This window comes from Leucoraja erinacea, unplaced genomic scaffold (assembly GCF_028641065.1).
Source record: "Leucoraja erinacea ecotype New England unplaced genomic scaffold, Leri_hhj_1 Leri_418S, whole genome shotgun sequence".
Lineage (NCBI taxonomy): Eukaryota > Metazoa > Chordata > Chondrichthyes > Rajiformes > Rajidae > Leucoraja > Leucoraja erinaceus.
In genome coordinates, this window is record NW_026576319.1 from 45,837 (window position 1) to 117,925 (window position 72,089).

The window sequence follows — 72,089 nt, forward strand, 5'->3', positions numbered from 1 at the left end:
AGATAAATTCTCAGGTTTTCTTTATTAAAATTTGACCGCTAAATTTCTCTATATTAAAATTGCCTCTTTTTATCAACAGCAAATAGCCATCAAGTGGCAGTGAGCAGCAGAACATGACAATAGACACAAGAGACACAACAAGAAATAACTTAATAATTCTCATCTTTAACATTTAAATTGTTCTTATATTTTAAGAGTCATTCACATTTTAAACTTTAATGAATCCTTTTTGCACTTTTGATGCCTGTGTGTTCTTCATCACAATGTCACCTAATTTATCACAATGTTACCTAATAGGCAGGAATGGCTGCTCTGTGAGAGAGCCACTAAGGGTGCATGGGGGGAGGTTGTGGGGAGATGCACTGAATGCATGGGGGGGGGGGGGGGGATGAATGGCAAGGAGCAGAGTGGTTGGGGGGGGGGGGGTGGTGGTGAAGGGAGGAGGGGTGACTAAGTGAACTGCCAGCGTACCAGGTGTGAGTGACTGCACTGCCAGCCCACGAGCCGTGAGTAAGTGAACTGCCAGCCCACCAGCCGCAAGTGACTGAAGTGCCAGCCCAATAATCCATTCAGTCCACTCTCTCCCCCTTCACTCTCACACAGTCCGACACCTGTTTTGGGCTCAATTTCTGGCAGTTTCTCAGCTGCCAGCCTGGCAGGTCCAAGTGAATGGACTGCCAGGCCTCAGTGACTGAGCTGCCAGCCCAAGAATCTATTCGGCCCACAATGTCTATACTAGCCCTCTGGAAACCAGTCCCTTTGGCCCACAACACCCATACTAGCGCAACAGAAAGCCCCACCCCCCTCCCACTGGCGAGCAATATTGGAATTGGTAGAGTGGTGGAATATAGAATTGGGTGACCAGCCCCCCTCCCGTGTGATGCTGAGACCCAGTGGGACCCACTTAGTCTAGTATTTCTTATAAAAACATCATAAATTATATGCAAAAACACAATATATGATTTAAAATCCAGAATAAAAAGAAAGATCAGTGTCCTACAACGAGACAACGATACCAGTGTCTCCACAACTGGGATTCGTAGCGTGTAGTGCTAAACCTTATTTTTGTTAAGGCCAAGATAATAGTAAGATTAAACAAGAACTTACCAGTTTGAAGTTTGATCTTGATTTTATGAGGAGTTATGATGAGCGTTTACGTGAAGAAGGGTCGTCAGTCCGCATGCACGTCAATCTTCAAAGCAGCGGTGTGAAATCACAGATAAGAGAAGTTGACCTGAAGATAGTAAGATTTGGAGAACTGGAAACTACCAGATGACCTTGATAATATGAGGGCGGGAGCGGTGGTCACGTAATCGCTTATCGTAACTCCTCATAAAATCAAGGTCAAACTTCAATCTGGTAAGTTCTCGTTTAATCTTACTATTTTACTTCGGAGTCACGTGAGTGACTTTTATGTAATGGTGTATATGTGACACGACACACAACCGTGGATCCTCGGGGTATGCCAGGAATTGTAGCTTGAGCCCTGGCACCCCTGGCCTGCTCTGATCAAGTCATATATGAAAAAGGTTATAACATTGACATTGGTGGTCATGTTGTTGAGGCGCAGCTTGTGCAATGTCTGGACTTGTTGCGCAGTTACCAGCGCCATCAGCATGACCACCTTAAGGGCGAGCTTGGATAAGGGTAGGGAGGAAGCTGGCACCCACTGGTGAAGCAGTGTAAGCACCACGCTGACATCCCATATGTCCGTGTACCGTGGCCTGGGTGGTATGGAATTAAAAATGCCTTTCATGAACCTAGTTATTTAGGGGTGCGTCCCTACTGACTGATGCCCGATCCCAGCATTAAATGGGAGGATAGTGCGCTTCTGGCACTATTGATGGCACTGTAGCTTAATTTCTGGTCATAGTACAGGACAGATAGGAACTCCAGGACATCCGTGATGCGTGCTGTATCATACAAGATGTTTGAGACAGAACAGAAAATCTCCCACTTCTTGATTTGAGAGACGTACTGTTTTTGTGTACTGCCCCTCCAGGCTGCTGTTATCACATCCACAGTTCGATTAGACAGTCCGAGTCCCAGGTATGGTCTCCTCAGAATCTGCAAACCAATAAATGGATTCGGTCATGAAGTGGATGGTTACTCCCCGTTACTGGGTGAACGAGTAGTTTCCTGCTCTTGGGAACAGCCATGAAAGGCTGTGTAATCATTCCCAGGACTTGTGGAAACCAAGACTGTGTAGGCCAGTCAGGCGCTACCAAAATGCCCGTGGTGTTTTCTTTTTTTTTTTTGAACTCAACATTTATTGACATAACAAAATACACATACAGACAAAACAAAGAAACACACAAAAGTCAGTCGCAAAATGACAAAATACAAATCACCCAACCTTTATTCGCATCGCATCAAATCCTCTTAACATTCTATCCTAAAAGCATCTTATTCACAGGCACCAGAGCAAGCTCATCCATTCATATCCTTAATCAATCTTGGCATTTGTAGTAGTACCGGTTTCCATCTATCTATATATTACTAAAACTCTGTTCTTGACCGGTTTTGGCTTTCTGTGCTGCGGTTTCCGAGAGTACGCTGCCACCTACGGCCGTCATTTTTGGCCACCTCGCTCAGAGCCCCCCTCCGCCGCATGTGTGCCGAGGATTTTTCCCGTCGATAAAAATTGACAGAGATATTAATGTTTTTACAACATTCCCCATTCTCTCTGCTGCCCCCGCTGGAGGGAGGGGAGGGACTATAAAACCAGGAAGTGGTGTGCCTCAATCAGTATCTGCAAAGGTGTGCCTCAATCAGTCTCTGCAAGTGGTGTGCCTCAATCAGTCTCTGCAAGTGGTGTGCCTCAACCAGAGCTTTGAATGACACTGACAAATGTCTACAGCACTGCGAGTACCCTTAATTTGGTTTGAAAATGAAAATATGGTTAAAGGTAAAAAAGCACTACCTGCAAATGCTTGTTTGGGTTTGGGTTGAAGTAAAAAGGCACTCTCTCCCCCCCCCTCTTCCTCTCCTCTCCCTCCTCTCCTCCCCCCTCCCCCTCCTCTCCCCCCCCCCCTCTCCTCTCTCCCCCCCCCCCCCCCCCTCCCTCTCCCTCCCCCTCCCTCCCTCTCTCCCCCTCCCCCCCTCCTCCCTCTCTCTCCTCTCCCCTCCCCCTCCCTCTCCTCTCCCCCTCCCTCTCCTCCTCCCCCCCCCTCTCCCCCTCCCCCCCCTCCCCTCCCTCCCCCCCCCCCCCCTCCCTCCCCCTCCCCCTCGCCCGCTCCCCCTCGCTCTCCTCCCTCCCTCTCTCTCCCTCTCCGTGTCTCCCTCCTCTCCTCGTCCCCCCCTTCCTTCCCCCTGTTTCTCTCTCTCCATCCGTCCCCCTATCTCTCTCCCCCTCCACCTCTCTCTTTCTCTCCCTCCTCTCTCCCCTCTCCCCCCCTCTCCCCCCCCCCTCCCCCCCTCCCCCCCCTCTCTCTCCCTCTCTCTCCCCCCTCCATTAGCGTGCGTGAGGGGGGGGGGGGGGGGGGGGGGGGGGGGAGAGAGGGTTAGTGTGTGATGCTGCATGCCGGCTCCCACAACCACACGTTGGGGGAACAGACCCAACGGGTCTGCACTTGGTCTAGTATAATATTAAATGCATCAGTCCTCAACTGCAGTATACATTTTTCAATCTTTCCCTCCACTGTTGAACATTCGGTGGCATTTCCTTTTTCCATAACACCGTTATCATCTTTTTAGCAATCAACAGCATCACCCCAAGCAAATATTTCTGATTTTGAATATCTGTCTCTGCTGGAATATCTCCTAATATGAAACAAGTCGGTTCCAAAGGTAGATCCACTCCCAGAATTAATTTAATCTCCACCTGGATGTCTCTCCACTATTGGTACAATTTGGGACAATCCAAAAAATATGTGTGTGATCACTGATCTTCCCACATTGTCTCCAGCATAAATTTGAGGTGTTACTGTATCTTGCCAGCTCTAGAGGGGTCCTAAATACTCTCATTTTAATTTTCCAATCGAACCCCCTCCAAGAGGGGCTGCTTGCAAACATATGGCCCAAGAGACATGTCCTTTCCCATATTTAATCTGTAATAATAATGTTCATTTCAAATTCCCATTCTGTTTTGTTTCTATAGTATTTCCTTTTGTATAGTCTTGAAGTCCTTGATATAAATGAGATATCGAATTCTTTTGTAGCACTCCCTCTATAGGCATCAAGAAATGTTTTTCTAAATTTGAAGGTAGTCTACATATCTGCTCCCAATCTACATGTGTCTGTAAGTAATGCCGTATCTGGAGAAACCTAAAGAAATCCGACCATGACAATCCAAATTCATTCTGTTGGTGCTCATAAGATTTCAAGGCTGCCCCACAAAAAAGCTGGTCCACAGTAATAAGCCCTTTATCTGCCCAGTTTCAAAATCCCTTATCAATTTTGCTGGGTATAAAATTGGGACTAGCAGCTATCTTCATTGCTCTAGATATCACTAACCACGTTTTCATTGTGAATTTACTCCAATCGTTATCTACTTTTAATTTCTTCCAATTTATTTGAGATAGAAATGGGAGCCCAGCCAGGGCAATACTAGGACATGCATTTTGTTCTATTTTCACCCATCCCGTTTCCTCGTCGTTCGTTAACCATGCTATCAGGGTTCTCAGCTGTGCTGCCCAATAATAATATTTAAAGTTGGGCATATTTAGGCCCCCTTTTTGTTTTGATAACATCAGTGTCTTTAGTCTGATTCTGGGTCTCTTATTTTACCACACAAATCTTGTTAACTCTTTATCTAACACCTTAAATGCCGCGTCAGGGACCCCTACTGGTAAAGATTGAAATAAAAAAAGCTGTCGGGGTAAAATGTTCATTCGAGCAACTTCCACTCTACCAATTAGAGATAGAGGGAGAATATCCCATCTGTGCATGTCTGCCTTAATCTTCTTGAGTAATTTACCATAGTTAGCTTCATACAATCCAGTGATAGGGGAAGTAATGACAATACCTAGATATCTAAAACCCTCCCGGGACCAATGAAACCTGATCTGATTATTTAATTGTGAGGGCCACAGTGCTGACAGCATCATTGCTTCTGATTTTGAGTCATTTATTTTATATCCCGATATTTCTCAATATTCCTGTAAAACTTGCATTAGGCGAGGTACTGTGGAAATAGGGTTACTCGCATAGATCATAACAACATCTGCAAATAGTGACATTTCCCCCCCCTCCCGATCATCTTTAATGCTCTCAATATAGTAATCTTGCCTAATAGTTTCTGCGAGCGGCTCTAAACATAAGTCAAAAAGCAGGGAACTCAAACTGTCTCCCTGTCTAACTCCCCTCTTTAATTAAAAAAACTCAGAGCAACATTCATTTACCCTCACTCTTGACTTTGGATTTAAATATAATATTTTCACCCAATTAATACATTTCGTATGGAACCCCATTTTATCTAGTGCGTATTCAAGATAGACCCAATCTACTCTGTCGAAAGCCTTTTGAACATCTAAACTTAATAGCATTGAAGTTTGATGCCTCCTTTTTGCACATGTCATGATATTCAGGACCCGTCTAATATTATTTGCTCCCCGTCTGCCCGGTATGAACCCTGTTTGATCAGGATGTATCAATTGATTTATAATTTTTTGTATTCTCTTGGTTAATATAGCACTGAGTATCTTTAAGTCATTGCATAAGAGATTTATCAGTCTGTAGCCCTCACATCCTGTGGGATCCTTCCCTTCCTTATAAATAACAGAGATTATAGCCTCAGCCCATGACCTCGGTGGGTTACCTTCAGTCAAGATATAAATATAGACTCTAGCCAGAATCGGAGAAAGCTCGTTCTCAAAACATTTATAAAAGTCTCCCGGAACCCCATCCATCCCTGGGGACTTGTTGTTCTTTAATTTTTTTTATTACTTCTATTATTTCCTGCTCTTCTATTTGCTTTGTCATATTTCTCGCTTCTTCTTGAGAAAGGCAGGGCATTTTTAATCCAGAAAAGAAAGTTCTGATATTTTCCTCTTTATCTATGATGTCTGGAGAGTCGTATAACTGTTCATAAAAGGATGCAAACGCTTCTGTGATTTCTCGTGGTTGTGAAACTAAATTTCTAGAAATAGGATGTAGAACTTTGGAAACTACTCGATTAGCTTTCTCCTTACGCAACTGAAATGCCAGAAGGCGACTAGCCCTATTTCCCTTCTCATAGTATTTTTGATTTAAGAATCGAAGGGCTCCTTCCGCTTTATATGTTAGAAGCTCTTCTAACTCATGTCTTTTTTGTTTTAGTTCCTTAACCAGGTTCTTGTTTCTATTGTTATTTTTGTGTTCTACTTCTAATAACTTTATTTTACTTTCCGTCAGATTGCTTCTTCAACCTATTCTTCCTTACTCTACTCGATATTTCAAACATTTTTCCCCTTATTACTGCTTTTGCACCGTCCCATAGAGTGGATAATATTACTTCACTATTGTCATTGTCGTCAAAATACTCTTTAATACATTTCCTAACTTCCTGTGTCACTACATTATCTGTCAATAAAGAAATGTTTGCTCTCCAGTTTTTAAAACTCTTTTCAGTTCCTAACTCGAAGGTAAGGATTATGGGCGCATGGTCACTGATTGTTATTGAACCAATTTTACAATCTACTACTTTATATGTATATTGTTTGAGAACACAAAGCATGTCTATACGTGAGTAACTCCCGTGCACGTTCGGAAAAAAGCTATAATCCCTCCCCTTTGGATTTTTATATCTCCATGAATCTATTAATCCTAACTGCCCTAGCATATTATTTAATATTTTGTTTTTTTTTGTTTGGTTGTACTCATCTGGTAATCTATCCAGCCTCCCATCAAGGACCACATTGAAATCACCACCTAGTATTATCATACCTTTGGCATTTCCTGCAATTATATTTGCAATGTCTCTAAAGAAAGAGTAATCGTCTTCCGTTGGTGCATAAATATTTATAATCGATACTACCATCCCACTATTGTACAAATTACCATTACATATCTCACCAATTTATCTTGGAGTACTTTTTCCACAGAGAAAACTACATTTATATTGAGAAGGATAGCCACTCCTCTCCTTTTCCCATAGGAGGCACTAAATACCTCAGCAACCCACTCTCTTCTAAGTTTTTTATGTTCAGTTTCCACCAGATGCGTTTTTCTGAATCAATGCAACTCCACATCCTAAATTTTTGAGTTGGCTCAGAAGTTTTCTCCTCTTTATGGGGTGATTTAAACCATGGATGTTGTAACTTACTATCTTTAAATTAGTCATTTTACTTCGGAGTCACGTGAGTGACTACGTGAAGACTCCGTCAGCACGCATGCGCGATATAGCGTCGCACGCAGTGCACAGTGACGGACGGGAGCACGAGCTCTCCCGCAACAAGTTTGAAAATGGGACCTCCAGGTAAGTAAACTTACTCTGAGGTCATGGTGTATTGGAAACCTTGTTCTGTTTTATTTTCAACAGGAACATGAACAGGGAAAAAACCAAGGAAGGTCATTCCCGTCCGACTGCAATGGACCAGGAGGGTCCCAGCAGTCGGGGGCGACCAGCGGCACCTGGACCGCACACGCTGCAGCCAACAGTCACCGACAGCATTCCGAGCCGCACAGCTCAAACAACCGCAGCGGGCTGGAGGTAAGGCAAAACGGAAGTCGAACCGGCCGGTTCACTCAGATGAGCCCGGCACGGTAGACTCACCGCCCGAGAGCGGCAAAAGGTGACCGTTTCGAGCCTTATGGAAAGGCTCAAGGAGCAAATGCTCCAGCGAGACTTGCTCCAGGAGATGGGGCAAGCTCGCCAAGGAAGCACAAACACTCCCGCTCCAGTGCACTAACAGCACTGGCCATTGCATCTCCCTCAACAGAGGGGAGCGTTGGTGACCAGGACTGGGCTGGTCAAGAACAGGGGTCACTGGCTGAAGAAACCGGGAGTATGCTTGAGGTACAGGAAGAGCTGCTGGGAGTGGTGAACCGCTACATGGCAACACTGCGAGCGGGACGGCCGTTACAGCCTAAACTGGCGGCCAGCTTTGACTACCTGTCCTTTAAACCTCTCCAAGGACAGGTAGTCAATGAGGCGTTGGACCTTATCACGCCTCCTCAAAATTGCATTTTGCTCAATGTGCCTGCCGTTAAGAGACAAATCTGGGGGTACATTGAACAGGGTATCAAAACCCAAGAACTTAAATTGCAAAAAAATATTGATGCCCCTGAGCTCCTACCAGTATATAAAAGGTGGGGAGATTGTGCTAACAGGGGGGAGACTACACCTGTTTTTGGAAGCATGAAGGACTATCACACTTGATAGTTATATACCAAAAAGTATTCAAGGATATAAAAATTGAATTCATTCAAGAAAACTTGCCACCAGTTCAGCATGCACCCCAAAGGGGTTTTACCCTCTCACTAAAAGGAAAACATGAGGGACAAGCAGAACTGGAGAAGTTACATACAAATGGAATCATAGAGAAATCTATACATGAACCTTTGGAATTCATATTAAATTTACTAAAACCAAAAAAGATGGTGAATGTCACATCATCATTGACTTAACCACATTGAATACTTTCATTGGGTATACACACTTTAAAATGGAAAACATTTGTAACTGCCAAACAATGGATTACCAAAGGATACTTTATAGCAGGCATTGACTTAAAAGATGCATACTATTCAGTACCCATTCATAAGGATCATCGTAGATACCTAAAATTTACCTGGATGGGGCAACTATGGCAGTACAAATTATTGACTAATGACCTAACATGAGCCAAAACTGTTTACCAAGATATTAAAACCGGCCCTGACACTATTAAGGAAGCATATTGTCATGGCATATCTTGATGATATTTTGATAATAGACAAAACCATGGAATTAGCTAATTCAGTAGTATTATCTACTAAACACTTATTTAACCTTGGGCTTTGTCATACATCCAGATAAATCTGCGTTGACACCATCCACAACTATGGACTTCCTGGTATTCACAATTAACTCAGTCCACATGTCTATAACGTTGCCAAAAGTAAAACCAGCAGAATTGGCACAAACCTGTAACAAATTAATGGTTAACAATCGACCAACCATTCGACAAGTGGCAAGAGTAATTGGGAAATTAGTAGCAGCATTACCAGCTTGGACCTTTGTATTATCAAAACTTACAAAGAGCAAAGGTGCTAGCGTTTAAACAACATGCAGGCAACCATGAAATTGCCTATTTTCAGTTACAATGATGGAAAGAGAATATTTGGCGTAGTTCCAGTCCCATCATTTATAAATAACCCATATCCAGAACAGGTGGTAGATGGACTAATCTAGAATCATCACTACTACAGACACTGGGCATAAACTATTTGGGAATGTTGGGTGTGTTCTATGGGTTAAAAGCATATTGTTCAAATGTGCATCATTTGCATGTTCGTTTACAAATTGACAATACCACAGTGGTGGCCTATGTTAACCATATGGGCGGGATAAATTGATATCATGTGATAATTTGATCAACACAATCTGGTAATGATGTGTCGACAAACATATTTGGCTATCAGCAACTTACCTACCAGGTAAGCTAAATAAAGTGGCAGACACCAGGTCACGTAAGTTCAATGATAACACCGAATGTTTGTTAAACCCCAAAGTATTTGCTGAAACTACAAAGCAATATGGAACACCAGATATCGATCTCTTTGCATCCTGACTGAATCACCAGGTACCGATATATGTCGCTTGGGAACCAGACCTTGAGGCAGCGGCGATGGATGCATTCTCGCTGAACTGGGGGAACTAATCATTCTATGTTTTTCCCCCCTTCTGCCTCATCAGTCAGGTATAACCATATAACCATATAACAATTACAGCACGGAAACAGGCCATCTCGGCCCTACAAGTCCATGCCGAACAATTTTTTTTCCCCTTAGTCCCACCTGCCTGCACTCGTACCATAACCCTCCATTCCCTTCTCATCCATATGCCTATCCAATTTATTTTTAAATGATACCAATGAACTAGCCTCCACCACTTCCACTGGGAGCTCATTCCACACCGCCACCACTCTCTACGTAAAGAAGTTCCCCCTCATATTACCCCTAAACTTCTGTCCCTTAATTCTGAAGTCATGTCCTCTTGTTTGAATCTTCCCTATTCTCAAAGGGAAAAGCTTGTCCACATCAACTCTGTCTATCCCTCTCATCATTTTAAAGACCTCTATCAGGTCCCCCCCTTAACCTTCTGCGCTCCAGAGAATAAAGACCTAACTTATTCAACCTATCTCTGTAACTTAGTTGTTGAAACCCAGGCAACATTCTAGTAAATCTCCTCTGTACTCTCTCTATTTTGTGGACATCCTTCCTATAATTTGGCGACCAAAATTGTACACCATACTCCAGATTTGGCCTCACCAATGCCTTGTACAATTTTAACATTACATCCCAGCTTCTATACTCAATGCTCTGATTTATAAAGGCTAGCATACCAAAAGCTTTCTTTACCACCCTATCTATATGAGATTCCACCTTCAAGGAACTATGCACGGTTATACCCAGATCCCTCTGTTCAACTGTATTCTTCAATTCCCTACCATTTACCATGTACGTCCTATTTTGATTTGTCCTGCCAAGGTGTAGCACCTCACATTTATCAGCATTAAACTCCATCTGCCATCTTTCAGCCCATTTTCCCAAATGGCCTAAATCACTCTGTAGACTTTGGAAATCCTCTTCATTATCCACAACACCCCCTATCTTGGTATCATCTGCATACTTACTAATCCAATTTACCACACCTTCATCCAGATCATTGATGTACATGACAAACAACAAAGGACCCAACACAGATCCCTGAGGCACCCCACTAGTCGGGGTGCTATGCAGGTACTACGCAAAATACAGATGAACTCTGCTTTGGGCATTTTTGGTAGTACCCGACTGGCCTACACAGCCATGATTCCCAGTGGTCCTTGACAGGGTCATTGAAACACCCATGACCATTCCCAGCGGACCAGATCTACTGATCCACGCTGTATCAGGCGAAAGTCACCCATGCCATGACAGAATAAGCCTACTGGGTTGCAGATTCCAAAAATACCTTTTGCTGGGATTGTCCATGGACCATGGACACGATGACAGCATCTCACCGACTTTCCACCAGGAAACAATATCTCTCCAATATAAGAAAATGGGAAACATACTGCTCGAGAACAGGGACAACCTACAAATCAACCACCATATCTATGTACCGGAGTTCCTAGCCAGCCTTCACCACGATGAAGGTCTGAGCTATAGCACTATCAAATGTGCTAGAAGTTCACTGTCAGCCTATCTAAGACAGGCACCAGGGAAACAGGCCATAGGGTCTCATCCACTGGTGGCCAAATTGATGAGAGGTACCTTCAATTCAAAACCCCCTAGACTTAGATATACCAAGATCTGGGATGTCAGCATTGTCCTGGCCTAAGGGATGGCCACCAGCCAGATTCCTCACTCTGGAAACAGCTACCCTGTAAACGGCCATGCTGATGGCTTAGTCTCAGCATAAGGGTCCAGTCCTTTTACCTACTCAGACTGGACAATATGGTCGTAACATTAGACCAAATAACATTCACCGTTCAGGAGCTGGTAAAACCAGGAACTTCAGGACACATTATGGAATTCCGGGCGTACTCACCTGACCCCCGTTTATGTGTCATGACTCACCTTCTACTATATAGCAACACAACCTATGATTCCCGAGGAAGAGAAAAGGCACTATGGGTCAGCCACACAAAAAGCCACATAGTCGGGTGTTGAGTCAAACCATCTCTAGATGGCTCAAACAGGTATTGGGAGCTGCTGGAGTGGATACTGATATTTAGACATCTCACTCCACCAGGGCAGCATCCACGTCGGCGGCTAACAGAATGGACGTGCCATTGGACCACATCCTGGTAACAGCCGGGTGGTCCATGGAAAGAACTTTTCAAACATTCTACACCAAGCCATTAATAAAACCTGTTTCACTTGCAGAGAGAATTTTAGACTCTGCAAAAAATATATAATTTAAGCCCGGGGGAGCATTAATTCTTTGTTATTGTTTTCAAATAATACCATTATTGTATTGTATAACTTTATTGTCATTTCCTGAGTATTCACATACCCAGAGGAAACAAAAAAACGTTGCTCAACCAGTGTCCATTCAGTGTGCATTAGAAATAAATAGAAATAAAAATACATGTATCATGAACAAATTTATCACTCTACTAAACATTCAACAGGCGTTCTGATCGGTAGCGGCACAACAGTGGCTCTGCTGCAGTGTGTCCAGGTTGGTGGTTGGTGTGCGATACTTTGGTGCGCGATTATTGTTTTACAAACAGATTCATGTTTGATTACGATAACATACTTCCTCCCTTGGATGACTTCGGCAGCGAGTGAAGTATGGACTGTTACACAGTTTGAAATCACAGAGCTTTAAAATCTTCCGAAGTAAAATAGTAAGATTATGCAAAAGATTATGTTTTGATTTAAGATTATGTTACCGAGAAAGGTTGAAGTTACAGAGAAAGGTTGAAGTTACAGAGAAAGGTTGAATGTTACAGAGAAAGGTTGAACAAGTTAGGGCTTTATTCTTTGGAGCGCAGAAGGTTAAGGGGGGACTTGATAGAGGTTTTTAAAATGATGAGAGGGATAGACAGAGTTGACGTGGAAAAGCTTTTCCCACTGAGAGTAGGGAAGATTCAAACAAGGGGACATGACATGAGAATTAAGGGACTGAAGTTTAGGGATAACATGAGGGGGAACTTCTTTACTCAGAGAGTGGTGGCTGTGTGGAATGAGCTTCCAGTGAAGGTGGTGGAGGCAGGTTTGTTTTTATCATTTAAAAATAAATTGGATAGTTATATGGATGGGAAGGGAATGGAGGGTTATGGTTTGAGCGCAGGTATATGGGACTAGGGGAGATTATGTGTTCGGCACGGACTAGAAGGGTCGAGATGGCCTGTTTCCGTGCTGTAATTGTTATATGGTTATATTAAACGAGAACTTACCAGTTTGAAGTTTGATCTTTATTTTATGAGGAATTACGATGAGGGATTACGTGCCCTCCACTCCCACCCTCAATTATAGAGATCATCTGGTATCTTAGTTCTCCTTATCTTTACTATGTTTATTTCAATTATTGTGTTGTTTTCTGTGATTCCACACCGCTGCTTTGAAGTATGTCGCGCATGCGTGCTGGCGGGGTCTTCACGTAATCCCTCATCGTAACTCCTCATAAAGTAAAGATCAAACTTAAAACTGGTGAGTTCTCGTTTAATCCCTCGTTGAGTAATCTGCTAGTTGCTTTCTATACCATTTTTGTTTCATGCTCTGGTTAGCCTGTGAATATCTGCTGTACTCAAAATACAATTTACTAAGGTGCGATGTCAGAATAAAAAACATTTGCCAAACTAAAAAATTAATAAACAATAAACAAATCAGTAAATCAATATACAATAAAACTTTGCACATAGGACAAAAAATATAACAAAATAAGGGACTTCCCACCTAAGAAACCCATCTGGACACCCTAAACTGACTGGTGTACCAGTTCCTTGTAAAAAGCAAAGATATGTGACTAGGTCTCTCCTGGGTAACCCACTTATGTGTGGTTGCAACTACAGTAAGGTTGCTCTAAATCTCACTTTGGGACTTTTGAATTACAATTATAAACAAAAATAAATGGTAGGTATCTCCCCCCCCCCCCCATCCCTCTCTTTGATAGTACATTTAAATCAATTGGAAAATATAATACATCACAAACCAGCCGTATCTGTGCTGTAAAACGTGGCATAATTACCCTTCATCAATACAACAAAACAAAACCAGAGAGTATATGTACAAACTATTTACATATTATTTGTCTCATCTTCTACTATTATCTGATCGTATAGATGTTAATTGTCCACTTCATTAATTCAATGGTCTTTTCCAGACATTTTACAATTTGCACGTATGACCCATGTTTCTGTGGTTATTTCAAAACTATCTATCGTCCATCTCCTATGATACCCAGTATGGTGCAAAGATCTTCCTCTGATATTTGCCAATCCTCTCTGGCCGGTTGCTTTATTCATTCCCCCTGACCAGTGGTCTCGCAGCTATTCTCTATTCAACACATCTCTGGACTCCGATCTGATGTAAATCCACATCTTCTCCAGTGTAGGTACTGACTCAGTCAATGTCCTGAAGGATTTAACTCCAGAATCTAGGAAGATCTTGAGCTGCGCCGGGAATGGACTTGGCTTTAATATTTTTCTCCCGTAGTTACTTAATCACATGTCGTACCTCCTTGCGCTTTCTCTGGACTTCTGGCGAGTAGTCTTGATCAAAATACACTCTGTCCCCATCATATATTATCTTTCACTGCTTCCAAGCCTGTTGCAACACGAGATCTTTCGTATAATAATCTAAAAATCTGACTATTATAGATCTTGGTGGGGCTAGCTCTGCACTCGGTCTAGCTGCGAGGGACCTATGTGCTCTCTCGATATTGATAATTAAATCTTCTGGGAGTTCTAGGGAATTCCCCAACAGTTCATTTACAAACTGGAGCATGTCCTTTTTTCCTTTCCCTCTGTGACTCCATATATCCGCACATTTTTACGCCTCGCTCGATTTTCCAGGTCCAGGCATTTCTCTGCTAACTAAGCTTCTCTCTGTAACAGGTAGTTAATCACTCTCTTGTGTCTCATTTCCTTATCTTCTGTTGAACTTACTCTGACCTCCATTTCCTTCCATTTTCCTTCCAGCTTTTCCATTTGGGCTGTTAAATCCTTCATTTTATCCTCCACTCGTTAATCTCTGTTTTGTATCTTCTGAGGCTTCTCTATGTTCTTTTCTCAATTCTCTCAACTCGGAGAGAATTGACGAGGTTTCCTTATCAGACTCGGCGTCTTCTTGCGGGCAGTCTGTCAGCTTCTGACCTTCATTCTTTCCTTTTCCTCCACGCTCGGATGCTTTATGTCGACCTATCATGTTCAGACAGCAATTAACACTCCTTTCTCCTCGTAAATCACAGTATTTTTCTTTCTTATGGCTGGTTTGAGGAGGGCCTCCCGGGGAGCAGGTCATTTACACAGCCTTCACTGTCATGGCGTCACCAGAAGTCCTGTGGCATTGACTTGCTTGATTTTTGCCAAGCATCGGCCAATGAGGCAAAATGGGGGAAATGTATACAAAAATATCCCTCCCCAATGTAGAGAAAACGCATCTACTGCCACTGCGCCCGAGTCTGGCTCCCATGACACATATTAGGGTAACTGGTGATTTAAGCATGGAAACTATTGTTGATTCACGTTTCTCTCTCACATCGGTTGTTTCGACAATAATCGACCAGGCACCAGGGTTGCTTTAAACGTACGTTTTATTGAGCAGGAGTCTCCACACAGGTTACAACCTGGCAAAGAGTCAAGCTGCCTGCCCTTAATTGCAAGGCTCTTTATATGTTAATGCCACCGTTTAGCACCTCCCACATTCCCCCGATCAAAGAACCGACACGTACGAAGAATATAGGAAACCAAGTATGGACATATAAGGGGATGAAAGAGGAACCACACATATTCTCAGACCAGTACATTCCTCAGTCTTCCTGGCTAGGGGGGGGGAGGTTGTGTATTCCTCAATCTTGTCAGACTGGGCCTGTGATCCTTTATTCATGACTACACAGTAATTGCAAGACAGTGTGTATTCCTTAATTGCAGCCGGTTCCAGCAAGTCTGGTCAGCAGCCATCTTATGTCCTTTGTTTCAGTCTACCTGGCCAACCATTTTGTCTTTCAGAACAATCTTATAACATTGATTCAGAATTTCTATTCATCATTCCCCCCTTTTGCCATTCTTATGGCAACACTCATAGTCCATTTAAAAGTCCCATTTGCTGAATCTCGTAACCTTTTAGTTCCCTGGCCAAGGCTTCTTGGACCGTCTGACCTTTGTCCCCTAATTCTCCTTCCTCACTCACTTCATCGTTTTCGCTGTCATTGGGGAATGATAACAGTCTCTCCTGCTCACGCTGTAAGATCATCATTCGTACAGAATTTTTAGTTTCCTCGGGGGTGGTCCCCAAACCCGATAAAGCCACCATTAATCGGGCTATGATACACTTTACAATAGCAATCCCCACAAATAAGCAAGTAACTACTATAGCAGCATAGATGGCAATGCTGATGATCCAGTTGTATACTCCCCCTAATCCCCAATTCCCCCATCCCTGGTTTTCATTTATTCCATCCAAAAAGGTGGTAATCTCTTTCTGGTGTTGTGTGATGTTGCTAGTCCGGTCTTGAACCCCCATCATACATTTCCCTTTTATGACGGTACAGGTAGACCGGACTAGCAACATTGGTCAGAAAATGTTTCATGAAATAAGATCTGGTTGACAAAAAAGTTGCTCATCAGCAAGGCACAAAGTATTTGGACTAATTGTAAATAATCCTTTACTGACTATTAGCTATCCAAGTCCCAATTGCCTCTTACAAATGAAGAGGGTATATTTTAAAGAAAATCAAGGATAATGTAGCATGTCTGTTGACCCAACATACAAGGATTAATGTTTTAGTTATTTTATAAATGCCTTTTTGTTACATTTAAAAATCAATGAAGTTTGCAACTCATTTAATGCTTATCTGTAGGTCAACAAACTAAAAATAAATTTTACATAAATTCGTCTGTACAGACAGTACATTTAACAATAATCTTGGCCTATGCCACTCAAATGCACAAAATAGCTCCAAGAATTGACAATTATTATTTATTTAGGTACCTGCTTTTAATCTGCATATTCTTTAGGACCTATGTAACAGCTTTAACAGTATAAAATCATATTGATAATGATTATGGTCCTGCATCGCAGTCAAAAAATGCATGCACTTTATACTTTGCTTTACATAACTGTATCAGACACGTTAGAAATAAATGTTAAAATTGGTCAAACATATACACAGGTGATACTAATTTAAACAAAAACATCTAAAAACCAGCAAAAAAAATATCTACAAAATTCAGTAAGTGACAACTTTTACCAAGACTTCATGAATACACTTTACATAGTCCCATCTTGCGGTAGTAAAAGATACGAGATGTAAATCTTTAGCATCTAATTAACATAAAATTAACCACCTGAAAGAAACTAAAGTAAAAAATGACATTGATCAAAAAATGATAATGCCATGGGCAGAAATAGTGGGGAAGTTGGTATCCTGTACAGCAGGAAGCATCTGAAACAGACTTAAAACTTGACCTCAAGTGTATGCTCAGAGAAACCGTTTAAAAAAAGACAAAATGTACTTCTGCAAGGTCAAACTCAAAAGTACCTTTATTTCTGGTACTACTCACCAGAATTCTCCAATTTATTTTGTTTCGTTGTAAAAGGTCACCCATTCTGAAACATGGAGTCGATGTTTTTGGTGGAGCATATATTCTTACATTTTATTGACACTCCCCAGGTCACTGAAATTTTATTAACTGATCGTTTGATCAGTTCGATCTTTTCACTCTCCCATATGCCAAACGATGCTTTCCAAGAAATACATATACAAATGTCAAGTCTTACATACAAAAACACGTATTTTGTTTCAGTTAAAAGTGTATAAAATTTCACCATTACCTTTAAGGCAATGTAGAATAATGACAGTTAGTACTCTGCTGTAAGCAGCAGTGAACTGATTAAAAACCTTTCTGAAATGGAGCATACATAGCAATGTGCTCTCAATCAATGAGTGAATGCAAATAAGGCGATCACAAGAAACCTGTTAGCTTTTAACGCACTCATGCTACATTCTGCCAAGCATAATACCTTGCACAATTAACAAGGCATGCAGAATTAACAAAAGCTAGAAATGGAAATGTGTTGCTTATCTTCTTAAGCAAGCTAAGAGTACAAATTTTCCTCCTCTTAGAGATGCAATTCTAAAATAGAGGATTTTAGGGGGGAAAAACCTGTAAAAGTCTTACAATAAACAATGCTACAGTTACAGGCATACAAACAAATGGGACACAAAATGCTCAAAGTACACTATTCTAATTACTTAGAAAATATTCAAGACAAACATAAATAAAGCTGTTATAACTGGCAAATTGTACAGTACTGGTCCTCCAAAGGGTACATCTTCCCTTACTTTAATCCAGAAGCAGGTGGGTTCGACTGAATAGTTATTTTCAATCAATCCCTTCAACAGCTTTAAAACAGACCACAGTCCTTTAAGTTATTCTTTATAATGACATCAGTGACTGCATCAAACACAAATTGCACATTTTTGGTGTCTGTGGCACATGTGAAGTGGGTGTAGATTTCCTTAGTGTCCTTTCGTTTGTTCAAATCCTCAAATTGACATTGTATATAAGCTGCAGCCTCTTCATAGGTGTTTGATCCTGCATATTCAGGAAAGCAAATTGTAAGGGGGCTTCTTTTTATTTTCTCTTCAAAGAGATCTTTCTTATTCAAGAAGAGTATGATAGATGTGTCTGTGAACCATTTGTTGTTACAGATGCTATCAAATAGCTTCATGCTCTCGTGCATTCGGTTCATCTCCTCATCTTCTGCAAGAACAAGATCATAATCGCTGAGTGCCACACAAAATATGATGGCAGTTACACCTTCGAAACAATGGATCCACTTTTTGCGCTCAGACCTCTGACCTCCCACATCAAACATTTTTAAAGTGCAGGTCCTTAAATGTGAAATGGGTCTCCACAATGCCCGTTGTTTTAACTCTGGTCCTCAGTACATCTTGCTGAGTTGGAATGTAACTTGCTTGTGCCACCCTGTCCAAATCATTCAGATAATATGCAGCAGAATCATTGAGTTGATATTCTCTAGACCTACTAAAGCAGGCCTGAACACCACTATCCTTCCAGAGTCTTTTGATTACTCCAGCAAGCTCCACTGTCATAAAACCTTCTTCAGCGCCACCCGCCAAAACGAACAACTGGCGAGCATCATCAGCTCTTGCAGAATCACCAAAGTCGATCTTCAGCCTTCCCATTGCTCGAATAATGGCAATAATGGACTGAATTGTGTTGCTGTAGACAACAGCTTTATATTGTTTGCATTCTTCTTCCGAATAACCAGCCTCATGTATAATCTTCATTTGTTTAACAATGGTGCTTTTGCCAGATTCACCAGCACCCAAGAGCAGCAGCTTGACTTCCCTCGCCGCTTTTTCTCCGTCCTCCCTCAGATTCCGGTCGATCATCTTGGACCTCTCCACCGCATCTTTGTCCTCGGTGCTGAGCGTACACCCCATTCCGCCGGCTTCACTCGCCCCCCTCTCTCCCTCGGAGACACCGCAGCTTCGTCACACCGCCCTGCCACCGAGCCAGACAACGCTTCCGTTCCCCCCCCACCAGCAATCACACTCCAAATCCAACTTCACCACCGAGTGCCGAATCCGTCGTAATCTGAAAGGTGGGCGCCGCCGACTCTAGCCGGTTGATTTATTTTCTCTTCACCGCTGCGAACCCATTCACACCTCCACCGCCGTCGGCCGCTCCCGGCGGGGGAAGCGGTTGTTTCGACAATAATCGACCAGGCACCAGGGTTGCTTTAAACGTACGTTTTATTGAGCAGGAGTCTCCACACAGGTTACAACCTGGCAAAGAGTCAAGCTGCCTGCCCTTAATTGCAAGGCTCTTTATATGTTAATGCCACCGTTTAGCACCTCCCACATTCCCCCGATCAAAGAACCGACACGTACGAAGAATACAGGAAACCAAGTATGGACATATAAGGGGATGAAAGAGGAACCACACATACTCTCAGACCAGTACATTCCTCAGTCTTCCTGGCTAGGGGGGGGAGGTTGTGTATTCCTCAATCTTGTCAGACTGGGCCTGTGATCCTTTATTCATGACTACACAGTAATTGCAAGACAGTGTGTATTCCTTAATTGCAGCCGGTTCCAGCAAGTCTGGTCAGCAGCCATCTTATGTCCTTTGTTTCAGTCTACCTGGCCAACCATTTTGTCTTTCAGAACAATCTTATAACATTGATTCAGAATTTCTATTCATCATTCCCCCCTTTTGCCATTCTTATGGCAACACTCATAGTCCATTTAAAAGTCCCATTTGCTGAATCTCGTAACCTTTTAGTTCCCTGGCCAAGGCTTCTTGGACCGTCTGACCTTTGTCCCCTAATTCTCCTTCCTCACTCACTTCATCGTTTTCGCTGTCGTTGGGGAATGATAACAGTCTCTCCTGCTCACGCTGTAAGATCATCATTCGTACAGAATTTTTAGTTTCCTCGGGGGTGGTCCCCAAACCCGATAAAGCCACCATTAATCGGGCTATGATACACTTTACAATAGCAATCCCCACAAATAAGCAAGTAACTACTATAGCAGCATAGATGGCAATGCTGATGATCCAGTTGTATACTCCCCCTAATCCCCAATTCCCCCATCCCTGGTTTTCATTTATTCCATCCAAAAAGGTGGTAATCTCTTTCTGGTGTTGTGTGATGTTGCTAGTCCGGTCTTGAACCCCCATCATACATTTCCCTTTTATGACGGTACAGGTAGACCGGACTAGCAACATTGGTCAGAAAATGTTTCATGAAATAAGATCTGGTTGACAAAAAAGTTGCTCATCAGCAAGGCACAAAGTATTTGGACTAATTGTAAATAATCCTTTACTGACTATTAGCTATCCAAGTCCCAATTGCCTCTTACAAATGAAGAGGGTATATTTTAAAGAAAATCAAGGATAATGTAGCATGTCTGTTGACCCAACATACAAGGATTAATGTTTTAGTTATTTTATAAATGCCTTTTTGTTACATTTAAAAATCAATGAAGTTTGCAACTCATTTAATGCTTATCTGTAGGTCAACAAACTAAAAATAAATTTTACATAAATTCGTCTGTACAGACAGTACATTTAACAATAATCTTGGCCTATGCCACTCAAATGCACAAAATAGCTCCAAGAATTGACAATTATTATTTATTTAGGTACCTGCTTTTAATCTGCATATTCTTTAGGACCTATGTAACAGCTTTAACAGTATAAAATCATATTGATAATGATTATGGTCCTGCATCGCAGTCAAAAAATGCATGCACTTTATACTTTGCTTTACATAACTGTATCAGACACGTTAGAAATAAATGTTAAAATTGGTCAAACATATACACAGGTGATACTAATTTAAACAAAAACATCTAAAAACCAGCAAAAAAAATATCTACAAAATTCAGTAAGTGACAACTTTTACCAAGACTTCATGAATACACTTTACATAGTCCCATCTTGCGGTAGTAAAAGATACGAGATGTAAATCTTTAGCATCTAATTAACATAAAATTAACCACCTGAAAGAAACTAAAGTAAAAAATGACATTGATCAAAAAATGATAATGCCATGGGCAGAAATAGTGGGGAAGTTGGTATCCTGTACAGCAGGAAGCATCTGAAACAGACTTAAAACTTGACCTCAAGTGTATGCTCAGAGAAACCGTTTAAAAAAAGACAAAATGTACTTCTGCAAGGTCAAACTCAAAAGTACCTTTATTTCTGGTACTACTCACCAGAATTCTCCAATTTATTTTGTTTCGTTGTAAAAGGTCACCCATTCTGAAACATGGAGTCGATGTTTTTGGTGGAGCATATATTCTTACATTTTATTGACACTCCCCAGGTCACTGAAATTTTATTAACTGATCGTTTGATCAGTTCGATCTTTTCACTCTCCCATATGCCAAACGATGCTTTCCAAGAAATACATATACAAATGTCAAGTCTTACATACAAAAACACGTATTTTGTTTCAGTTAAAAGTGTATAAAATTTCACCATTACCTTTAAGGCAATGTAGAATAATGACAGTTAGTACTCTGCTGTAAGCAGCAGTGAACTGATTAAAAACCTTTCTGAAATGGAGCATACATAGCAATGTGCTCTCAATCAATGAGTGAATGCAAATAAGGCGATCACAAGAAACCTGTTAGCTTTTAACGCACTCATGCTACATTCTGCCAAGCATAATACCTTGCACAATTAACAAGGCATGCAGAATTAACAAAAGCTAGAAATGGAAATGTGTTGCTTATCTTCTTAAGCAAGCTAAGAGTACAAATTTTCCTCCTCTTAGAGATGCAATTCTAAAATAGAGGATTTTAGGGGGGAAAAACCTGTAAAAGTCTTACAATAAACAATGCTACAGTTACAGGCATACAAACAAATGGGACACAAAATGCTCAAAGTACACTATTCTAATTACTTAGAAAATATTCAAGACAAACATAAATAAAGCTGTTATAACTGGCAAATTGTACAGTACTGGTCCTCCAAAGGGTACATCTTCCCTTACTTTAATCCAGAAGCAGGTGGGTTCGACTGAATAGTTATTTTCAATCAATCCCTTCAACAGCTTTAAAACAGACCACAGTCCTTTAAGTTATTCTTTATAATGACATCAGTGACTGCATCAAACACAAATTGCACATTTTTGGTGTCTGTGGCACATGTGAAGTGGGTGTAGATTTCCTTAGTGTCCTTTCGTTTGTTCAAATCCTCAAATTGACATTGTATATAAGCTGCAGCCTCTTCATAGGTGTTTGATCCTGCATATTCAGGAAAGCAAATTGTAAGGGGGCTTCTTTTTATTTTCTCTTCAAAGAGATCTTTCTTATTCAAGAAGAGTATGATAGATGTGTCTGTGAACCATTTGTTGTTACAGATGCTATCAAATAGCTTCATGCTCTCGTGCATTCGGTTCATCTCCTCATCTTCTGCAAGAACAAGATCATAATCGCTGAGTGCCACACAAAATATGATGGCAGTTACACCTTCGAAACAATGGATCCACTTTTTGCGCTCAGACCTCTGACCTCCCACATCAAACATTTTAAAGTGCAGGTCCTTAAATGTGAAATGGGTCTCCACAATGCCCGTTGTTTTAACTCTGGTCCTCAGTACATCTTGCTGAGTTGGAATGTAACTTGCTTGTGCCACCCTGTCCAAATCATTCAGATAATATGCAGCAGAATCATTGAGTTGATATTCTCTAGACCTACTAAAGCAGGCCTGAACACCACTATCCTTCCAGAGTCTTTTGATTACTCCAGCAAGCTCCACTGTCATAAAACCTTCTTCAGCGCCACCCGCCAAAACGAACAACTGGCGAGCATCATCAGCTCTTGCAGAATCACCAAAGTCGATCTTCAGCCTTCCCATTGCTCGAATAATGGCAATAATGGACTGAATTGTGTTGCTGTAGACAACAGCTTTATATTGTTTGCATTCTTCTTCCGAATAACCAGCCTCATGTATAATCTTCATTTGTTTAACAATGGTGCTTTTGCCAGATTCACCAGCACCCAAGAGCAGCAGCTTGACTTCCCTCGCCGCTTTTTCTCCGTCCTCCCTCAGATTCCGGTCGATCATCTTGGACCTCTCCACCGCATCTTTGTCCTCGGTGCTGAACGTACACCCCATTCCGCCGGCTTCACTCGCCCCCCTCTCTCCCTCGGAGACACCGCAGCTTCGTCACACCGCCCTGCCACCGAGCCAGACAACGCTTCCGTTCCCCCCCCACCAGCAATCACACTCCAAATCCAACTTCACCACCGAGTGCCGAATCCGTCGTAATCTGAAAGGTGGGCGCCGCCGACTCTAGCCGGTTGATTTATTTTCTCTTCACCGCTGCGAACCCATTCACACCTCCACCGCCGTCGGCCGCTCCCGGCGGGGGAAGCGGTTGTTTCGACAATAATCGACCAGGCACCAGGGTTGCTTTAAACGTACGTTTTATTGAGCAGGAGTCTCCACACAGGTTACAACCTGGCAAAGAGTCAAGCTGCCTGCCCTTAATTGCAAGGCTCTTTATATGTTAATGCCACCGTTTAGCACCTCCCACATTCCCCCGATCAAAGAACCGACACGTACGAAGAATACAGGAAACCAAGTATGGACATATAAGGGGATGAAAGAGGAACCACACATACTCTCAGACCAGTACATTCCTCAGTCTTCCTGGCTAGGGGGGGGAGGTTGTGTATTCCTCAATCTTGTCAGACTGGGCCTGTGATCCTTTATTCATGACTACACAGTAATTGCAAGACAGTGTGTATTCCTTAATTGCAGCCGGTTCCAGCAAGTCTGGTCAGCAGCCATCTTATGTCCTTTGTTTCAGTCTACCTGGCCAACCATTTTGTCTTTCAGAACAATCTTATAACATTGATTCAGAATTTCTATTCATCATTCCCCCCTTTTGCCATTCTTATGGCAACACTCATAGTCCATTTAAAAGTCCCATTTGCTGAATCTCGTAACCTTTTAGTTCCCTGGCCAAGGCTTCTTGGACCGTCTGACCTTTGTCCCCTAATTCTCCTTCCTCACTCACTTCATCGTTTTCGCTGTCGTTGGGGAATGATAACAGTCTCTCCTGCTCACGCTGTAAGATCATCATTCGTACAGAATTTTTAGTTTCCTCGGGGGTGGTCCCCAAACCCGATAAAGCCACCATTAATCGGGCTATGATACACTTTACAATAGCAATCCCCACAAATAAGCAAGTAACTACTATAGCAGCATAGATGGCAATGCTGATGATCCAGTTGTATACTCCCCCTAATCCCCAATTCCCCCATCCCTGGTTTTCATTTATTCCATCCAAAAAGGTGGTAATCTCTTTCTGGTGTTGTGTGATGTTGCTAGTCCGGTCTTGAACCCCCATCATACATTTCCCTTTTATGACGGTACAGGTCCCCCCTTCTCTAGCCAATAAGTAATCGAGCGCATATCTATTTTGTAGGGAAAACATCCTCATTTCGGCCATCTGGGTTTTTACTGCCTCCAAGGCTCCAGTTGTTGCATTGCCCAGAATTGTCAGGCCACAAACAAGGTAATTTCGGTTTTTGGCTGCTTCACCTCCACCCACTCCTCCCATGGTTAGCATGCTTAATAATCCCCATCCAATGGCATGTCCGTGGGTAGCTCCCCTAACCCCTGGATTTCTCCATTGCGCGCAAAACTCGGCCGACACTGTCCTTCGACGAACCCGAGCCATGGGTTTAGTCCATTGCTCGGGACAAGGTACCGTGGTTGGCACCAATGCTCCAACTGCCACGTTCTTGGGGAAAGGGGGTTTTAGGACATTGGTTCCTTTCCCATTAAAGAAAAAGTAATATCCTTCCTCCGTATATAATGATCCATTACAGCCCCTTCGGGTATTAATGACTTCTCCCCCTCCAGACCAGTCCCTCCACGCTTCACTGATCCCATTGCTATAACTGGGGATTGGCAGGTGATGGGATCCTACTGTCAGATGGGTCCCGTTGGCCCATCCACACAACAGCTGAAATCCAGCATTTACGGGGATACAGTCCTTAGACACCTGACATTGGACTCCATTATAGGTAAGGTTACATGTGGAGCCGTGAACGGGCCCTTGCAGAGCGCAAGTGAGGTTATTTTTAACATTTATGACTATACACCCGTGTCCTTGGTTACTAAAACAATTTTCATATTGCCTGTTGTCATTATTGGTGGTGAAGTTACATGGCCTAGCCGGTGCTCTTGACGCCGTCCTAGATCCATTGTAGCAAATGTCGTAGGAGTGGTTATTGTTCTTAGGGAGCGGTAAGCAGTTGGCCGGTGGAGCGAGAAGCCGGTCATAGTTGATGCTGACGGGTTTAACAGGGACCGTTTTTTTTTTTTGGCACTTCACCAGTCGTTCAGTTCTGCCCCATGCAGGGGATGGGGTAAACAGGGAGGTAACTGATGTCATTTGTGGATAACAAACCACCTGCCCCTTCCCGAATAGCTCGTTGTGTTCCTGGATGAATAAATTGGAGTTTTCTCGTTCCCCTCTCTTCCCTCGTTTGTTCCGTCCGTATTCAGTCTTTGTCCATTTCCAGCCGAAACCGATTAACCCTGCAGTGGTCGCCACACATATTAATGCCACGAAGACCCTCATCTCAGGGATTTATTTCGTATCTGTGAAGACAAGGGAGGGAAAAAAAGAACGTGCAATCTCATGGCAAAATTAATTCGTGCCCTGCTTCCCGTGGACTGGATCCCCCTCCCTGACCTCGACCTCCTCCCTTTGCTTGTTGTCACCAACCACTTTGCAATGGTGCAAATGCACCCATGCCGATCGTCCTTCTACCTTTACCGCGGTGGGGGTGGTGAGAAGAACCTGGAAGGGGCCCAACCATCGAGGAGAAAGGGTGTCCTTACGAACCCAATTCTTAATCAACACATAAGAACCCGGGGTGATCCGTCCATTAACGGGAAATTCTATGTCGCCCACATAAGCGGCCTTGACCTCCCCATGAATCTCACGCAGGGCCCTTGTAAGGGCAAGGACGTAAGAGACCATCTCCTCCGTCATGTGATGCAATGTCATTGTGGCTGGGATAATGTCTGTCCAAGGGCTGCGCAGAGGTCGGCCATAGATGATCTCTGCAGGAGACAACCTTGTCTTCCCTGCTGGAAGGACTCTGATCTGGAACAAAGCAACAGGCAACATTTTAACCCAGGTGGAGCCTGATTGGTCCACCAGCTTGGCAAGCTTGGTCTTCAGGGTCTGGTTCAAGCGTTCCACCATTCCTGCAGCTTGTGGGCGATAAGCACAATGCAGCCGCTGGGTTACGCCCAGCTGTCGGTACAATTCTTTATTGATAGCGGCAATGAAGTGAGGGCCGTTATCCGAACTGATGGTGTTTGGAACCCCGAAACGAGGAACAACCTGCCGTAATAAAATAGACACCACCGTAGAGGCAGTGCAATCAGTGGTTGGAAAGGCTTCAATCCACCTAGAAAACACATCAACAATAACAAGTACATGTTTATAACACTGACACTTAGGCAAATCAATAAAATCCATCTGCAAGGTTTCAAACGGAGCAGTAGGTAATGGAGTACGACCCGTCTGGCAGACAACTCCTTTACCAGGGTTGTGTGTAGCACAGGTGAGGCACCGTGCACTAGTTTGGGCTGCCAAAACCTTAAGTCGAGGATGCCACCATGCCTGTAAGAGAGCGTCTACTAGCAAGGTGGCCCCACAGTGAGTGGCTAAATGTAGGCAATCAACGACCCAGGTCGCTAACTGGTCTGTCATACAGGTCTGTCCGGCCGGCGTGAGCCACAATCCAGAGTCAGCCTTCCGACAGCCCAGCTGCTCCCATTCCATTATAACATTAGCAGAGGCGTCCCCCTGTAAGAGCAATACATCATTTATGGTTGGCATAGGTTTCTCAGATTCAGACGAGCCCATATAAAGGCTTTTCACCTGCCTCATCATACTACCCACCACTTTAAATCTACCGCGTGAAGCACACTTAGCCGCATCGTCAGCCAACCTGTTACCGATTTGGACCGGGGAATCTCCTGTCGTGTGGGCCGCACATTTGATTACAGCTACTGCAGAGGGCAGGAGGATACACAGGACTGGCAACGGGGGCAGGCTGGTTCAACGGGGGTGCTCCACGGACTCCCCAAGGATAATCCTCTACCTCCTCCTCGTCGTCACCTCCCAAATCTATGCCAGCCACCGACTTACGTAAGTCTTTATCTACCTTGGCCATATTTTCTCTCTCTCTCTCCTGACGATCCTTACTTTCCTTAGCATGCCTGCATTCCTGTTTTAATACTGTCACTGACTTCTCCTGACCCCCCTCGGTCAGGGGTATTCCTAGTTTCAAGGCATTACTCTGCCAACTGGCCGTTAAAGACCATGCCTTTTCTTTGTTACAATGATCGATCCACAACTGAATGGCCCTTTTACATTTTTTTTTTAATCCGTTCTCCATATTACACTTTGGGCTCTTGATAACACACTCATAACCCCCTTCAGGCCATTCATCCTTCCCCAGTTTATGAATGAGTCCTCCCGACATACGCCTAAAGGTCTCCTCCATTTCTGGATGCAAGAAACATAGCTGATGTAATGGCCGGTCTGGGTGACAACTGGTGTCCATACCATTACCCATTTTTAAACTTATTACTATTACACACAATATTTCAGGGTTAACCGTGAGTCCTTGGTTCCACCGTATCTCACTCGGTCACTTCAATTCCTGACCTTCGCGTGGAGGATTTCCTCTCTTAACAACCAGTCTAAGGCGGACTTTCTGTGAGATACGGAGGTACCTTGGTCTCGGCTAACACTCAATACTTGTTAACTCTTTCAGGGTTAACCTAGAGCCCTTGGTTCCTCCGTATCTCACTCAGTCACTTTGAAGTGGACTTTCTGTGAGATATGGGGGTACCTTGGTCTCAGTTAACGTCTCAATACTAGTTAACTTTATTACACAAATATTACAACAAAATTTCAGGGTTAACCGTGAGTCCTTGGTTCCGCCGTATCTCACTCGGCCACTTTAAAGAGGACTTTCTGTGAGATATGGGGGTACCTTGGTCTCGGTTAACACTCAATACTTGTTAACTCTTTCAGGGTTAACCTAGAGTCCTTGGTTCCGTCGTATCTCACTCAGTCACTTTGAAGTGGACTTTCTGTGAGATATGGGGGTACCTTGGTCTCGGTTAACGTCTCAATACTAGTTAACTTCCTATACACAGTGCACTCCTCTTATATATCGTCTACGGTCCCCATCTACGGGGTGTTTTATCCGCTCGATCAGACTAGGATAATCCTCGAGACGGCCCTTATCACAACAAAATTTCAGGGTTAACCGTGAGTCCTTGGTTCCGTCGTATCTCTCACTCGGCCACTTTAAAGCGGACTTTCTGTGAGATATGGGGGTACCTTGGTCTCGGTTAACACTCAACACTTGTTAACTCTTTCAACTAGTTAACTTCCTATACACAGTGCACTCCTCTTATATACCGTCTACGGTCCCCCTCTACGGGGTGTTTTATCCGCTCGATCAGACTAGGATAATCCTCGAGACGGCCCTATCCCCGTGCCCACAACCGGAATGTTCGGATGTCGTCCCACCAACTGACGCAAGTCAGCGAATTACCCTGCTACGCCGGGATACGAGGAAGGACCAAGAGGAGATTTAACTAAATCTACTCACTTGGCTGCGCACCCTTCACATCGATCCCGTCGCCCAGTGGATTCACTCGCCGGCTCGATCAGTCGCTGGTTGACATCCCACTTCTGACACCAAAATGTTGATTCACGTTTCTCTCTCACATCGGTTGTTTTGACAATAATCGACCAGGCACCAGGGTTGCTTTAAACGTACGTTTTATTGAGCAGGAGTCTCCACACAGGTTACAACCTGGCAAAGAGTCAAGCTGCCTGCCCTTAATTGCAAGGCTCTTTATATGTTAATGCCACCGTTTAGCACCTCCCACATTCCCCTGATCAAAGAACCGACACGTACGAAGAATACAGGAAACCAAGTATGGACATATAAGGGGATGAAAGAGGAACCACACATACTCTCAGACCAGTACATTCCTCAGTCTTCCTGGCTAGGGGGGGGAGGTTGTGTATTCCTCAATCTTGTCAGACTGGGCCTGTGATCCTTTATTCATGACTACACAGTAATTGCAAGACAGTGTGTATTCCTTAATTGCAGCCGGTTCCAGCAAGTCTGGTCAGCAGCCATCTTATGTCCTTTGTTTCAGTCTACCTGGCCAACCATTTTGTTTTTCAGAACAATCTTATAACATTGATTCAGAATTTCTATTCATCACTATATGTGGCTCTTAGCCGAGGAAAGATGAAGGGAAATGTCAAGGTTTTCCTGAAGGATGGAACATCAACCAAGAATGTTGTCATTAAAAGCATACTTCGTTGAATGATGACTTCTGAGATAAATTCTCAGATTTTCTATCTAAAAATTTGACCGCTGAATTTCTCTATATTAAAATTGCCCCTTTTTATCAACAGTAAATAGCCATCAAGAGACAGTGAGCAGCAGAATACAACAAAAGACACAACAAGAGACACAACAAGTAATAACTTAATAATTCTCTTCTTTAACATTTAAATTGTTATATTTTAAGAGTCATTCACATTTTAAACTTTAATGAATCCTTTTTCCACTTTTGATGCCTGTGTGTTCTTCATCAAAATGAGAACCTAATAGGCAGGAATGGATGCTCTGTGGGAGAGCCACTAAGAGTGCATGGGGGGAGGTTGTGGCGAGATGCACTGAATGCGTGGGGGGTGGGGGAGGAATGGCAAGGAGCAGAGTGGGAGCGGAGGGGGGGGGAATGAAGGGAGGAGGGGTGACTAAGTGAACTGCCAGCCTACCAGGCATGAGTGACTGCACTGCCAGCCCACGAGCCGTGAGTAAGTGAACTGCCAGCCCACCAGCTGTAAGTGACTGAACTGCCAGCCCAATAATCCATTCAGTCCACCCTCTACCCCTTCACTCTCACACAGTCTGTCGCCTGTTTTGGGCACAATTTCGGGCAGTTTTACAGCTGCCAGCCTGGCAGGTCCAAGTGACTGTACTGCCAGGCCTCAGTGACTGAGCTGCCAATGCAAGAATCTATTCGGCCCACAATGTCTATACTAGCCCTCTGGAAACCAGTACCTTCAGCCCACAAGACCCATACTAGCGCAAAAGATACACCCCCCCCCACCAGAATAAAAAGAAAGATCAGTGTCCTACAACGAGACAACGATACCAGTGTTTCCGCAACTGGGATTCGTAGCGTGTAGTGCTAAACCTTACTTTTTCAAGGCTACGATAATAGTAAGATTAAAAGGGAACTTAGCAGTTTGAAGTATGATCTTGATTTTATGAGCAGTTATGATAAGCGATTACGTGAAGAAGGGTCGTCAGTCCGCATGCGCGTTAATCTTCAAAGCAGCGGTGTGAAATCACAGATGAGAAGTTGACCTGAGGATAGTAAGATTTGGAGAACTGGAAACTACCAGATGACCTTGATAATATGAGGGCGGGAGCGGTGGGCACGTAATCGCTCATCGTAACTCCTCATAAAATCAAGATCAAACATCAAACTGGTAAGTTCTCGTTTAATCTTACTATTTTACTTCGGAGTCACGCGAGTGACGACGTGAAGATTTTAAAGCTCTGTGATTTCACGCCGGATACGAATCCAGGAATCACACACTGAATGGATTGACCATGGATGAGTGCAAAAGAGTAAAGCATTCAGACATAACCTAGTTAGGTAACAATACTGATGCTTTAATTATAAAAAGAAAGAAAATAATAGTATTCCTCCCATCCTGGGGGAAACTACAAAACAGAATCTAAAATGGTACGTGCAAACACCCCAGGTCCGGCAATAGGTTTGTTGAAATATCGGTGGAACATCCGTTCATTGGCCCATCCTGCAGTCGCTAGGTTGTTGTCGAGGGGAACGTCCATTGCCCTCGCTGCCGACGTAGATGCAGCCCTGGTGGATTGAGATTTGAAAGTGACAATGTTCACTCCTGCACTCCCCAATACCTCCTTTAACCATCTGGAAATGGTTTGTACTGATACCTTGTGGTAAGGCTTTTTGTAACTGATTAAGACCGATAGCTCAGAGCCTCTGAGACCCTTGGTGACTTTTATGTAATGGTGTATATGTGACATGACACACAACCATGGATCCTCGGGGTATGTCAGGAATTCTAGCTTGAGCCCTGACACTATGAAAAAGGTTATAACATTGACATTGGTGGTCATGTTGTCGAGGCGCAGCTTGTGCAACGTCTGGACTCGTTGCGCAGTTACCAGCGCCATCTGCATGACCACCTTAAGGGCAAGCTTGGATAAGGGTAGGGAGAAAGCTGACGCCCACTGGTGAAGCAGTGTAAGCACCACGCTGACATCCCATATGTCCATGTACCATGGCCTGGGTGGTATGGAATTAAAAATGCCCTTCATGAACCTGCTTCCCTACTGACTGGTGCCCTGATCCCAGCATTAAATGGGAGGATATTGCGCTTCTGGCACTATTGATGGCACTGTAGCTTAAGTTTTGGTCATAGTACAGGGCAGAGAGGAACTCCAGGACATCCATGATGCGTGCTGTATCATACGAGATGTTTGAGACAGAACAGAAAATCTCCCACTTCTTGATTTGAGAGACGTACTGTTTTTGTGTACTGTCCTTCCAGGCTGCTGTTATCACATCCACAGTTCGATTAGACAGTCCGAGTCCCAGGTATGGTCTCCTCAGATCTGCAAACCAATAAATGGATTCGGTCATGAAGTGGATGGTTACTCCCCAATACTGGGTGAACGAGTAGTTTCCTGCTCTTGGGAACAGCCATGAAAGGCTGTGTAATCATTCCCAGGACTTGTGGAAACCAAGACTGTGTAGGCCAGTCAGGCACTACCAAAATACCTGTGGCGTTGTCTTGCTTGATTTTTGCCAAGCATCGGCCGATGAGGCAAAATGGGGGAAACGCATACAAAAATATTCCTCCCCAATGTAGAGAAAACGCATCTACTGCCACCGCCCCTGGGTCTGGCTCCCATGACACATATTTGTGTAACTGGTGATTTAATCTGGATGCGAACAAATCAATATCCGGGATGCCATATCGGGCGATTATGTAATTAAATACTGCGCGTTTCAACATCCATTCTGTGTTGTCATTGAATATCCGCAATCTGGTGGCCGCCACCGTGTTGTATCTATCTGGTAGGTAGATAGCTGAGATCCAAATGTCCCTCGCAATACACCAGTGCCAAATAAGATTTGCCAATCTTTCACAAGATACAGACTTAACACCAGCCATGTGATTGACATACGCCACCGCGGTTGTGTTCTCAATCTGAAGTTGAACATGCACATGTTGCATAGTGCTGCAATAAGCCTTAAGCCCATAGAGTTCCCCCAAGAACTCTAAGTAGTTAACACCATGTTGCTGAAGAATTAAGGACTCCTGCTTATTCCACCTACCACCGCAGCTGGAGATGGTATCATCTCCCCATCCTAGGGCACTTGCATCGGTTTGTAAGGTGACCGATGGAATTACCAGCAAAATTTTCCTAGAGCTAAGACGTATATTCATCACCTACTATTGTAATTCAGCAATAGCTTTGGCTGGCAATCGCATGGGCCTACCGAATTGGCCTGCGTGGGATCTGAGTGCGTGTTCCTTTGCACATTGTAAATTTTGATAGTGCAAAGGCCCGAAACGCACAGCGGGAAAAGCAGCCACAAGTTTGCCAATTACACTCGCTGCTTGTCTAATTGATGGCTTCTGTTTGACAATAAGACCGTTGCAGACTTTTATTAACTCTAATTGTTTGCCCCTAGGCAGAGTCACGAACATGTGAATTGAGTTAATTGTAAACCCCAGGTAATCCATGACCCTGGTAGGTGTCAATTTGGATTTAACTGGATGGATGAGAAACCCCAATCGCTCAAACATGAGTTTGGTGGCTGAGACAGATGATTCCACCGATTCCTTGGTGTCCCCGATGATTAGAATGTCATCCAAATATGCCATGACTATGTGATTCTGAGCTCGTAGTAGCCCCAGAACAGGTTTGAGCAGTTTGGTAAATAGTCTGGGAGCTGAAGTCAGCCAATGGCAATGCTTTGAACTGCCATTATTGACCCATCCAGTAAAATCTCAAATATCTCCTGTGTTCCCTTGAATACGTACTGACCACTCCCTCTGTGAAGGTCAATGCATACCATATAACCACCTTTAGAAACCAGTTGGGTAGCAGTGCCGAGGTTATCCATTTTGAAATGTTTATACTGCACAAAGGTATTGAGTTCAGTTAAGTCTAGGATGATATCGCCCCAGCGCAGAGGGAGAAGAGGAGGGAAGAGACTGCGACCTAAGACTTTTGCCTCCATCACAGTGAGGAGATGCTGGGTGGACTCACTGTGGTGGATGTTAATGTGTGTTTATTGTTGTTTTATTGTATGGTATTATATGTATGACTGCTGCAATTTCGTTCAGATTTCTGAATGACAATAAAAGGCTATCTATCTATCTATCTATATGACATCCTCCATCCTTTTTCCACTTGGTGAATATGTTGGATACAAATTGGTGAGGTTCCGGAAGCGACCTCTCAATGGCCTCTTTTTTCGAAAGAGTTTGGATTTCAGCTTGTATATCCAAACTTTCCTGGTGTGAGAACACATGTGCAGTTTGGTGAATGTTGTGTGGGTGGTAATGAGTCTAGAAGGAACTTAATTTTGAACATAGAAACGTAGAAATATGGGAAATAGGTGTAGGAGTAGGCCATTCGGCCCGTCGAGCCTGCACCGCCATTCAATATGATCATGGCTGATCATGCATCTCAGTATCCCGTACCTGCCTTCTCTCCATATCCCCTGATCCCTTTAGCCACAAGGGCCACATCTAACTCCCTTTTAAATATAGCCAATGAACTGGCCTCAACTACCTTCTGTGGCAGACAGTTCCAGAGATTCACCACTCCCTCTGTGAAAAATGTTTTTCTCATCTCGGTCCTAAAGGATTTCCCCTCTATCCTTAAGCTGTGACCTCTTGTCCTGGACTTCCCCAACATCAGGAACAATCTTCCTGCATCTAGCCTGTCGAACCCCTTAAGAATTTTGTAAGTTTCTATAAGATCCCCCCTCAATCTCCTAAATTCTAGCGAGTACAAGCCGAGTCTATCCAGTCTTTCTTCATATGAAAGTCTCGTTGTATCTCCCCTTTTCCTAATGGGCCACCATTTAGATAATAGTCTGCTTTCCTGTTTTTGCCACCAAAGTGGGTAACCTCACATTTATCCACATTATACTGCATCTGCCATGCATTTGCCCACTCACCCAGCCGATCCAAGTCACCCTGCATCCTCCTAGCATTCTCCTCACAGCTAACACTGCCCCCCAGTTTAGTGTCATCCGCAAACTTGGAGATGTTGCATTCAATCCCCTTGTCCAAATCATTAATATATATTGTAAATAGCTGGGGTCCCAGCACTGAGCCTTGCGGTACCCCACTAGTCACTGCCTGCCATGCTGAAAAGGACCTGTTTACTCCTACTCTTTGCTTCCTGTTTGCCAGCCAGTTCTCTATCCACATCAATACTGAACCCCCAATTTTAAGTGCTTTAAGTTTGTATACTAATCTCTTATGTGGTCTTGTATATAATCTCGTATACTGTGCAGTATAAACGGGTCCTCTGTGACCCAACACCATTCATTCAAGAAATGTTGCAATCTCCCCTCCACCGTTGCATGAGACGTGTAAGGTGTTCCACAAGGAACTAATTATACCTACCTCAGTCGTTACTGGTGGTACAGTGCTGGTTTTGTCTGTGAGGCTTGGGAAGTAGAGCTAATGGCAGGTGCCCTCCGTGCATCCTTGCCGTGGGCCGGCTGGGGCCCACCCCTAAAAAAGACTTTGATGCCTCCAGTTCGGGTCTAGCATCGGTACTGGAGCCCCTAGGCAGGTATCGCCTGGTGCTGAAGGGTGCATAGAGGTATGCCCGGTATGATGATCCCCTGGGTGTGGTTTGGACTCTACTCATGAGGCGGATGGTCTTCGCCTTATCGTCCAGCTCCCGGACCTGCCTTGGCAGATCTTCCCCAAATAGATAATTGGCCGGCTGGACGTTGCTGGCCTTGCACAGCACAGCACAGCAAACTTGGGGTTCAGTGCTGGCCGGATCACGTTCTTGCGCAGGCAATTGATTTCAAAGTGGACATTACACGGTAATGCCACTGCGTCCTGTTGTGTGTCAGTCAGCAGCTCCCCATTAACGGACCTAGCAAAGGCCGTGATAACAGAGGCCAGTAATTTCAGGACTTTCTGGAGCTTAACTTCCTGGGCTCTGACACCCGCTCCGATATGACTCCAGATGGAGTGGTTCACAGCCGGCACATTGAGGGAAGCACAGTTTGCAGGTGTGGGGTACCTGTTGGTGGTTTCCTCCATTGTCAGGTCTTTGAGCTGGTTTGATGCCAAGTAAGTGATAGTGGAGGCCAGGTCTTCATCCAGGGATGCTCCTGATGGTGAAGGTATGGCAAACCTGGATGCCAAAACTGGCACTTCAGACCCGTGCCCCCAGGAATGCTCACCCACTGTGCCTCCAAATTTGGAGTCAGGGAAAAACTGACCTGGTGTACTCCCCCCTTCAACGAGGGAGACACTCCACAGCCCCATAAACGGTGCCGCTAGTGCGGGCTCCTGCGGAGACCCTTGCTGATACTGGTCCCTCCTATGGAGCAGATCACTCTGGCTCATGTCTCCATAAGGTGCTCCATATGGGTAAGTCGCCCATGGACGTTCCCCAACGAAGGAGGGGATCCTTCCTGGACCGACTCATCTGAGTCTACGGGCCTTGTAGACTTCGGTGTGGCCTTGCGCCCCTGCGGGACTGCCATGGTGCTTTCCTCGGGCACCATGTCTGATGCCGCTGGCTCCACCACCAGCAACAAGGTTGGTGACACAGACAGTCTCCCACACTACCACGGTCTTCGGTAGCCGACTTCACCGCAGACCGCCTCTTCACCTTAGACATGGTAAGGGTCCAACTTGCTGAAAAAACAAGAATCACGGAACCCGCCAATACGACAGTGGAGTAGTTTTAAAAACACTTACCTGCAGTTTTTTTAAACTTACTGCTGGAAGGACGCAACGTGCCTGCCAGTCAGTCGTTGGCGCATGCTTCAGACGTAATGACTCGCATGCGAACTGACGACCCTTCTTCACGTCGTCACTCACGTGACTCCGAAGTAAAATTACATTTTTAGAGTCATTTATCCTGCAAATGAATTTATACATGATTTCTAACGATAGCTTCTAAAGTACTGCCTCCTGCAGCCACAAACATGTTACTAACACTACACCATCTAGGTTTCCTTAGCAGTGTTGTCATGGCATCATTAGAGGTCTCTGCAAACTTGTCTTTCCGTAGTTTGACCACAGGTGCACAGTATAGAGTGGTGTGCAATATGCTCTGTGCAACAGAGACATCTTCACCACATCTGTACACGCACCAAATTTACGCAAGAGAATATTTGCATGTACATACAGCTTTCGTCGCTGCCTATAAATATCCTCATCATCTGTCATTTGTTCTGTAATAAAATGCCCAAGATATTTTACCTTACTGCAGACACTAAGATTAGACAATGGACAATAGGTGCAGGAGGAGGCCATTTGGCCCTTCGAGCCAGCACCAATTATTTTCAGACAATTTAAAAGCAGGACATTTTTGAGATTTATCCTCTTTGGTTCTACAGATTAGAACAGCACTCTTACAAGCCTTATACTTAATATCATGTCCCACACCATACACTGAACATGTATCTTATCCCACAGAATACTCTCCAGTAACTTGTCTACCACAGTTGTGGCTCATGGCTCACTACTATCCAGGCTTTTCCTAGTAGAACTTCTTAAACAGAGACATTATCCACCCTCCAGTCTTCTGGTACCTACCCCTGACTAATAATGATTCACAATATTTACATATTACAGTTGTACAGAGCTCTAGTGAGACCACACCTGGAGTATTGTATACAGTTTTGGTCCCCTAATTTGAGGAAGGACATTCTTGCTATTGAGGGAGTGCAGCATAGGTTTGCAAGGTTGATTGCAGGACTGTCATATGCTGAGAGAATGAAGCGGCTGGGCTTGTACACTCTGGAATTGAGAAGGATGAGAGGGCATCTCATTGAAACATATAAGATTGTTAAGAGTTTGGACACGCTAGCGGCAGGATACATGGTCCCGATATTGGGGGAGTCCAGAACGAGGGGCCACAATTTAAGAATAAGGAGTAAGCCATTTAGAACGGAGACAAGGAAACACTTTTTCTCACAGAGAGTTGTGAGTGTGGAATTCTCTGCCTCAGAGGGCGGTGGAGGCAGGTTCTCTGGATGCTTTCAAGAGAGCTTGATAGGGCTCTTAAAAATAGTAGCTGTACATCAAATGTAACTTGCCAGATGTATGCTGACGATGCAGTTGTGTATGTACATGCCAAAAACAAACATCAAGCTGCACAAGACCTATCAGCTGCTATGATTAGATTCAAGATTCAAGATTCAATTTAATTGTCAGCTAATTGACGCTAATGTGTCAAACTGGTTGCAGTTCTCTGATTTACATCTTAATGTGTCAAAAACTGTTTGTATGTTTTTCTCCAAAAAGGCAAGTACGGATGGAGATCCTGATGTGTTTGTACATGGAACAAAACTTAAAATTGTACATGAGTTTAAATATTTAGAAATCGTGATCGATTCACAGATCTGTTTCAAACAACAGGTGAAAAGAACAGTAAATTTTATTAAATTTAATTTGTCCAATTTTAGATAAATTAGAAATATTGTTTCAGCCAAACTATATTTTAATGCAATGATTGTGCCATACATGACCTACTGTATAACAACTTGGTCACTGGCATGTAAGTCCACACTAAAGCCTGTTGAAATTGCTTATAAACAAGCCCTAAAAACTCTAGACAAAAAGCCCAGAATGTACCATCACTGTAGCATCCTGAAGAAATGTGATCTGCTGAGCTGGAAAAACGTAATAAAATATTCGGACTCAATGTTGGTTTACAAAATCTTCCGTGGACTAGCCCCACCTCTGTTAAAGGACTTCATGAAGAAAAACACAAATAGGTCGACAAGAGCAGCCTCCAGGGGTGATTGTATAGTTCCGTTTAGGAAAAGTGTCTTTGGGCAGTCAGTATTTTCATATCGAGCGTCGCAGTCCTGGAACGCGATACCATGCGTCATACGGGATCTGCCAACCCTTACCTCATTTACCAAACATCTAAAAACATGGTTACTTCAAAATCAAAACTGCAATCATAATCTACCTTAAAATTATCCTATGGTACTCTTTTATTGTAACTTTTTTACTTTATTGTTTGTTTTGTTTTTGATTTTTGATTTTTGTTTTGCCTTTTCTTATTGATTGATTGTGTTGTGATGTGTTTACCTTGTTTTCCAGAGGGACTAAAGATGGAAATTAGCTACTGGCTACAATCTTGCGTATTACATGTAAATGTTTATTAATATGCACTGTCCCCTAAATAAATAAATTACAATTACAATTACAAAATATCGGAGTCAGGGGATATGGGGAGAAGGCAGGAACGGGGTACTGATTGGGGATGATCAGCCATGATCACATTAAATGGCGGTGCTGGCTCGAAGGGCCGAATGGCCTACTCCTGCACCTATTGTCTATCAGCCAGAGCACCTGTAATTTATATTCTAGCTTCCCAGTGTCCTTGGATATTTTTGATCATGCCAAAGAGATTTATCTACATATCATCTACACACACTCAACCATAATATGGAGTCATCATAATTCCATTAACTGTCCCAAGTTCTCCAGTCTGCATGTCCTTATCCACAGTAAAAACGAGAAATGCCCATCTCCTGTGTCTCCAGACAGAGGTGACCACAATTTCTGCCATAGAATCTCCCTACTGTCCCCTAACTATTGAGTCTCTTATCATCATTGCTGTGCCTGACTTCATCCTTCCCCGCAGTGCCTCAGAGCCAGGCTCTATGACCCAACCATTCTCCGTCCACCAGATTCCGATTCCGATTCAATCTTTATTGCCATTGTGCAGTGTACAGTACAGAGACAACGAAATGCAGTTAGCATCTCCTCAGAAGAGCAAACATAGATAAATGAACATTAAATATATATACATATTATCCATTTTGGTGGCAAAAACGGGAAAGCAGACTATTATCTAAATGGTGGCCGATTGGGAAAGGGGGAGATGCAGCGAGACCTGGGTGTCATGGTACACCAGTCATTGAAGGTAGGCATGCAGGTGCAGCAGGCAGTAAAGAAAGCGAATGGTATGTTAGCTTTCATTGCAAAAGGATTTGAGTATAGGAGCAGGGAGGTTCTACTGCAGTTGTACAGGGTCTTGGTGAGACCACACCTGGAGTATTGCGTACAGTTTTGGTCTCCAAATCTGAGGAAGGACATTATTGCCATAGAGGGAGTGCAGAGACGGTTCACCAGACTGATTCCTGGGATGTCAGGACTGTCTTATGAAGAAAGACTGGATAGACTTGGTTTATACTCTCTAGAATTTAGAAGATTGAGAGGGGATCTTATAGAAACTTACAAAATTCTTAAGGGGTTGGACAGGCTTGATGCAGGAAGATTGCTCCCGATGTTGGGGAAGTCCAGGACAAGGGGTCACAGCTTAAGGATAAGGGGGAAATCCTTTAAAACCAAGATGAGAAGAACTTTTTTCACACAGAGAGTGGTGAATCTTTGGAACTCTCTGCCACAGAGGGTAGTTGAGGCCAGTTCATTGGCTATATTTAAGAGGGAGTTAGATGTGGCCCTTGTGGCTAAGGGGATCAGGGGGTATGGAGAGAAGGCAGGTACGGGATACTGAGTTGGATGATCAGCCATGATCATATTGAATGGCGGTGCAGGCTCGAAGGGCCGAATGGCCTACTCCTGCACCTAATTTCTATGTTTCTATGTTTCTATGTACATACAGTAGTAGTAGTGCAATTTCTCTGGGGGAAGGAGTGTCCGGGGGTGGGGTGACTGGCAATCACCAAGGTACAGATTGCCAGAGTTGAGTAATGTAACAGCCACAGGGAAGAAGCTGTTCCTGGACCTGCTGGTCCGGCAACGGAGAGACCTGTAGCGCCTCCCGGATGGGAGGAGGGTAAACAGACTGTGGCTGGGGTGAGAGCAGTCCTTGACGATGCTGCGCGCCCTTTGCAGACATCGCTTGCTTTGGACAGACTCAATGGAGGGGAGTGAGGAACCGGTGATGCGTTGGGCAGTTTTCACCACCCTCTGCAGTGCTTTCCGGTCGGAGACAGAGCAGTTGCCATACCATACTGTGATACAGTTGGTAAGGATGCTCTCGATGGTGCAGTGGTAGAAGTTCACCAGAATCTGAGGAGACAGATGGACCTTCTTTAGTCTCCTCAGGAAGAAGAGACGCTGGTGAGCCTTCTTGACCAATGTTCAGGTATTGTGGGTCCAAGAGAGGTCATCAGAGATGTTGACCCCCAGAAACCTGAAGCTGGAGACACGTTTCCACCTCCGTACCGTTAATATGGATGGGGGTGTGCGTGCCACCCCTAGACCTTCTGGAGTCCACAATGAGCTCCTTGGTCTTCTTGGGGTTAAGGGCCAGGGTGTTGTCAGCGCACCATGCTGCTAGGAGCTGGACCTCCTCCCTGTAGGCCGACTCATCGTTGTCGCTGATGAGGCCAATCACCGTTGTATCATCTGCATATCACCAGTGGCTCTTCCTCCCTCCCTCCACCACTGCCCCCTCCCTCCCTCCACCACTGCCCCCTCTCCCTCCACCACTGCTCCCTCTCCCTCCACCACTGCCCCAGTGCTGTCTGCTGGTGTTGATTCTGACAAAATATCATTATTTAACTCAAAACAACAATGCAAACAAAATCTCTTCCTATCTAAAGGAGACAGTGCACAGACCTTCAAATCCCCTGTTGGGTGACGTAACATGAAAGACCTCTGCAAAACTCACCGTTGATAGAGGGCATATGAGTGTTCCTGCTCTAGCTGATCTTGTTTTTGATCACACAGGTGTACAATTCACAGTTTTGAACTTGATCAGTTTTGATTGTTAATGTTCTGTTGTTGGACATTGAGTAAACCTCATTATTTTCAAGTGGTTTGCTTCCTTTAAACCACAAAATTGAATCTTTATTCCAACTATTTGAAACACAAATGAGTTGAGCAACTTTCACTGCAGTTGCAGGGTGCAGTAATATCAATGGTGCTGCCAAAACATCTGTTGAAATATTACATTAGTTTACTTTGGTATAATTTAGAGATATAGCGTGGAAACTGGCTCTTCGGCCCAGAGAGTCTGCGCCAACCAGTAATCCCCGCACACTAACATAATCCTACACACACTAGGGACAATTTGCCAAATTTTACCAAAGCCAATTAACCTACAAACCTGTATGTCTTTGTAGTGTGGGAGGAAACTGGCGCAATCAGAGAAAACGCATGCAGGTCACAGGGAGAACGTACAAACTCCATACAGACAGCACCCGTGGTCAGGATGGAACCCGGGTCTGTGGCACTCTGAGGTATCAATTCTACCTCTGTGTCACCCTGCCACACCAAATCAATCAATCAAATACTTTATTGTCATTAAAAATACATCAATAAATGCAAGTCTGAACGAAATTTTGTTGCATCTGGCTCACCGTGCAACATAAAAATAACAAAAGGATAAAATAGATAAAAAGATAAAATAGATAATAGTGGCGGAACATTACATAGAATTCAAGCATCTGATGGCTCGGGGGAAGAAAGTGTTGCAAAACCTGACCATTCTGCTCCTTGTGCTGCGACACCTTTTGCCTGAGGGTAGCAGAGTGAACAGTCCATGATGGAGATGTGTGGGGTCTTTTATAATGCTGTTGGCCTTGGACAAGCAACGTTTGCACGCAATGTCCCGGATTGAAGGAAGAGATGTCCCAAAGGTTTTTTCAGCCGTCCTCACCACTCTCTGCACGGACTTCCAGTCGGAGGCTTTACAGTCCCAAACCAGACAGAGATGCAGCTGGTCAGAATACTCTCTGTGGTGCCCCTGTAGAAAATGGTGAGGACGGGATGGGGGAGGTGAGCTCTTCTCATCCAGTGCAGAAAGTGCAAACGCTGCTGTGCTCCCTTAACTAGTGATGTGATGTTTTGTGACCAGATCACTTAGTGCTACTGACCAGCTCCACATCGATGTCATTAATGTGTAGTGGTGTGTGACTGTGCCGGTTTCTCCTGAAGTCAACGATGACCTCCTTTGTTTTGTCAACATTCTGGATCAGATTATTTGTGTTGCACCAGTCCACCAGTTGTTTCATCTCCTGCCCGTAAGCCTTGTCATCCCGGATAAGGCCCACCACTGCGTACTTCATGATGTGGTTTGTACTAAACCTGGCTCAACAGTCCAGTGTCATCAGGATAAACAGCAGTGGACTCAGGACACAGCCCTGAGGGGAACCGGAGCTCAGAGATTATGTTTTTTGTTTTTTTATTATATTTACACTACAGTAAAACAAGCCAGAACCCAGCACCATAATACAATACAAACATGTATCCATAATAGACTACTATACAACTATGTTACAATCCTTATTGAGGATACATTCAACACCCTGTGGAGCCCAGCGGTCCCGGAACTCCCTTTCTAAACCCACCCGGGCACGGACGTAACCCCGGAAAAGGGGCAGGCAGCTGGCTCGGGTAGAGGCCTCCACCGTCTGGCGCCTTGACTCGCGAATGGCCAGCTTGGCCAGGCCCAGGAGCAACCCAACCAGGACATCTTCAGCCCTACGCTCTCCCCTATGCACAGGGTGTCCAAAGATGAGGATGGTGGGTGAAAAATGCAGCCAGAAAGCAAGGAGCAGCCCCTTTAGATATTCAAACAGTGGCTGCAGCCTCACGCACTCCATGTACACGTGGTACACAGACTCTTCCAGCCCGCAAAAGTGGCAGGCGGCTGGCGAGTCTGTGAACCGCGAGAGAAACAGGTTGCAGGGAACACTTCGGTGCAATACCCTCCACCCCAGGTCCCCAATGTAGAGGGGGAGAATCCCTGCGTAGAGGGACCCCCACCGGGGGCCCCCCTCGCGACCGGAAGGGAACACCGACCACCACTTGGTGTCCGGACGGTGGACCAGGGCGAGGAAGTCCAGGGTGTGGAGGAGGAGCCTGTACAGGATACGCCTCCCTGCGTCTCGGAGGGAGTCGAAGGGGGTCGAGGAAAGGCGGCTCAAATGGTGTGGGACCGTCTCCCGGGATGGATTACGGCGCCTGCGTCCGATGAGTACTTCCGGCTGAGCGGGGGTTTGCTCCGGTAGGAAAGCACTCTGAGGAGACCCGCCCAGCGCCCCACAGAGATGATGTTGGAAGTGTTGTTTCCAACCCGCACTGACTGGGGTCTGTCAGTGAGGAAGTCCAGTAGCCAGTTACACAAGGTGGTGCTGAGGCCCAATGGACCCAGTTTGCTTATCAGGTGCTGAGGGATGATTGCGTTGAATGCTGAACTAAAGTCCACGAACAGCATTCGCACATATGTGTTCTTCTGCTTGAGATGTTCCAGGTCAGGTGGAGTACGGGGGATATGGGGTCCTCTGTGGAGCAGTTTGACCTGTAAGCAAACTGGGATGGGTCAAGTGTGGAGGGGAGTCTGGAGGTAATATGGTCCCTTACAGCCTCTCGAAGCACTTCATCATTATGGGAGTGCTACAGGGCGGTAATCGTTGAGACATGTTATTGTGGATTTTTTTGGCACTGGTATGATGGTGGCAGTCTTGAAACACGATGGGACGACAGCCTGGTTCAGCGAGGTGTTGAAGGTGTCAGTATGGATATGTGCCAGCTGATCAGCACATTCCCTGAGCACCCGGCCTGGTATGTTACCAGGGCCTGCCGCTTTCCATGTGTTCACTTCTTTTAGGGTCCTCCGGCCATCCACCGTGTCAAGACTGAGTGCCTCTTCATCATAGTGAGGAATGCCTCGAACCGTCCAAAATATTTATTGAGTTAATTGAGGAAGTTTATATTGTCTTCACAGGGTGGAGACAACATAACAGTCTTATAGTCTGTGATGGTTTGGATTCCCTGCCACATGCGCCTGGTGTTCATGGGGTCATGAAAGAAGCTCTGGATTTCCTCACCATGGGCCGCTTTGGCAGCCTGATGATTCGGTTCAGGTTGGCTCTTGCGGATTTGAGTGCTGCAAATTCACTGGATTTAAATGCGGCATTTCGTGCTTTCAGCATTCCACGTACCTCAGGGGTCATCCAGGGTTTCTGGTTGGCCCGTATAGTGATGGTCTTGATGACACAGACATCCTCTATGCATTTTTCCATGTAAGTAGACACTGACGCAGCATACTCCTCCAGGTTGGTGTGTTGACTGTCAGTTGCAGCCTTCTTGAACATGTCCCAGCCCATGCATTTAAAACAGTCCTGTAATACTGCCATAGCTCCCTCTGGCCACACCCTAACCTGCTTTACAGTAGGTTTTTCTCTGGTAAGCAGGGGGCCTTTATACAGGAATTGGCATCACAGAGATATGGTCTGAGGAGCCAAGGTGGGGGCAGGGGACTGCCTTAAATGCCTTCTTGATGTTTGTATAGGCTAGGTCCAGTGTGTTCACTCCCCTGGTTGCAAAGTCCACATGCTGGTAGTAATGTGGGAGAAATGTTTTCATGTTGCCCAGGTTAAAATCCCCAGCAACAATGAAAGCACCATCTGGGTGTGTAGTTTGCAAGTCGCCACGCTGTCCACACACTGATCCTGTCCACACACTGATCCTGTCCCAACAGTTTCCACCCTGTCCCTATACTATCCCTGTCCTCACATTGTCCCCACTGTCCCTGTTCCCACACTGTCTTCATATTGTCCCCACAGTCCCTTTTCCCACATTGCCACCACACTGTCCGTCTCCACACTGTCCCCACTCTGTCTCTGCCCCCACATTGCCCCTCACTGTCCCCACACCTTCTCTAAACCGTCCCCACCCCCACACGGTCTCCACACTGTCCCTGTCCCAACACTCCCCAGTGTCCTCACACTTTCCCTGTCTCCAGTCTTCCCTGTCCCCAAACTTTCCCTGTCCCCACCCTGTCACCATACTGTCCCCACACTGTCCTTGTCCCCACTGTCCCTGTCCCCACTGTCCCTGTCCCCACTGTCCCTGTCCCACCTGTCCCCCCACACTGTCCCCGTCCCCACACTGTCTCCACACTCTTCCTGTCCCCACAATGTATCCACACTCCCTATCCCTGTCCCCACACTGTGCCCACTGGATCCACAGTCCCTGTCCCCACACAGTCCCCGCACTGTTCCTATCCACACTGTCCTTGTCCCCACTGTCCCTGTCCCTGTCCCTGATCCCACACTGTCCCTGTCCCCACATTGTCACCACTGTCCCTGTCCACACTGTCCCCACACTGTCCCTGTCCCCACATTGTCCCTGCCCCCACAGTTTCCACACTCTCCATCCCCATTGTCCCTACACGTCCGTCCCCACAATGTATCCACACTGTCCCTGTCCCCACACTGTGCCCACTGGATCCACAGTCACTGTCCCCACACAGTCCCCGCACTGTTCCTGTCCACACTGTCCTTGTCCACACTGAGCCCACACTGTCCCTGTCCCCATACTGTCCCCATCCCCACACTGTCCCCGTCCCCACACTGTCCCTGTCCCCACATTGTCCCTGTATCCACAATGTCTATGTCCCCACCTGCCCTGTCTCTACTGTTCCTGTCCCCACTGTTCCAGTCCCCACACTGTCCCTGTCCCCATACTGTCCCCATCCCCACACTGTCCCCATCCCCACGCTGTCCCTGATCACACTGTCCCTGTCTCCACACTTTTCCTGTCGCCACACTGTCGCTGTCCCCACCCCCACACCCTCACCGTCGCCACAGTCCGTCTCCACACTGTCCCATTCCCCACCTGGTCCCCCCTGTCCCTGTCCCCACATTGTCCCCCCCCTGTCCCTTCCCCCCCCTGCCTCCCCACACTGTCCCTGTCCCCACACTCTTCCTGTCCCCACACTGTCCATGTCCCCACACTGGTTCCACGCAGTCCCTGTCTCCACACTGTCCCTGTCCCCACAGTGTCCCCACACTGTCCCTGTCCCCACATTGCCCCCTCACTGCCCCCACATTGTCCCTGTGCCAACTGTCTCCACACAGTTCCTGTCCCCACAGTTTCCATGGTGACCCGGCCGGCGGAAAATGATGTGGGTCGGTGGGGAGGAGAGGGAGGGGGGGGAGGGGGAGGGAGACGGATGGGAGGGGGGAGAGGGAGGGTGGGGGGGATGGGAAGGGGGGGAGAGAGGGAAGGGGGGGGGGAGAGAGGGATAGGAGGGGCGAGGGAGAGATAGGGAGGGGAGAGGGAGGGAGAAGGGGAGGGGGGAGGTTAGAATGTCAGTCTCCACACTGTCCCTGTCCCCACATTGTCCCCTGTCCCCACACTGTCCCTGTCCCCACTGTCCCTGTCCCCACACTGTCCCTGTCCCCACACTGTCCCTGTCCCCACACTGTCCCCTGTTTATTCCCCCACACTGTCCCTGCCCCCACACTGTCCCTGTCCCCACACTGTCCCCTGTCCCCACACTGTCCACTGTCCCCACGCCTGTCCCTGCCCCCACACTGTCCCTGTCCCCACACTGTCCCTGTCCCCACACTGTCCCTGCCCCCACACTGTCCCTGTCCCCACACTGTCCCTGTCCCCACACTGTCCCTGTCCCCACACTGTCCCTGTCCCCACACTGTCCCTGTCCCCACACTGTCCCTGTCCCAACACTGTCCCTGTCCCCACTGTCCCTGTCCCCACACTGTCCCTGTCCCCACACTGTCCCTGTCCCCACACTGTCCCTTTCTCCACACTGTCCCTGTCCCCACACTGTCCCTTTCTCCACACTGTCCCTGTCCCCACACTGTTCCTGTAGCAATGTTACAACATTTTGAGATTTAAAAAATCAAGTCTGCAATTTATCCCATCAGATAAAGCATAAAAATAAGTTTAATTTGACACCTAATTGACTTTCATATCTCAAGTATTTAAAAGGTTATGGCCGTTTTCATACTCGGAAAGTAGCATCTTGTTCCCTATTGATGTTCTATGGACATAACTAAAAAGCTGTGATCGTGGACAGTCAAAAGCCCATAACCTTATTAAAAATTAAGAGAACTGAATGAAATTTTCAGTTATCATAGATTGAACCATTCTTAAACAAATATAAAATAATCTTACTTGGATGACCTGAAATTAAAGCAGATAATTAGTTAGTTACCCAATTGGAGCTAATTTCAAACTTCAATTACTAGATCTAAACATCTATCAATTTCTTAATAAATGATTTTTAAATAGCCTAAGTGTCCAAATAATATTCACAAATAATTCACAATAAAACATGATTTATAGGCCAAATGGAAGGAATTTAGTGTTCAATTGCTGTAAATAAATGTCCATTTAAATCGGCTTTCTAGTGGGATCCTGTGAACGCGCTGGTTTAGAACGTTGACATTGCGGTGGATTTGTGCCTCAAATGCCCAGAAAAATACTGCGGGATATAATGGGCCCAAAATGAGCTACTCGCAACATTAAACGTTGTATAAAGGGATCTTAAGAAGCCCTTTTTAATGTAAAAATAAACAGCCTACCTTCTGTTGTCTGCTGTATGAGACCCTGCCCGTTGTCGGCCGTCAGGGGTTTAGAGGTTAATTTTTAAACTACTATAACACTTAGATAAAGCTCGTAAAACTAATAATAGCTCAAGTGAGGGAATCTCCCAGCGATTTCCGTTAATAATTAACTAGGCTGAACATCCTCGATTTGAACAGCCTAGAGAAAATCGCGTTTTAAACCCGCCCCCCTCTAAACGGCGCCACAATCGCGCACACGGGCTGGGACAGATTTTCAGCGACGTTTCAGGTAGGCTTTGCAACATACCTAGTTCCTGTCCCCACAATGTCCCAGTCCAAATTGTCCCCACACTGTGCCCACTGTCCCAGACCACATTGTCCCTGTCCCGACACTGTCCCTGTCTCCACTGTCCCTGTCCCCACAGTCCCTGTCCACATTGTCTCCACACTGTCCCTGTCCCACTGTCCCCACACGGTCCCTGTTCCCACACTGTTCCAGCCCCCACTGTCCCTGTCCCCACACTGTCCCTGTCCCCACTGTCCCTGTCTCCACACTGTCCCTGTCCCCACACTGTCCCTGTCTCCACTGTCCCTTTCTCCACACTGTCCCTGTCCCCACACTGTTCCTGTCGCCACACTGTCCCCATACGGTCCCTGTCCACACTGTCTCTGTCCCTGCTGTCCCCACACTGTCCCTGTCCACTGTCCCCACATTGTCACTGTCCTCACACTGTCCCTGTCCCCACACTGTCCCTGTCGCCATACTGTCCCAACACTGTCCCTGTCCCCGTCCCCACACTGTCCCTGTCCCCACACTGTCCCTGTCTCCACTGTCCCTGTTCCCACACTGTCCCCGCCCTGTCCCCACTGTCCCTGTCCCAACATTGTCCCCACATTGTCACCACTGTCCCTGTCCACACTGTCACCACCCTGTCCCTGTGGTGTATCTGGACTTCCAGAAGGCTTTCGACAAGGTCCCACATAAGAGATTAGTATACAAACTTAAAGCACATGGCATTGGGGGTTCAGTATTGATGTGGATAGAGAACTGGCTGGCAAACAGGAAGCAAAGAGTAGGAGTAAACGGGTCCTTTCCACAATGGCAGGCAGTGACTAGTGGGGTACCGCAAGGCTCAGTACTGGGACCCCAGCTATTTACAATATATATTAATGATCTGGATGAGGGAATTGAAGGCAATATCTCCAAGTTTGCGGATGACACTAAGCTGGGGGGCAGTGTTAGGTGTGAGGAGGATGCTAGGAGACTGCAAGGTGACTTGGATAGGCTGGGTGAGTGGGCAAATGTTTGGCAGATGCAGTTTAATGTGGATAAATGTGAGGTTATCCATTTTGGTGGCAAAAACGGGAAAGCAGATTATTATCTAAACGGTGGCCGATTGGGAAAGGGGGAGATGCAGCGAGACCTGGGTGTCATGGTACACCAGTCATTGAAGGTAGGCATGCAGGTGCAGCAGGCAGTAAAGATAGCGAATGGCATGTTGGCTTTCATAGCAAGAGGATTTGAGTATAGGAGCAGGGAGGTTCTACTGCAGTTGTATAGGGTCTTGGTGAGACCACACCTGGAGTATTGCGTGCAGTTTTGGTCTCCAAATCTGAGGAAGGACATTATTGCCATAGAGGGAGTGCAGAGAAGGTTCACCAGACTGATTCCTGGGATGTCAGGACTGTCTTATGAAGAAAGACTGGATAGACTTGGTTTATACTCTCTAGAGTTTAGGAGATTGAGAGGGGATCTTATAGAAACTTACAAAATTCTTAAGGGGTTGGACAGGCTAGATGCAGGAAGATTGTTTCCGATGTTGGGGAAGTCCAGGACAAGGGGTCACAGCTTAAGGATAAGGGGGAAATCCTTTAAAACCGAGATGAGGAGAACTTTTTTCACACAGAGAGTGGTGAATCTCTGGAACTCTCTGCCACAGAGGGTAGTTGAGGCCAGTTCATTGGCTATATTTAAGAGGGAGTTAGATGTGGCCCTTGTGGCCAAGGGGATCAGAGGGTATGGAGAAAAGGCAGGTACGGGATACTGAGTTGGATGATCAGCCATGATCATATTAAATGGCGGTGCAGGCTCGAAGGGCCGAATGGCCTACTCCTGCACCTAATTTCTATGTTTCTATGTTTCTATGTCCCTGTCCCAACATTGTCACCACTGTCCCTGTCCCCACAATGTTCCTGTCCCCGCACTCTCTCCACATAATCCACACACTGTCTCCACACTGTCCCTGTCCCCACATTGTCCCTGTGCCAACACTGTTCCTGTCCCCACTGTCCCTGTCCCTACACTATCCCCGTCCCCACACTCTTCCTGTCCCCACAATGTATCCACACTGTCCCTGTCCCCACAGTGTGCCCACTGGATCTACAGTCCCTGTCCCCACATTTTCTCCACACTGTTCCTGTCCCCACACGGTCCCCGCACTGTTCCTTGTCCACACTGACCCCACACTGTCCCTGTCCCCACATTGTCACCACTGTCCCTGTCCACACACCACTGTCTCCACAATGTTCCTGTCCTCAGACTCTCTCCACGTTATCCCCACATTGTCCCTGTGCCAACTGTCTCCACACAGTCCCTGTCCCCACACTGACCCCACACTGTCCCTATCCCCACATTGCCCCCTCACTGTCCCCAAATTGCCCCCACAATGTCTCCACACAGTTCCTGTCCCCACAGTGGCCCCATACTGTCCCTGTGCCCTCTGTCCCCACACAGTTTCCACACTGTCCCCACCCACCGGGCCAGATCCACAACATCAACCAAAACCAGAGCCACATTTTTTACTCGAGCGCCAACGGCCGCCAGACGTTTCCCGCCTCATCGCCAGAGCGCCCCCCAGTGGCGGGTCGGTGAACCTGCTCCAGAGCGCCCCCCCAGTGGCAGGGCAGCGGTTGCCATGGAGACCGCGGGCCAGATCAGGGTCGGTCCGTGCTGCAATTTCCATGGTGACCTGGCTGGCAGAAAATGATGTGGGTCGGTGGGGGAGAGAGAGGGATGGGAGGGGGAGATAGGGAGGGGAGAGGGAGAGAGGAGTGGGGAGGTTAGAATGTCATAGTCTCCACACTGTCCCTGTCCCCACACCGTCCCTGTCCCCACACCGTCCCTGTCCCCACACTGTCCCTGTCCCCACACTGTCCCTGTCCCCCCTGTCCCTGTCCCCACACTGTCCCTGTCCCCACACTGTCCCTGTCCCCACACTGTCCCTGTCCCCACACTGTCCCTGTCCCCACACTGTCCCTGTCCCCACACTGTCCCTGTCCCCACACTGTCCCTGTCCCCACACTGTCCCTGTCCCCACACTGTCCCTGTCCCTATACTGTCACTACACTGTCCCTGTCCCCGCTGTCCCCATCTCCACACTGTCCCCACACTATCCCTGTCCCCACACTGTACCTGTCTCCTCACTGTCCCTTTCTCCACACTGTCCCTGTCCCCACAGTCTCCACAGTGTTCCTGTCCCCACACTGTCCCCATGTTACTGTCTCCACACTGTCCCCACACTGTCCCTGTCCCCATACTGTCTCCACATTGTCCCTACACTGTCTCCATCGTTCCTAGCCCAACACTGTCCCTGTCCCCACATTGTCCCCACTGTCCCCACACGGTCCCTGTCCCCACACTGTCCCTGTCCCTGTTGGCCCCATACTGTCTTCACTGTCCCCACACTGTCTCCACACTGTCCCAATCCCCACATTCTCCACACTGTCCCCACACTGTCCCCACATTGTTCCTGTCCCCCCATTGTTCCTGTCCCTGTCCCCACACTGTTCATGTCCCCACACTGTCTCTGTCCCCACACTGTCCATGTTCACACTGTCCCTGTATCCACACTGTCCTTGTCCCCACACTGTCCCTGTCCCCATCCTGTCTCCACATTATAACCATATATAATATAACCATATAACAATTACAGCACGGAAACAGGCCATCTCGACCCTTCTAGTCCGTGCCGAACACGTATTCTCCCCTAGTCCCATATACCTGCGTTCAGACCATAACCCTCCATACCTTTCCCGTCCATATAACTATCCAATTTATTTTTAAATGATAAAAACGAACCTGCCTCCACCACCTTCACTGGATGCTCATTCCACACAGCCGCCACTCTCTGAGTAAAGAAGTTCCCCTCATGTTACCCCTAAACTTCTGTCCCTTAATTCTCAAGTCATGTCCCCTTGTTTGAATCTTCCCTACTCTCAGTGGGAAAAGCTTATCCACGTCAACTCTGTCTATCCCTCTCATCATTTTAAAGACCTCTATCAAGTCCCCCCTTAACCTTCTGCGCTACAAAGAATAAAGCCCTAACTTGTTCAACCTTTCTCTGTAACTTAGTTGCTGAAACCCAGGCAACATTCTAATAAATCTCCTCTGTACTCTCTCTATTTTGTTGACATCCTTCCTATAATTAGGCGACCGAAATTGTACACCATACTCCAAAATTGGCCTCACCAAGGCCTTGTACAATTTTAACATTACATCCCAACTTCTATACTCAATGCTCAGATTTATAAAGGCCAGCACACCAAAAGCTTTCTTTACCACCCTATCTACATGAGATTCCACTTTCAGGGAACTGTGCACAGTTATTCCCAGATCCCTCTGTTCACCTGCATTCTTCAATTCCCTACCATTTACCATGTACGTCCTATTTTGATTTGTCCTGCCAAGATGTAGCACCTCACAGTTATCAGCATTAAACTCCATCTGCCATATTTCAGCCCACTCTTCCAACTGGCATAAATCTCTCTGTAGACTTTGAATCTTCATTATCCACAACCCCACCTATCTTAGTATCATCTGCATACTTACTAATCCAATACAGTCCCCACACTGTCTCCATAGTTCCTAGCCCCACACTGTTCCTGTCCCCACATTGTCCCCACTGTCTCCACACTGTCCCTGTCCTTACACTGTCTCCACACTGTCCCTGTCCCCACACTGTCCCTGTCCCCGCTGTGCTGACCCCATACTGTCTCCACACTGTCCCCACACTGTCCCTGTCCCCACACTGTTTCTGTCCCGACACTGTCCCTGTCCCAACACTGTCCCTGTCCCCACACTGTCCCTGTCCCCACACTGTCCCTGTCCCCACACTGTCTCCACACTGTCCCCACACTGTCCCCACACTGTCCCTTTCTCCACACTGTCCCTGTCCCCACACTGTCCCCACACTGTCTCTGTCCCCACATTGTCCCTGTCCCCACACTGTCCCTGTCCCCACTTTCCCTGTCCCCCCTATCTCCACCCTGTCTCCACATTATCCCCCCTTACCCGTCCCCACTATCTCCACACTGTCCCTGTCCCCACTGTCCCTGTCCACATACTGTCTCCACATTGTCCCCACACTGTCTCCATAGTTCCTGTCCCCACACTGTCTCCATACTGTCCCTACACTGTCTCTACACTGTCTCCACACTGTCCCTGTTCCCCCACACTGTCCCTGTCCCCACACTGTCCCTGTCCCCACACTGTCCCTGTCCCCACACTGTCCCTGTCCCCACACTGTCCCCACTGAGTTCCCTGACCCCACACTGTCCCTGTCCCCCCACTGTCCCTGTCCCCACATTGTCCCTGTCCCCACACTGTCCCTGTCACCACTGTCCATACACTGTCCCTGTCCCAACACTGTCCCTGTCCCCACTGTCCCCCTGTCCCCACTGTCCCTGTCCCCACTGTCCCTGTCCCCACTGTGCCTGTCCCCCCACTGTCCCAGTCCCCACACTATCCCTGTCCCCACACTGTCCCTGTCCCCACTGTCCCTGTCCCCACACTCTCCCTGTCCCCACACTGTCCCTGTCACCACTGTCCTACACTGTCACTGTCCTTGCCCCCACTGTCCCCTGCCCCCACTGTCCCTGTCCCCACTGTCCCTGTCCCCACACTGTCCCTGTCCCCACACTGTCCCTGTCCCCCCACACTGTCCCTGTCCCCACACTGTCCCTGTCCCCACACTGTCCCTGTCCCCCCACTGTCCCTGTACCCGCATACTGTGTCCACATTGTCCCCACACTGTCTCCACAGTTCCTGGCCCCACACTGTCTCCACATTATCCCCACTGTCCCTGTCCCCACTCTGTCCTTGTCTCCACTGTCCCTGTCCCCACTGTCCCTGTCCACACTGTCCCTGTCCTCACACTGTCCCGGTCTCCCCACACTGTCCTTGTCCCCACATTGTCCCTGTCCCCACACTGTCTCCACATTATCCCCACACTGTCCCTGTCCCCACACTGTCTCCATACTGTCCCTACACTGTCTCATAACTGTCCTTGTCCCAACACTGTCCCTGCCCCCACTGTCCCTGCCCCCCACTGTCCCTGTCCCCACTGTCCCTGTCCCCCACTGTCCCTGTCCCCACGTTGTCCCCACACTGTCCGTGTCCACACGCTGTCCCTGTCCCCACTGTCCCTGTCCCCACACTGTCCCCCTCCCCTGTCCCTGTCCCCACACTGTCCCTGTCCCCACGCTGTCCCCACACTGTCCCTGTCCACACTCTCCTGTCCCTGTCTCCACACTGTCCCTGTCCCCACACTATCCCGGTCCACATTATCCCCCCTGACCCGTCACCCACTATCTCCACATTGTCCCTGTCTCCACACTGTCCCTGTCCCCACACTGTCTGCACATTGTTCCAGTCCCCACACTGTCCCGGTCCACACTGTCCACAAACTGTCCCTGTCCTTACACTGTCACTGCCCCCACACTGTCCCTGTCCCCGTTGGCCCCATACTGTCTCCACTGTCCCCACACTGTCCCAATCCCCACACTCTCCACACTGTTTATGTCCCCACACTGTCCCTGTCCACACTGTCCCCACATTGTTCCTGTCCTCACACTGTCTCTGTCCCTTTCCACATTGTCCCATTCCACATTGTCCCTGTATCCACACTGTCCTTGTCCGCACACTGTCCTTGTCCCCATACTGTCTCCACATTGTCCCCACACTGTCTCCATAGTTCCTGGCCCCACACTGTCCCTGTCCCCACACTGTCTCCACACTGTCCGTCTCCACACTGTCCCTGTCCCCACACTGTCCATGTCCCCACGCTGTCCCTGTCCCCACACTGTCCCTGTAGTAGCCATTTGACCTGTTTTGCATGTCATTGTGGATGGCATGTTCCTTTAAATTTTAGACTGCCCGTTATAATGTGGGTGGGCTTTATGACGTGTCTTTGGGCGTGTTTATGCAACTTAACTGCTTGCGTGGTAGTTTAGTTGGTTAGATTTGTTTTGTTTAGAGTGAAGAGGGAGAAGGTTAATCCTTCAACCATGTCAAGCCACATGTCAAGATCATGTGAAGCATAAAGACACGAGGAATTTTCTAGTATCTGAGGTAATGAGCTGGAGTTCGAAGAAGATTGCCGGAACAAGTCGGAAAACCTTCGATGTATCTTACTGTTTTATATCTACAATAAAGAAAATATTCATTAAAAGACGGTGTGCTGAAGCTTTATGAAAGGAGAAGCTCTGACGGTCTCTGGGGCAGCTTGCATGCGTACCGAAGATATTCCCCTTATCCCGTCTCACCCAATTAGTGGCTAGGGAGTTAATTCCTGAAAGATTTGAAAAATCTGCCGCTACAATAAGTCGAAGGATACCTCTGTCAGGGGGGTAATTGCCAGTCCCAGAGAGTGGGACAGAGGAGAAGATAGAAGCGAACCTCCGGCGGGGGTAAATACCAGTCCCTGAGATAGGGACAAAAGATCGAAGTGCAAAGGCTAAGACCTCGGAGAGGCGCAGCCAGAGCAGGACGACCAGGCTGAGACCTCGGAGAGGCGCAGCCATAGAAGATTGGTTCCAATCGTGGAACTGAAGAAGAAATACCAGTCCCAGAGAGTGGGACAGAAGATTTAATTGAAGACGGCAGGGCTAAGACCTCGGGGAGGCATAGCCAAAGAAAGAAGATTGGTTCCAATCGTGGAACTGAAGAAAATCTCGGCCAGGAAGAGCCTTGAGGTCTATCAACAGCATCGGAACGTATCTGAAGACGTATCACTGGATTTGTGAGTACGAATCGATTATTACCTTTTGAATTAAAATCACGGTTTTAATTAAAAGAATTCTGTTACAGAGCTCAAGAAGCTGTTTTCTCCAGCGTGTCTGAGAAAGGCAGGCCGACCTTGGATTGTTTTGAATCTCTTGTGATAAAGTGCATTCCATTTGAATTAGCATAATTTATTTTACACCTGGAATTACACCCGGGAGGCGCTACAGGTCTCTCCGTTGCCGAACCAGCAGCAGACGAGGAACAGCTTCTTTCCGCAATCTGCCAAGACCACTCTACTAAAGAACAACGTACCTCGGTGACTGCCCCCCCCCCCCCCCCCCCCCCCCCCCCCCCCCCCCCCCCCCCAAGGAGGAAAGACTTAGATATTTATTTTTTATTCAAATCGTTTGCTATGTCGCTCTTCAAGGGAGATGCTAAATGCATTTCGTTGTCTCTGTACTGTACACTGACATTGACAATTAAAATTGAATCGGAATCGGAATCGGAATCGGAATTAGAGAGAGGTTCTCTACATTATCGGTATGTTTTAGTTTTGGAAGAAACTGTTGATAATAACAAAGTCACTTAGAAGCAGAGACTTTTTCGACTAATTTAAAGACTTGGCAATCTGCCAAGACCTCTTTTAAATCGTGAATAAAGATGAAGATGAGGGCAGAGCTATGCCAGAAGAGCCACGAGGTGGTGAGGAAAGACCAAGACAACTTGAAGAAACAGATATTTCACTTGCTGCCTGTTGGAGGGAAACCGAGAAAGAGAGAAATGAATTATGGTTGCAGGTTACCAGAGTAATTAATACACAGAAAAAACTAATGGAATCAGAAGAGAACCAGGACAAGGTGGAGGAGAAATTACGCCTGATAAGTAGCCTTAACCAGGAGCTGAAAGAGAAGCAGGACACACTGCTGGAAGCAGAGTGTTCTCAAGAGGAACGTGAAAGACATTAGAAGTGGGATTCCGAAAATATGGAGTATTATGATGAATCCAACGATGCTGCAGAAGCATGGTTAGAGCAAGTTGACAAAAGTAAATGTAGCAGAAAAGAAGATACTAAGCATGAAGAAGAAGGTGATGAAATAGAACCGGGAGATAGTATCTCAAATGTATCTTCACGAAGATCAGGCCGTAAATCTGGTAGCTCAGCCAGTTCGGTTTCGAGGGCTTCTGCTCGTTTGGGAGCCAAGGCTGAGCTAGCAGCGCTCTCAATAGAAGCGGATGCTATGAAGAAAAAACGTGAGATGGCCCGACGGCAAGGAGGGATGATGCAACAGATGGCCCGACGGCAAGGAGACGATGCAACAGATGGCCCGACGGCAAGAAGAGATGATGCAACAGATGGCCCGACGGCAAGAAGAGAAGATGCAACAGATGGCCCGACAGCAAGAAGAGAAGATGCAACAGATGGCCCGACGGCAAGAAGAGAAGATGCAACAGATGGCCCGACAGCAAGAAGAGATGATGCAACAGATGGCCCGACAGCAAGAAGAGATGATGCAACAGATGGCCCGACAGCAAGAAGAGATGATGCAACAGATGGCCCGACGGCAAGAAGAGATGCGCGATGTCAGGAACAACTGGAATTAGATACAAAGTTGAAGGTGGCTAAACCAGGAAGGGCATACTGGAAAGTGAAGGGTCTAGATGCAGCTCTAGATCGTCAAAGATGATGAGCTCTGGACAGAGAGCCAAAACTGCTCAGAGTGAATTGGCTGTTGGATCGAATCCACGGTCAAAGTCCACAGGCACCTTGGATTGGAAAACCTAAATAGGTTGAGTGAACCTTCAGCTCAGCAAATGGGTGCTAGTCCACAACTAGTTACTATGGGAACATCCATACAAACTCGAGATGGACCAGTGGACCAAGGAGAAGGGAATCAGGTTGATTTATTGGCACTGTTGAATAAGCAATCTGAATTCAACGAGATTATAGCTCGACAAAATACCTCTCTCAATCTGCCACCAGTTGAAATTCCTACGTATGGTGGAGATCCTTTGGAGTATGAAACTTTCTTAAGGGCACTAGAGGAGGTATTAGAGACGAAAGTTAAGGATGAAAAGGAGCGCTTACGATTTCTGGTGAAGTACACAAAAGGAAGGGTGAAGGTGCTTGTGGAAAGTTGTCAGATGGAGCCAGGCAACCAGGGCTATAATAAGGCGAGAAGATTACTAAAGGAACGTTTTGGTGATGAACAGAGGATTGCGAATGCATACATTGAAAAGGCCCATGCTTGGAAAGAAATCAAGCCAGAAGATGTGGATAAATTGAGTGAATGTGCAATATTTCTGAGAAGATGTTGCAGCTCGATGAAAAATCTTGGCTACATGGAGGAAGTTAATCTTTCAAGTAATATGAGAATCATCATTAACAAGTTGCCCAGAAGAATGAGAGAAAAGTGGAGATATAAGGCTGGTAAATTACGAGATAAGAGCAAACAAGTAGCCAGACTACCAGATCTGGTGGAATTTTTAGAAAGAGAAGTACGGTACATGTCAGATTCATGCAGCGGGATTATTGAAGAAGCCAAGCCACTTGCAATTCATAAGGGTTCTACCTAGGTCAAAACTAAACAATAGACAGGGCCTAAGAAAAGCAATTTTGCTACCAATATAATACCTGAAAAGGTGTTGGGTGGTGCCAAAGAGGATGCACCGACCAGAAAGAACGAATTTTGTCCATTTTGTGATGGAGTAGGTCACACCATAAGATGGTGTCGTAAATTTAAAGACAAGAAATATGAAAAAAAGATGGACTTTTTAAAAAGGAATGGAATCTGCTATGGATGTTTAAAGAAGGGGCACATGGTAAAATACTGCAAGTGCCCAATAATTTGTGACAAATGTAAGCAGAATCATCCTGATGTGCTTCATACTGTAAAGAAAGAGCCAGATCTTACTGAGCAGAAAAAGGAGTCAGCGGCTATTAATGCTATCACCTCGCCTCAAGTAACTGCACATATTGGGGCCGGAGAGAAAGCATGCATTTTCTCTATTTTACCAGTACAAGTGAGAAATGGGGAAACTAATGTAGTGTTGCAAACATATGCATTTCTGGATCATGGAAGTTCAGCTACTTTTTGCATAGAGAATTTGATGAGAAGGTTGGACATTACGGGAGAGAAAGTTAAAATTCAAATACGTACCATGAATAAAGAAAAGGATTACCATAGTTATTATATAACAAGTATGGAGATATTCAGTTTGGATGAAGATAATTTTATTCCAATTTCAGAGGTTTTCACACATGAAACAATGCCTGTTGGTCGTCAAAATGTACCCAGATGTGAAGACTTACAGCAATGGCCTTACCTGAAAGATGTCAAAATAACAAAGATAAATTCTGATATTGACTTACTTATTGGAACTATATAACCATATATGGTTATATGGAACGAATGCTCTGAGAGCATTAGAACCTGTACAGATAATTAGGAGCCAAGGGGATGGACCGTATGCTATGAAGACCCTACTAGGATGGGTTATCTATGGCTCCTTGTGTAAGAATAAGGAAAGCACCAGCAAAATGAAATGCCATGCGGTTGCTGTTAACCAAATATCTACAGGTTAATTTGAAAAGCTGTTAATGAAGCAATATAACCATGACTTCAATGAAAATACCAGCCAGGAATATGAAGAAATGTCTAGAGAAGAATTACAATTCTTAGATATTATGAACCATTCAGTTAAGATGAAAAATGGACATTATTGTTTGGATTTACTTTTCAAGCAAGAAAGTGTTAATTTACCGAATAATCGTTATATGGCTGAACAGCATATTCAAGGTTTGAAACGTAAGTTTGATAAGAACACGAAATTCCAAGAGGAATATACATCCTTCTTACAGAATATGATAAATAATGATTATGCCGAAAGGATATCAACGAATCAACTATATCGAGATGATGGAGAGATCTGGTATATTCCGCACCATGGGGTGTACCACTCGAAGAAAGGGACATTGAGGGTGGTCTTTGAATTCGCGGCAGTCTTTAAAGGGACATCGCTTAACAGTGAATTACTGCAAGGTCCAGACCTTACCAACTCACTCATTGGAGTTCTCATCAAATTTAGGCAAGAACCGATAGCTTTCATCAAGTGAAAGTAACTGGTAAACATATTGATTATCTGTGATTCTTATGGTGGCCTGAAGGGGATGTGCAACAAGACCTTGTTGATTACCGAATGAAAGTACATCTTTTCGGAGCAGTGTCATCTCCAAGTTGTGCGAATTTCGCTTTGAGGAAAACAGCAGAGGATAATAAAGATTATTTCCCAGAGGAGGTAATTTCCACTTTGTTAAATAATTTTTACGTGGACGATCGCCTAAAATCCATAGCTATTGAGGCAATTCAAATGGTGAAACACCTAACCTCTCTCTGCAATAAGGGAGGATTTGTACTTACCAAGTGGGTCAGCAACAGTCGTGCGGTTTTGGAAAGCATTCCACCAGATGACAGAGCGGAAGAAACCAAGGTGTTGGATTTAGACAAAGACAACTTGCCAATGGAAAGGGCACTGGGACTGCACTGGTGTGTAGAAACGGATGTGTTTAAGTTTAAATTGTCGATTCAGGAACGACCATGCACAAGAAGGGGTATCTTATCTGTGATTGGTTCAGTATACGATCCTTTGGGATTTCTTGCACCATTTCCACTGCTAGCCAAGTTAATTTTACAGAATCTGTGTAGAGAAAAACTTGGTTGGGATGAGAGTATCTCAAACATCCTCGCACAGTTGGACAGAATGGTTAAAAGACCTCCACAAAATTTCAAAGTTTAAGGTAGATCGGTGTATAAAGCCTAAAACCTTTGGTAAAATCGGAAATGCACAACTGCATCACTTTTCGGATGCCAGCGAAAGTGGTTATGGGACTGTTTCATACTTAAGACTACAAAATGTAAACAAAAGAGTGCATGTTGCATTCGTAATGGGAAAAGCCAGAGTAGCACCATTGAAGCAAATGACGATTCCCAGAATGGAACTTACAGCAGCCATCTTAGCTGTTAAAATTGACATAATGCTGAGAAAGGAACTGCAATTTCAACTGGAAGAATCTACCTTCTGGACCGTTAGCACTACGGTTTTGAAATACATTAACAATGAAAACAAACGTTTTATGAGATTTGTTGCAAATAGTTTCCTTTGTACTAGGAGCTACTAATGTTTCTCAATGGAGATATGTTAATACAAAGGAAAATCCTGCTGATGAAGCCTCTAGGGGACAAACAGCAAATTGCTTTCTTAATAACAAGAGATGGATCAATGGGCCAAATTTCTTAGTAAGCCAAGTAGAGAATGGCCAAAGCTTGAACTCGGATTTGAAATCTCTACAAAAGATCCGGAAATTAAACAAAACATTTCGGTGAATGTGATTGAAGAAAACTCATATGACACCGTGAATAATTTAATTACCCACTTTTCATCATGGAATAAATTGATAACATCGGTAGCCTGGTTTCTTAAAATAAAAACAAGATTGTTGATGATGATTCGGGAAAAAAAACAACTAACAGAAAGTATCTTGGAGGAGAATCCCGAGGAAAGGGAAAAGGAGATCAAAGTCCAGATGCAAGTTTTTGAAGCTTCACATAGCCAACTATGTCTTGATGATCTCCTCAAAGCAGAACATGGGATCATTTCTTTCTGTCAAAGACAGAAATACAAAGAAGAGATATTAACATTGCAAGCTGGAGGAGAGGGGGTAAAAAGAAGTAGTCAATTGTATAAGCTCGACCCAATCTGGGAAGGAGATCTTCTGCGGATGGGTGGGCGCCTAAACAGATTGGCAATGCCTGAAGAAATGAAACGTCCTATCATTTTCGCTAAGGACTTTTACATAACGACATTATTATTACGGCATATTCATGAACAAATTGGGCATGGAGGAAGAAATTACATGTTATCCCAACCGTAAAAAATATTGGGTTACCAAGGCTAATTCGGCAGCAAGGAAGATAATAAAAAATTGCATCATATGCATGCGAGAGCGTGGGAAACTTGGTATCCAAAAGATGGCAGACTTGCCTGTGGGGAGGATCACTCCAGACAAACCTCCATTCACGGATGTGGGGGTGGATTATTTTGTTCCAATGGAGGTTAAGAGAGGACGTAGCCTTGTGAAAAGATATGGTGTGATCTTCTTGTATGGCAAGTAGAGCGGTACATCTTGAAGTTGCATCTACACTCGACACGGACTCATGTATTCAGGCATTAAGGAGATTTATTTGTCGACGGGGTCAAGTTACTTCGTTAAGATCGGATAATGGTTCAAATTACGTTGGAGCAGATAGGGAACTAAAAAAGGCACTCAAAGACTTAAATCAGGATAAAATCAAATATACTATGCTTCAACAAGGCATAAAATGGACCTTTAATCCTCCAATGGATTCCCATCATGGTGGTATTTGGGAACGATTAATTCGTATAATACGAAATGTGCTGCGCTCCGTTCTTAGACAACACATTTTGGATGATGAAGGGTTACAAACACTGTTTTGTGAAATTGAGGCAATTTTAAATGATCGACCTATTACGAAAGTTCTGATGATCCTAATGACCTGGAAGTACTCACACCAAATCATATTCTTCTGCTGAAAACCAATCCAACACTTCCACCTGGGCTTTTTGTAAAAGAGGATTTGTATATGAAACGTAGATGGAAGCAAGTACAATATATGACAAATCTTTTTTGGAGGAGATGGATACAAGAGTATTTGCCTTTAATCTAAGAACGACAACGATGGCTAAGGATTAAAAGGAACTTTGTTCCGGGCGACATTGTGTTGGTGGCTGACTCTATTGCATCTTGAGGTTCTTGGTTAATGGGAAAAATACTAGAAATCATGCCTGATGTTCAGGGTTTGGTGTGTATGGTGCGACTGAAAACAAAAAACAATGTTTTAATAAGACCAATAACGAAGTTGTGCTTGCTTCTAGAAGGCGAAAGTGAAGATGGAAGAGACGATAAAGAATTGTGATTGCAGATTTATAGTGCATGCTATTTTTTCCTCGTTAGTATAGTGGTTAGTATCCATGCCTAGCACGCGGGAGATTGGGGTTTGATTTCCCGACGAGGAGCTACAGCTTTCTATTCCCTGATCTTTTGATTTTGATTTTGATGTATGTTAAGCCTTTATGACCACTTTTTTGATGTTTATTGGTAATTGCCTCATTATGTATTCGGAACAATTAGGGGCTGGTATGTAGTGGCCATTTGACCTGTTTTGCATGTCATTGTGGATGGCATGTTCCTTTAAATTTTAGACTGCCCGTCATAATGTGGGTGGGATTTATGATGTGTCTTTGGGCGTGTTTATGCAACTTAACTGCTTGCGTGGTAGTTTAGTTGGTTAGATTTGTTTTGGAGTGAAGAGGGAGAAGGTTAATCCTTCAACCATGTCAAGCCACATGTCAAGATCATGTGAAGCATAAAGACACGAGGAATTTTCTAGTATCTGAAGTAATGAGCTGGAGTTCGAAGAAGATTGCCGGAACAAGTCGGAAAACCTTCGATGTATCTTACTGTTTTATATCTACAATAAAGAAAATATTCATTAAAAGACGGTGTGCTGAAGCTTTATGAAAGGAGAAGCACTGAAGGTCTCTGGGGCAGCTTGCATGCGTACCGAAGATATTCCCCTTATCCCGTCTCACCCAATTAGTGGCTAGCGAGTTAATTTCCTGAAAGTAGGTATGTTACAAAACCTACCTGAATCGTGGCTGAGCATCTGCCCCACCCCTTGTGTGCGATTTTGGCGCTGTTTAGAGGGGGCGGGTTTAAAACGCGATTTTTACTAGGCTGTTCCAATCGAAAATGTTCAGCCTAGTAAATCATTAACGGAAAATCGCTGAAAGACCCCGTCGCAAAAGGTATTATTAGTTTTTATGGCCTTGTATAATATTTATAGTAGTTTAAAAATCACTCTCTCACTCCGCAACCTCTCGCAGCCCCAGGGTTTTATACAGCAAACAATTAAAGGTATGTACCTTATTTTTACATTAAATGGGGCTTGTTTATAACCCTATATATAAAGTTTTCTATAGCGAGTAGCTCATTTTGGGCTCTTTATATCCCGCAGTATTTTTCTGGGCACTTGAGGGCACAAAACCAGCTCAATGTGAACGTTCTAAACCAGCGCGTTCACAGGAACCCACTAGAAAGCCGATTTAAATTGACTTTAATTTACAGCAATTGAACACTAAATTCCTTCCATTTGGCCTATAAATTGATGTAAATTAGATTTTAAAATCATGTTTTATTGTGAATTATTTGTGAATATTATTTGGACACTTGGGCTATTTAAAAATGTTAATCATTTATTAAGAAATGGATAGATGTTTAGTTCGGTAATTGAAGTTTGAAATTAGCTACAATTGGGTAACTAACTAATTATATACTTTAATTTCAGGTCATCCAAGTAAGATTATTTTATATTTGTTTCAGAATGCTTCAATCTATGATACCTGAAAATTTCATTCAGTTCTCTTAATTTTTAAGAAGGTTATGGGCTTTTGACTGTCCACGATCACAGCTTTTTTGTTATGTCCATAGAAAATCAATAGGGAACAAGATGCTAATTTCCGAGTATGAAAATGGCCATAACTTTTTTACTACTTGAGATATGAAAGTGAATTAGGTGTCAAATTAAACTTATTGTTATGCTTTATCTGATGGGATAAATTGCAGACTTGATTTTTTAAATCTCAAAATTTTGTAACATTGCTACTGAAAGATTTGAAAAATCTGCCGCTACAGTCCCTGTCCCCACACTGTCCCTGTCCCCACATTTTTCCTGTCCCCACACTGTCCCTACACTGTCCCTGTCTCCACATTGTCCCTGTCCCCACACTGTCCCTGTCCCCACACTGGCTCCACACTGTCTCCACATTGTTCCTGTTCCCACACAGTCCCTGTCCACTCTCCCTGCCCACATTGTCCCTGTCCCCACTGTCCCCATACTGTCCACACACTGCCTCCACGCTGTCCCTGTCCATTGTCCCCACACTGTCCCTGTCCCCACTGTCCCCCTGCTGTCTCCATTGCCCTCACATTGGCTCCACACTGCCCCCACATTGTCCCTGTCCCCACACTGTCCCTGTCGCCACACGGTCCCCACTGTCCCAGTCCACACCGTCCCTGTCCCACACTGTCCCTGTCCGCACACACTTCCTGTCGCCACACGGTCCCCACTGTCCCTGTCCACTGTCCCAGTCCACTGTCCCTGTCCCCACAGTCCCTGTCTCCCACACTGTTCCTGTCCCCACACTGTCCCTGTCCCCACACTGTGTGTCCCCACCTGTCCCCACACTCTCCCCCCTGTCCCCACACTGTCCCTGTCCCCACACTGTCCCTGTCCCCACATTGTCCCTGTCCCTACACTGTCCCTGTCCCCACACTGTCCCTATCAACAGTCTCCACACTGTCCCTGCCCCCGCTGTCCCTATACTGTCTCCACACTGTCCCCACTGTCAATGTCCACAGTCCCTGTCCCCACACTGTCCCTGACCCCACACTGTCAGTCCCCATACTGTCCCCACACTGTCTCCACATTGTCCCTACACTGTCTCCATATTATCCCCACTGTCCCTGTCCCCACATTGTCCCCCCACTGTCCCTTTCCCCACCTGTCTCCACTGTCCTTGTCCCCACTGTCCCTGTCCCCACACTGTCCCTGTCCCCACATTGTCTCCACGTGTCCCCACTGTCCGTGTCCACACTGTCCATGTCCCCACTGTCCCTGTCCCCACTGTCCCTGTCCCCACTGTCCCTGTCCCTGTTCCTATCCCCACACTGTCCCTGTCCCCACATTGTCCCTGTCCCCACACTGTCCCTGTCCCCACACTGTCCCTGTCCCCCCCTCACTGTTCCTGTACCCACATTGTCCCTGCACACTGTCCCTGTCCCCACACTGTCCCCACTGTCTCCCCTGTCCCTTCACAGCCCCCACACTGTCCCTGTCCCCACACTGTCCCTGTCCCCACACTGTCCCTGTCCACACTCTCCACACTGTCCCTATCCACAGTCTCCACACTGTCCCTGCCCCCACTGTCCCTATACTGTCTCCACGCTGTCCCCACACTGTCTCTGTCCCCACACTGTCCCTGTCCCCACACACTTCCTGTCGCCACACGGTCCCCAGGGTCCCTGTCCACATTGTCCCTGTCCTCACACTGTCCCTGTACCCACACTGTCCTTGTCCCCACATTGTCCTTGTCCCCATACTGTCTCCACACTGTCCCTGTCTCCACTGTCCCTGCCCCCACACTGTGCCTTTCCCCACCCTGTCACACGGTTCCCACACTGTCCTTGTCTCCACCCTGTCACGGTCCCCACACTGTCCCTGTCCCCACACTGTCCCTGCACAGTCCCACACTGTCCCTATCCACGTCTCCCTGCCACACTGTCCTATACTGTTTCCCCGCTGTCCCCCATTGTCCCTGTCCCACATTGTCCCTGTCCCCACACTGTCCCTGTCCCCACACTGTCAGTCCCCATACTGTCTCCACATTGTCCCCACACTGTCTCCACATTATCCCCACTGTCCCTTTCCCCACATTGTCCCCCCACTGTCCCTTTCCCCACCTGTCTCCACTGTCCTTGTCCCCACTGTCCCTGTACCCACTGTCCTTGTTCGCACATTGTCCTTGTCCCCATAATGTCTCCACAGTTCCTGTCCCCACACTGTCACCACATTATCCACACACTGTCCCTGTCCCCACTGTCTCCACACTGTCCCTCTCTCCACACTGTCATTGTCCCCACACTGTCCCTGTCCCCACACTGTCCATCTCCACACTGTCCCTGCCCCCACTGTCTCCACACTGTCCCTGTCCCCGCACTGTCCATGCCTCCACACTGTGCCTGTCGGGTGTGCGACCTTGCATCACCCGGCGTGGCTTCAATGGCCGCGGGACAATCGCCATCGCCAAGTTTTTTTGACCTTCCATCATGTCTTGGGTCTATTTGTTTGTAATGTATGGCTGCAGAAACGTCATTTCGTTTGGACCTCAAGGGGTCCAAATGACAAATAAATTGTATCTTCTCTTCTCTCTTCTCTGTGCCTGTCCCTACACTGTCCCTGTCCCCACACTGTCCCCACACTGTCCCTGTCCCCACACTGTCCCTGTCCCCACACTGTGCCTGTCCCCACTATCTCCACACTGTCCCTGTCTCCACACTGTCCCTGTCCCCACACTGTCCCCCACACTGTCCCTGTCCCCACTGTCCCTGTCCCTGCAGTGTCCATGTCCCCACACTGTCCCTGTCCCCCCCACTATCTCCACACTGTCCCTGTCCCCACACTGTCCCTGTCCACACTGTCCCTGTCCCCACACTGTCCCTGTCCACACTGTCCCTGTCCCTACACTGTCCCTGTCCCCACACTGTCCCTGTCCCCACACAGTGTCTGTGCCCACACTGTCCCTACACTGTCCCTGTCCCCACACTGTCCCTGTCCCCACACTGTCCCTGCCCACGCTGTCCCTATACTGTCTCCACGCTGTGCCCTACACTGTCCCTGCCCCCACACTGTCCCTGTCCACAGTTCCCACAGGTCCCTGTCCTCACACTGTCCCTGACCCCACACTGTCAGTCCCCATACTGTCTCCACATTGTCCCCACACTGTCTCCACATTATCCCCACTGTCCCTGTCCCCACATTGTCCCCCCACTGTCTCCACCTGTCCCCACCGTCCCTGTCCCCACACTGTCCCTGTCCTCACACTGTCCCTGTCCCCACACTGTCCTGTTGTCCTTGTCCCCACATTGTCATTGTCATACTGTCTCCACATGGTCCCCAAACTGTCTCCACAGTTCCTGTCCCCACACTGTCACCACATTATCCCCACACTGTCCCTGTCCCACACTGTCCCTGTCCCCACACTGTCCCTCTCCACACTGTCACTGTCCCCACACTGTCCCTGTCCCCACACGGTCATTGTCCCCACACTGTCCCTGTCCCCACACTGTCCCTTGTCTCTGTCCCCACACTGTCCCTATCCACAGTCTCCACTCTGTACCTGCCTCTGCCTCCACTGTCCCTATACTGTCCTCCCACACTGCTGTCCCCCCACTGTCCCTGTCCCCCACACTGTCACACTGTCCCTGTCCCCATGTCCCACAGGTCCCTGTCCTCCACACTGTCCCTGTCCCCCACACTGTCAGTCCCCACATACTGTCTCCACATTGTCCCCCCCACTGTCCCTTTCCACACCTGTCTCCCACTGTCCTTGTCCCCCACAGTCCCTGTCTCCACTGTCCCTGTCCCTGTCTCCCACACTGTCCCTGTCTCCACACTGTCCCTATCCCCACTGTCACACTGTTCCTGTCCTCACACTGTCTCCACACTGTCCCTACCCGATTGCTGTCCCACACTGTCCCTGTCCCCACAATATCCCTGTCTCCACACTGTCCCTGTGCCCACACTGTCACATTGTTCCTGTCCCCACACTGTCCCTGTCCCCACACTGTCCGTCTTCTACACTGTCCCTGTCCCTATACTGTCCCTGTCTCCACACTGTCCCTGTCCCTACACTGTCCCAGTCCCCACATTGTCCCTGTCCCTACACTGTCCCTGTCCCTACACTGTCCCTGTCCCCACACTGTCCCTGTCCCTGTCCCCATCCACTGTCTGCACACTGTCCCTGCCCCCGCTGTCACTGTCCCTGTCTCCACACTGTCCCTGTCTCCACACTGTCCCTGTCCCCACACTGTCCCTGTCCACAGTTCCCCCACACTGTCCCTGTCCTCACACTGTCCCTGTCCCCACACTGTCCTGTCCCCATACTGTCTCCACATTGTTCCCCCACCCTCCTTTTCCCCACCCTTGTCTCCACTGTCCTTGTCCCCACAGTCCCTGTCTCCAAACTGTCCCTGTCCCCACACTGTCCCTGTCCTCACACTGTCCCTGTACCCACACTGTCCTTGTCCCCACAGTCCATGTCCCCACTGTCCATGTCCCCACACTGTCCCTGTCCCCACACTGTCCCTGTCCCCACACTGTCCCTGTCCCCACACTGTCCATGTGCTCACACTGTCCCTGTACCCGCACTGTCCTTGTCCCCACATTGTCCCCACACTGTCTCCACAGTTCCTGTCGCCCTACACTCTCCACCTTGTCCCCACTGTCCCTGTCCCCACACTGTCCCTGTCCCCACACTGTCCCTGTCCACAGTTCCCACACTGTCCCTGTCCTCACACTGTCCCTGACCCCACACTGTCAGTCCCCATACTGTCTCCACATTGTCCCCACACTGTCTCCACATTATCCCCACTGTCCCTGTCCCCACATTATCCCCACTGTCCCTTTCCCCACCTGTCTCCACTGGCCCTGTCCCCACTGTCCCTGTACCCACACTGTCCCTGTCCCCACATGTCCTTGTCCCCCTTGTCCCCACACTGTCTCCACAGTTCCTGTCGCCATACTGTCTCCACATTATCCCCACTGTCCCACTCTGTCCTTGTCTCCACTGTCCCTGTCCCCACTGTCTCCACACTGTCCCTGTCCCCACACTGTCTCCACACTGTCCTCTGTCCCCACACTGTCCCTGTCCCCACACTGTCCCTGTCCCCACATTGTCTCTGTCCCCACACTGTCCCTATCCACAGTCTCCACTCTGTACCTGCCTCCGCTGTCCCTATACTGTCTCCATGCTGCCCCCACTGTCCCTGTCCCCACACTGTCCCTGTCCACCCCATTCCCACAGGTCCCTGTCCTCATACTGTCCCTGACCCCACACTGTCAGTCCCCATACTGTCTCCACATTGTCCCCCCACTGTCCCTTTCCACACCTGTCTCCACTGTCCTTGTCCCCACAGTCCCTGTCTCCAAACTGGCCCAGTCTGCACAGTCCCTGTCTCCACACTGTCCCTTTCTCCACAGTTACTGTCCCCACACTGTCACCACATTATCCCCACACTGTCCCTGTCCCCACACTGTCTCCACACTGTCCCTGTCCCCACACTGTCTCCACACTGTCCCTGTCCCCACACTGTCCCAGTCCCCACATTGTCCCTGTCCCTACACTGTCCCTGTCCCCACACTGTCCCTGTCTCCACACTGTCCCTGTCCCTACACTGTCCCTGTCCCCACACTGTCCCTGTCCCCACACTGTCCCTGTCCCTACACTGTCCCTGTCCCCACACTGTCCCTATCCACAGTCTGCACACTGTCCCTGCCCCCGCTGTCCCTATACTGTCTCCACGCTGTGCCCACTGTCCCTGTCCCCACACTGTCCCTGTCCACAGTTCCCACAGGTCCCTGTCCTCACACTGTCCCTGACCCCACACTGTCAGTCCCCATACTGTCTCCACATTGTCCCCCCACTGTCCTTTTCCACACCTGTCTCCACTGTCCTTGTCCCCACAGTCCCTGTCTCCCCCATGTCCCTGTCCACACTGTCCCTGTCCCCACACTGTCCCTGTACCCACACTGTCCTTGTCCCCACTGTCCATGTCCCCCACTGTCCATGTCCCCACACTGTCCCTGTCCCCACACTGTCCCTGTCCCCACATTGTCCCTCGCCCCACACTGTTCCTGTCCCCACGCTGCCTCCACATTGTTCCTGTCCCCACGCTGTCCCTGTCCACTCTCCCTGCCCACATTGTCACTGTCCCCACTGTCCCCATCCTATTCCACACCCTGTCCCCACTGTCTCCACGCTGTCCCTTGTTCCCACACTGTCCCTGTCCCCCCACTGTCCCCCTGCTGTCCCCACTGCCCCCACATTGGCTCCACACTGCCCCCACATTGTCCCTGTCCCCACACTGTCCCTGTCGCCACATGCCTCTCCCCACTGTCCCAGTCCACACCGTCCCTGTCCCACACGGTCCGTACACTGTCCCTGTCCCCACACTGTCCCTGTCCCCACACTGTCCCTGTTCCTGTCCCCACATTGTCCCTGTCCCCACACTGTCCCTGTCGCCACATGGTCCCCACTGTCCCAGTCCACATCGTCCCTGTCGCCACACTCTTCCTGTCGCCACACGGTCCCCTGTCCCTGTACACACTGTTCTTGTCCTCACACTGTCCCTGTACACACACTGTCCTTGTCCCCACATTGTCCTTGTCCCCATACTGTCTCCACATTGTCCCCACACTGTCTCCACAGTTCCTGTCCCCACACCCTCCACATTATCCCCACACTGTCCCCGTCCCCTTTCTCCACACTGTCCCTGTCCTCACTCCCTCCCTGTCTCCACACTGTCCCTCTCCCCACTGTCTCCACACTGTCCATGTCCCCACACTGTCCATGTCCCCACACTGTCCCTGTCCCCACACTGTCCTGCCCCCACTATCGCCAAACGCTGTCCCTGTCTCCACATTGTTCCTGTCCCCACACTGTCCCTGTCCCCACACTGTCCCTGTCCCCACACGGTCCGTACACTGTCCCTGTCCCCACACTGTCCCTGTCTCCACACTGTCCCTGTTCCTGTCCCCACACTGTCCCTGTCGCAACACTGTTCTTGTCCCCACACTCTTCCTGTCGCCACACGGTCCCCTGTCCCTGTACACACTGTTCTTGTCCTCACACTGTCCCTGTACACACACTGTCCTTGTCCCCACATTGTCCTTGTCCCCATACTGTCTCCACATTGTCCCCATACTGTCTCCACATTGTTCCCACACTGTCTCCACAGTTCCTGTCCACACACTGTCTCCACATTGTCCCCCACACTCTCTCCACACTGTCCCTGTCCCCACACTGTCCCTGTCCCCACAGTCTGCACACTGTCCCTGCCCCCACACTGTCCCTGTCCCCACACTGTCCCCACACGGTCCGTACACTGTCCCTGTCCCCACACTGTCCCTGTCCCCACATTGTCCCTGTCCCCACACTGTCCCTGTCCACAGTTCCCACAGGTCCCTGTCCTCACACTGTCCCTGACCCCACACTGTCAGTCCCCATACTGTCTCCACATTGTCCCCACATTATCCCCCCACTGTCCCTTTCCACACCTGTCTGCACTGTCCTTTCCCCCACAGTCCATGTCCCCACAGTCCCTGTCTCCACACTGTCCCTGTCCCCACACTGTCCCTGTACCCACACTGTCCTTGTCCCCACTGTCCCTGTCCCCACGCTGT

The 72,089-nt window shown here is 46.8% G+C and overlaps 2 protein-coding genes and 1 pseudogene across 3 annotated transcripts; all 3 read right to left on the reverse strand.

Annotated features, from left to right (window-relative positions):
• Positions 1 to 16,741: 16,741 nt before the first annotated feature.
• LOC129693759 (guanine nucleotide-binding protein G(i) subunit alpha-1-like) lies at positions 16,742 to 19,501 on the reverse strand (annotated as a pseudogene).
• A 600-nt stretch (positions 19,502 to 20,101) lies between these two features.
• LOC129693758 (guanine nucleotide-binding protein G(i) subunit alpha-1-like) lies at positions 20,102 to 23,617 on the reverse strand. Its single transcript, XM_055630529.1, has one exon. It carries the CDS (start codon positions 23,436 to 23,438, stop codon positions 22,374 to 22,376), a length of 1,065 nt encoding a protein of 354 aa, XP_055486504.1. The 5' UTR covers positions 23,439 to 23,617; the 3' UTR covers positions 20,102 to 22,373.
• Positions 23,618 to 23,721: 104 nt separating this feature from the next.
• LOC129693757 (protein NYNRIN-like) lies at positions 23,722 to 29,572 on the reverse strand. 2 transcript variants are annotated; one of them, XM_055630526.1, is made up of 2 exons: positions 26,323 to 29,572; positions 23,722 to 25,940 (listed from the first exon to the last, which is right to left on the reverse strand). In XM_055630526.1, the coding sequence occupies exon 2, from the start codon at positions 25,918 to 25,920 to the stop codon at positions 24,235 to 24,237; it is 1,686 nt and encodes a 561-aa protein (XP_055486501.1). In that variant the 5' UTR covers positions 25,921 to 25,940; positions 26,323 to 29,572; the 3' UTR covers positions 23,722 to 24,234. The 2 variants fall into 2 exon arrangements, with proteins under 2 accessions (XP_055486501.1, XP_055486503.1); XM_055630528.1 differs by having other exon boundaries at positions 24,291 to 25,940; positions 26,323 to 29,568.
• Between the last annotated feature and the right edge of the window lie 42,517 nt (positions 29,573 to 72,089).

What these genes read in the sequence shown, in the direction of transcription:
- LOC129693758 (XM_055630529.1), bottom strand. Translation starts at nt 23,438, where the DNA reads ATGGGGTGTACGTTCAGCACCGAGGACAAAGATGCGGTGGAGAGGTCC.
- LOC129693757 (XM_055630526.1), bottom strand. Translation starts at nt 25,920, where the DNA reads ATGAGGGTCTTCGTGGCATTAATATGTGTGGCGACCACTGCAGGGTTA.